The sequence below is a fragment of the Pongo abelii genome, chromosome 22 (assembly GCF_028885655.2).
Source record: "Pongo abelii isolate AG06213 chromosome 22, NHGRI_mPonAbe1-v2.0_pri, whole genome shotgun sequence".
Lineage (NCBI taxonomy): Eukaryota > Metazoa > Chordata > Mammalia > Primates > Hominidae > Pongo > Pongo abelii.
This window is the reverse complement of record NC_072007.2, coordinates 22,115,240-22,177,797: the sequence shown is the minus strand read 5'-3', so window position 1 is coordinate 22,177,797 and position 62,558 is coordinate 22,115,240. Positions and strand designations below refer to the sequence as shown.

Here is a 62,558-nt window from a genome sequence, read left to right as displayed (position 1 = left end):
GCATCTTCTCTTGTGAGTAACAGGAAGACAGACCTAACCCACTGGAGGCAGGTGGCCCAGGTGGAGAGAAGCTGGGAATCTGGGCCCTGAAGAGTGACAAGGCTCTAGAGCTGGAAGTGAGGAGAGTCCACCTGGCCCAGAGGATTGAGGACCTGGAGTGGGAGCTGTCCCTTCTCCTCCAAGTGGCTGCTGGCAGCTCAAGTGCAGGAGGGAGTTGGTCCAGCCAACACGCCAGCCTGGGGAGCACTGAGACACATGGGATGCTGCAGTGGCCACCTGTGGGAGGTGCCCTCTCCACTGAGAACACAGCCAGTTTCCCCTGGTAGGAATGAATGGGCACCTGAGCTCAGAATGTGTGCTGAGTTTATGATATGCTGCTGCAGGGAATACTCGGATTTCTTTCAGAGTCTGGACCTCAGCTTGTGCTGCATTCTGTCTTTGATCCTTTGGGGTGAGGGAAAACAAAGTCACATGGGTTGACAAAATTAATGTGGACTCCCATCGCTAAGTCTGACCCTCAATCCTCTCACTCAGGTGTGGGCCCTTGGTGCCTGCAAAAGCTTCACTTGGGACACCTGGATTGAGGAGTGAGAAGCGCTTGGGGGGAGCCCCAAGAATGTAGGTACAGCCATATCACATCCACTCCCCTTCTTCCATCATGCCTCTTGGCTGAGTCTCCAAGGGGAGTCTCCAAGTCTCCAACATGGCTTGTGAGGAGCCCAAGTGGTCAGATCCTCTCCTGGCTCCAGCCGACCTCCTGAACAGAGAGAGGCAGGTGGTGCCTGTGGGCCAGGCCCCTCAAGCCCCACTAAGGGGCCAGCACCAGAAGAGACTCCCGGAGAGCAGCCAGGGCCAGCCCTCCATCAAACTGGAGCTTCGACCCCCTCCCCACTTCCCCCAATGACACTCACGCTCCTGTCCCCTGGGCCTTGCTCGAGCAGGTCCCTTCTCAGAAAGTCCTTCCTTCCACTGCCACCCCAGATGGAACTTGCTTCCCCTCTCAAACCCACTGCAGATGACACTTGCTCCACGAAGCTCTTCCCGGCCCCTTCCCTGGTCTCTCCATCCTTTGTCTCCATCGTGTGCCCAATTCCCACCTGAGTTATTGTGCCATAGTTTACCCTCCATCTAGACAGTGCCTCAGAGCAGGATGTGTGGCTCATTCCCCTTAGTGTCTCACACATAGAAATGGAGTCTCACCTTCACACAGACACAGACACCCAGACATACACACACTCACACACTCACACTTATATAGATATGGTGATGTACCAACACACACACACACATACCCCTGAGAACACTGCTTTGCAGGTACAGGGTATTAAGTGGCCTATAAAGAGCTTATTTAAATTTTATTTTCCTTCCCTCACCCATCCCCATAAAGACTTTTTGCATGTAATTGATTGTAATGACACAGCCTCCAACCCAGAGATCACACAGTCATCTGGGGAGGCCACACAGGCACAGAGGGAAGTGCATGGGCAGCAGCATAGAACTGAGTGCCAAGCTCTGTAGACAAACTGGAACAAAAGGAGGAGCCCGGAGGCAAGTGAGATGGAGCTCCGGGCCAAAGCCCTTAGGGACAGCTTCACAGTAGGGTTGGCACTGACTGAGTCCCCAGGATGTGGAATGTGGGTGCTGGAAAGGGGCACCGAGAAGGGAGCATTTCAGATTTGTTAGATGTCTGGAGCTAAAATGACATGCAAGGTACTGGCCAAAAAGGGTTAGGGTGCAGCCCTTTAGGAAAAGGAAACAATAGAAGGGAATAGGGTAGGGAGGGTGTTCTGAGCCTCCCCTGATGCTCCCATAGTCTGTCTGTGTGACCCTCAGCACTGCAAGAGGCAGCTCTGAGTGGCTCTTCCCTGCTGAAGCAGCCATTGCTCTAGGGGGTGTGGGAATTTACGCAAAGGCCCACATCTAGGCCAAGCAAGTGGCCTTGAGCCAGGAGATCTGCTAGCTTCCAGCCAGCCTGCGGATCCCAAGGCTGAAACGAGAAGTGTATGACCAAGCAAAAGGCCCCAGCTCTTCTAAGAATCTCCAGGAGGGAGCAACCAGAGGAGATTCAAATGGATAGACCACCTCATATTGCCTGGTGCCACGGGCTCTTGGTGCCCCATGCGCCTCAAAACAGACAACACTATACTGTCTCTTAGAGCAGGCGCTCAACTTTAACCAAATGCCAAGGGAAGAAATGGACCCACACCCGGAGTGCAATACACAGCTACATCTTCCTAGTGGGCCAGGGAGTAACACTGGATAGCGTCTCGGTATGTTGAAATGCTAATCTCAAGAAACAGTGTAGTGAAGTCTGTCAATCTGGAGTTTTCACATACACAGGAACCAGCAAAGACATAACCAGAAATATAGACACAGACATAAATATGGATTTTTTGAAATATGTAAATAACTATGTAATATATATAAATATATGTATCAACACATAAAAATTAAAATTAAGTATTTATGCATACAAAATGGAAGTGCTGCCTTCTACCCCGTGGTGGTCATTCTCCATACAAGAGAGAAATATATACACATAAATATATATATACATGTATATCTGTATGTATCCGTACATACCTAGTACATATATATACCTATATGTATATGTGTGTATATACACACATACATATATATACACACATACATACACAAAGAAAGATATTGTATATGGTTACATATAGAAACAAATTTATATAAATATAAATGCATATGTATAAAATAAATTATATCCAAAAAAACACACACACAGAAATACATGCACACAGACGCAGCGATATATGGACATTTATACTAGGGGCCTTTGGGCTCTCTTGCTACCTGCTGTCAAAAAGGGGAGACTATAAGGCCACTGGAGTCTTTCCTTCCCTGTTTCATGCAACCCTACCCTGATGGCAAACACCAGACCAGAGTCTTAACCAGAGCAGCCTGTGTGTCATCCAGATTGAAAGGTCCAGTAATAAAGCCGTCCACATCTCCTGATCTTTCAATCTAGATAGGTGCATTTCTTTTGAACAGTTAAGATGGGTGCAGAAAATGCAAGCCGAGTTGATAGCCCCAGGCCAAATGCCAGGTGCAGCTTTTTGGGGCTCTGTGTAGCATCCCGCCCTGTGCAGGTGCGGTTCGCATCCACCATGATGAACCCACCAACTTGCACGAGCTAGGCACTAGTTTGGCCAGCTTCATCCATCTGCCTAGGCTGGCAGTGTCTAACAGTCTACCTCTGATCTGGTTTTCTTTGCCTGCCACCTACTTTGGAGTTTAGAACAATTTCTCCAGTGAGATCTCTGTTTTCCTTGCTGAATGTACTTACGGAAGAGGTCTTAGGCACCTGGCTCCAACGTTATTTTCAATTCATGTGTTTTCAGGTCTGTCTATAGGTTTCTTTAGACCCAACTGGAAATGGCCAGAGGTTGGGTAGGTGGAGAAGAGGCTTTATGTAGAGAGGTTAAAAATAAAAAAGGTCTGAGCCCTTAGGATAGTTTGGGGGCATTGGGGGAATTGCAGGTATGGATGCGATAAAATGATACTGGGCTGGAAAGACAGCCAGGCCGTGTTGGGACTGCACTGATAGCCACTTTGGGCACCAGGGAAGTAGCCCCAGATGCTGAAGCCTACACAGTCCTCTTGCCATTTCTAGTTGGATCTAAAGAAACCTACAGACAGACCTGAAAACACATGAATTGAAAATAACGTTGGAGCCAGGTGCCTGAGACCTCTTCCGTAAGTACATTCAGCAAGGAAAACAGAGGTCTCACTGGAGAAATTGTTCTAAACTCCAAAGTAGGTGGCAGGCAAAGAAAACCAGATCAGAGGCAGACTGTTAGACACTGCCAGCCCAGGCAGATGGATGAAGCCGGCCAAACTAGTGCCTAGCTTGTGCAAGTTGGTGGGTTCATCATGGTGGATGCGAACTGCACCTGCACAGGGCAGGATGCTACACAGAGCCCCAAAACCTTGGACCTGGCATTTGGCCTGGGGCCATCAGCTCAGCTTGAATTAGGGCTGCACTGTAGTCCTAAGGCCAGGATGAGAAGTGTGTGGCCATACAAAAAGTTCATCTCTTTTATTTTTAGAATCTCAGAGAAGTAGCAACCACAGAGGAATTAATTATAAGACCATCTGACTTTACCTGATCCTACAGGCTTTTGGCACCCTATTCATCCAAAAAGTAAAAAAGCCAGTCCCCTATCTGTGCTCTCTCCTAGAGTAGGATATCAACTTTTCCCAAATGCCAAGGGAAGAAATGGCCCTGACACTCAGAGTCATATGCACAGCTGCTTCTTTGCAGTCCACCAGAGGAATAACACACTCTGCGGCATCTCCATGTGTTGGAATCAGTGCTCTCAAGGAGCAATGAAGCAAAGTCAGTCAGCCTGGAGTTTTTTACTCATACAGGACACATACAAAGACATAACTGGAAATAATTATATATAGACACTTAAATGTGGATATTTTTAAAATATAAAAAGAAATGTGTAAGATAGAAATTTAAGCAACATATGAAATAAAAATTAAAAACAGATATTTATACATATAACTTTGTAGTGCTACCTGCCACTCAGGTGGTCTTTCTCCATACAGGAGAGAAATATATGCACATAAATCTATATAAAAATAAATGTAGATATTTAATATGATTACATAGATGTATATATACTTATGTATGATGAGACAAAGTAGCAAATGTAAGAAGCCATGTTTGCTCATTTCTGCATGCCAACATATTTTCACAAAGCCCCTGACTATCTGAAGATGTGAGAGCTCTCTGGAAAGATGCTCTGCACTAAAGACAAAACAAGATACAGCACATGGCCCCCCACATCTCTTGCCTGAGTCACTACCTTCCTTAAAAGATGAATGACCCTAGTCCTGGCCTTTTCCTGCCTGTAACATAACATCTGACAGAGTTAGTGATTACATTTCTATAGTCTATAACCAGATGTACTCTTTACACCTGAACCTTGATGGTATTCTGCTTTAATGTAACTGGTGAGCAGGTTTGAAGTGATTTTGCGCATAATGAACCCACATGACCCATATATAAGCTGTGAGCTAAAATAGTACCAGAGCAGTCTGACAGAACCTCCTGAAGGACTGCTCCTGGGCTGCAGTCCTTAGGCTATAGTCCTCAATAAGGTTTCTGAATAAAAATAACTTTAATTCTTTAGAAGCTTGATTTTTTAAATTTGGTTAAGAATCATGATGACCATGAAAGGACACAGAGTAGACTGCCCAAGGTCATCTAAAACATTGCAGGGAACCAGCACCTCAGTACCAGAGAGCCCTTGGAGTTCCTCCAGCTCCTCCATGGTTGTGGATGACTGGGTGTCTCTCCTGAAACTCAGACCTGAGTTTATTCAGCTAGCTGCTTTCACTCTTTGACAAAAAGATAAGTTCTTCCTTGAGACTTTTCATTTCTCAAAAAGAGGAATTCTCCAACTTAAAAGATACTAGGAAGGAATGGATATGTGAAGCTGTCTGAATTGCTAGGTTGTGCTAGTACTTTCCCTTTCAATTTGACTTTATGAACAAGGCTCACAGGACAGAAGCTATTAAAAATATATGAAGATTTGACCTGAGTCATCTCTGAAGACAAGGGATGCTTGCCCCTTCCAGCCAAATTCTGATTTGGCATTCCCAAGTGACTGCAAATCTCATGGAAGTGTCGGAGGTACAATCCTTGTAACATGCAGTGGTCCCATAGGAAATTCCATTTCACAGGTAATTAATAGTTGGCTCATTTGGGGAAGCACAGATGATGGTCAGTCCCCCATTGCTCTGAGCCTCCATGATTGCTTTTGATAACCACAGGGAGAAACCAAGACATGTAAAACAAACAAATATTGGCAATGCTCAAAGCAGCAAACCTGACCCCACTACATTTCTCGCTAGCTTCATGCTTTGCTGAGTTCTCAGAATGGGAAATAAATTATCCAAAACCGAAAGAGCAGTGATACCTGACAACCAATCTCCAGTCATGATCCAGTAGGCCTCATGTATAACACATACAGAGCCTACACTTACAGGTATCTCCCTGAATAGGAGGGGTTTACTACAGGAGTTTTAACACTGAAATGGCCAAAAACTGGATTCTCAAATATTAAGGCAGGACAGGTTTTCTAGGACTCTAGTTAGCTACATATTATGGCTCATTCTTGTGTGCATGTTTAAACTAATAGGTAAATTACATCAAGAAAAATTCAGAGCTCCAATGGGCAACCTACAATTATAGAGTTAAAACGTAGAGGTTTTTTTGTTTTTTTTTTTGAGACGGAGTCTCCCTCTGTTGCCCAGGCTGGAGTGCAGTGGAGCGATCTCGGCTCCCTGCAAGCTCCGCCTCCTGGGTTCACGCCATTCTCCTGCCTCAGGCTCCCGAGTAGTTGGGACTACATGCACCCGCCACCACCATGCCCGGCTAATTTTTTGTATTTTTAGTAGAGACGGGGTTTCACCCTGTTAGCCAGGATGGTCTCCATCACTTGACCTTGTGATCCACCCGCCTCAGCCTCCCAAAGTGCTGGGATTATAGGCGTGAGCCACCACGCCCAGCCAAAACATAGTCTTCTAATTTCTCTCTCTCTTTCTCTCTCTCTCTCTCTCTCAGAGATCTTGTTTTTCTTCTGCAATTCAGCCAGTTCTAGCTAAAATGCAAAACTTGAAAATTTAACCCTAAACTCATTTGAAACTGAAGGTGAAAAAAATATATGAAAAGGGTTTTGTGGGTTTTTAAAATCAAATTGCCGTGGAAACTGCTTTTTCCAAAACTTTGTTTCATAGACTTCATTACATTACCCACTGGGGCAAATGAAATTTAGCCATCTGAACAGGTTCCAGTTTTGTCAGGAATACAATTTGAATCCAGCCATCTTTGGTAAACCAGTGAGTTTATATTACTATCTCATGACAAAATTATAGAATGAAAGCTAGAAGATATTTATGTGTGCGTATGTGTTCAGATGTGTTTACGTATGTGTACAAGTATTTTTCATGTTTTGTCTGTATGGTATCAAATTGACTTAAACATGCATACATTAGGAAGTACAAATATTTTCCAAGTTCACATGACTTAAATTTTAATAAGTAAGCTGGTTTTAAAATTATTAATAAAATATACATAGAAATGTCTTCAGAAATGTCAGCACACATTTTTGCCTGCATTTATTGATCAAAAAGTTTTATAGTTGTTTCTGCTAGATATTTTAAAGTGTCAGGGGGCTGGGCGCGGTGGCTCACGCCTGTAATCCCAGCACTTTGGGAGGCCAAGGCGGGTGGATCACGAGGTCAGGAGATCGAGACCATCCTGGCTAACACGGTGAAACCCCGTCTCTACTAAAAATACAAAAAAATTAGCCAGGCGTGATGGCGGGTGCCTGTAGTCCCAGCTACGCTGGAGGCTGAGGCAGGAGAATGGCATGAACCTGGGAGGCGGAGCTTGCAGTGAACCGAGGTCGCGCCACTGCACTCCAGCCTGGGCGACAGAGCGAGACTCCGTCTGAAAAAAACAAAACAAACAAACAAACAAAAAGTGTCAGGGTTTGGTATGAAGGCTATAAAACTATAAATCAAGCCAAACACAGAATGACCTTTGTGTGGTTTTTGATAAGTAAGGCTGATTTAATGTTGTTGTTTTCACGAAAACAGACCTATCTTATGAGTTAGAGGCAAAATACCCATATATGTAACTTTCAGGTTCTTACTTAAATGAACATTTGATATTCATAGGCTATAAAAGTTGTTAACAACAAAATAACTTGAAATACTTATCAGCTTTGTCTAATATCTCAGTTTGCATAAGTAATCTTGTTATACTGTTAAAAGTAAGTAAATTAGGCAAATGTAAATAAAAATGCTTATAAATAAACCTTTTACATAATTTGAAATCTTAAACTTATGATAAATTAAATAATAGAAACTCATTAAATGTCATTTTCAATTAAGAAAATATTGTAAGAAAATGTATTTTTAAAAAATGATGAAATGGCTGTTTTCTATAAAATACTGATATGTGGCAGACAAGTCAAAGTCTTGCTTACTAAGTTTACACCAAAATTTAAGGTTACTAAGAGTTAAAAGTTCTAACTAACATATAATTTTGTATATAAAGTATGCCAAAAAATAAGATGTATTTTTGATAAGAAAAAATACAAGAAAGGCATGAAATGTGTTCTTATTGAGGAAAGAAAATTTTGTCTAATTCAGAGGTTATTTAGAGGTTATTTATGAAATAAGACAGAAAGAAACAAGTAATTGGAAGAGAAAAGTGAAAGAGGTTATGGATATAGAAATGTACTTTTTTGTAAAAAAACAAAGAGGTTAAAAACAAGAGAAAAATTTTGTATAAGAAAGAATCTTGTATAGTAAATTTTTTCCTACAGTGAAATGACTGGGTATTTAAGAAAAAGGAAGTATAAGAAAGAGCAAAAAGTCCCAGGATGTCTTAAATAGTCTGTGTAAGTCATGATAAGATATTTGAAAAGAGATTTATTAAAGGAAGTTTGTATGTGATTAAGTTTGCTGTAACACAAATATTTATCTTTCTAAATATGGAGTTTTGATATTAAAAATACACTAATACAAAACTAAAAATTGGTCCCCTATGTTAGAATAAGATTTTATGAAAGTATTTATTTGTTATTAATAAAATTACAAGAGGTTTTATCTATTTCTTTTTGAAATTTCTCAAATTTATGTCTCAGAAGTTCAAATTCTGTGCTATCTCACTAAATGTGATTTGCAGTTTATATATCATTGCCTTCTGTTCTTTATTCCCTGAAAAGGTAAATCTTTTTGCTTACCTGGGAAGATAACTCTCTTCTTCAATCTTTTTATTAACTCCCGTAACTATTTTCTTCCTCTCTACCTCTGATGTTGTGACTGGACACTAAAATGTCTATCTTCAAGGTCTAGAGTAGCAGTGTTTTCCTCTAGAATAATTTGATTCTGTACTCTTGGCTTTTCTTCAGTAGAGGGGAATTCTCATGCTGTTGCTGAGAGCCATGTATTTCTGTGCTCAATGTATGAGTTTTCCTGTTTACATTCCTTTATACTATCGTGTACACATATAACCCTAGACACACTGTTCTTACATCTGATTAAGGTCAATTACCCTTTTTATCAGGCTTGACTTCCAGGCTATCTAAATGGGCTTCCCATAAGGAGAATTAGTCATACTTGTGTTACTCCATTTTGCATTGCTATAAAGAAATACCTGAGACTGGGTAAATTATAAAGACATTTATTTTGGCTCACAGTTCTGCAGACTGTACAAGAAGAACAGTGCCAGCATCTGATTCTGGTGAGGGCCTCAGGAAGATTACAATTACATTTATGGTGGAAGGTGAATGAGGAGCAGGCATGTCACATGGCAAGAGAGGGAGCAAGAGAGAGGAGGAGGTGCCAAGCTCCTTTAAACAACCAGCTCTTGCATGAACTACCAGAGCAGGAACTCACTCATTGCCATGGGGATGGCAATGAGTCATTCATAAAGTATCTGCCTCTATGGCCCAAACACCTCCCACTAGGCCATCTCCAACACTGAAGGTAACATTTCAACATGAGATTTGGAGGGGAAACACATCCAAACTACATCAACACTATAGGAGGTTTTGTGGGGATTTTTGTTTGTTTACCTTTATAGTAGCTGGTCTAAAAAGCAAGGATTTTATGTTTTATTAAAACAATTTCTGCATTATTGTTATTAGGTTTCATATTACTTAGGAAAACTGAAATTTAAAAGGGTTAAGGATTTTACATCCATAAAAATTTCTGTATTTCTTTTGAAGTATTTTGATTACCACTCTACTTATATGAATAGCTTTTATTTTCCAGTGACCTATGGTTTTATTTTGATCTAGTTTTTTGAAACTTTTGACATCTTTGTCATGTTCTCCCAGGATGAAAATCCTAAATTTAAGTCTTTTTGTATTAAATAATTAGACTTATTTGGTAGATTATTTGTAAAGTATTATCAAATGATAATTGATATTAGATCTTTCTGTTACAATTATGGGTACATTATTGACATAAATGTTCCAAAACTTATATAAATTTACAAAAAGCTAATTTGTTATCAGTCATAATTTTGATTACTATGTTAAATCTTAAGTTATATTTGTATGGGTATGTTATTAATGTGAATATTCTAAAGATGATATAACATTTATGAAAGCCTGATGTCTCTAACATGACACTGTCATAATGATTCTGGTTGTTATCTTAAAATGCTGCAAATAATAGAAATAACAAAATTTCCTTGTCTACTGGGAACTTTCATCAAATCTTAACCATAGCTACACCGAATTTTGGTCATCCAGTGTTATAATTCTCAGTTCTTCTCTACACACATTTGCAATCAGCTCTAGTCAAAAATTGCTGCCATGTGTGGTAGCTAACACCTATAATCCCATCACTTTGTGGGGCCAAGGTGGGAGGATCACTTGAACCCAAGTGATCCTGGTCAATTATCTCTCTTCATAGATGATATTACTCAATACCTAGAAAAACTTAAAAGACTACCAAAAATTCCAACAACTCATATCTTCAGTAAAATTTCAGAATATATATAATCAATGTACAAAAGTCAGTAGCAGTTGTATACACCAAAAACGTCCAAGCTGAGAGCCAAATCAAGAATGCTATCCCATTTATAATGACCACACAAAAAAAATACCTAGGAATATATCTAACCAAGGAGGTGAAGAACTCCACAAGAATAACAAAAATTTCTGCTGAATAAAATCACAGATGACGCAAACAAATGGAAAAACATTCCGTGTTCGTGGATGGTAAGAATGAGTATCATTAAAATGGCCATACTGCCCAAAGCAATCTGTAGATTTAACACTATTCCTATTAAATTACCAATGTTGTTTTTCACAGAATTAGGAAAAAACTACTCTAAAATCCATATGGAATGAAAAAAAGAGCAGGAATCACCAAAGCAATCCTAAGCCAAAAAAAAAAAAAAAAAAAAAAGAAAAAAGAAAAAAGCCAGAGACATCACACTATCCAACTTTAAACTATATTACAAGGCTACATAACCAAAACACTACAGTACTGGTACAAAAACAGATACACAGACCAGTGGGACAGAATAGAGAACCTAGAAATAAAGTTACACACCTACAACCAAGTGAACATCCATGAAGCTGACAAAAATAAGCAATAGGGAAAGGACTCTCTATTCAATAAATAGTGCTGGGATAACTGCCTATCCATAGGCAGAATGAAACTGGCTCCTGTTCCCTGCTCTGTGTCTTTTGCTTCTAGAAGCCCAGTCTCTATGGCCCTGTGACCAGCAGGTACTGGGAGATCCATAGCTAAGACACCAGAACCTGCTGCAAGCCTAGAAATGGAACTGTTGACATTCAGGGATGTAGCCATAGAACTCTCTCCGGAGGGGTGGCAATGCCTGGGCACTACACAGCAGAATTTGTATTAGAATCTGATGTTAGAGAACTACAGAAACCTGGTCTCTCTGGCTTTGTGTTCTCATTTCACCCAAGATTATTGACCAGAGCAGGGCATAAAAATTCATTCCAAAAAGTAGCACTAAGTAGATATGGAAAATATAGACATAAGAATTTACAATTAATGAAAGGCTGTAAGAGTGTGGATGAGGGTAAGATGCAGAAAGGCGGTTATAATGAACTTAGCCAATGATTTTCAACTACATAGAACAAAATATTTTTTCAAATGTCCCACGTTTATTTACATATGAAATGTGTTTTATACAGTTATGATGGATGGAGTGTATAACACCTGACAGCAGCAAGACCTTTCGAGGAACCGAACATTGACTACAGTGTATCATGCAAGTATCTATATATATACACAAAAGAATTCCTTTTCTTAAAAAAAAAAGTAGAAAACATGTTCAGGGATAAATACAAGATATAAAATGCAAAAGAAAACACAAAACAAAACCAAAAAATATAACTCTGTCAGAGAACTATAAACGGAAGGGACAGAAGAGTACCTCTACTGCATTTTAGTAAAGCAGAACTACCGACATTAAATATACCTCTTGAAATGGCTGAACTAATCCCATGTGGCTCAGTGCTTAAGGTAACGGCCAATTGCGATACACAGCCGGCTGCATTGATAAGTCGGTGGTTGACATCGTGCATCCCAACTCTAAGCACCAGAACGTTTGGCAGTAGCACCCAGAACAGGAAACGCCAACTCTTTTGAAAGCAAAGGATTAAGTCAGCTGATTTCTTTTTCTATCAAGAGCCAGAGAAATACTTGATATTCTTAGTTGTGTTTCTGTAATAGTTAATAAATTACATGACAAAAACCTGACTATGTAGATCTATTGGTCTAACTACGTATTTGTAACTTTTATAGTAGTCCAGCCCCTTTGTTACTTTCCCTCCTTGTGCTCTTAAAGCCAGCCTTGTAGATCTGCCCAGAAAACCAGTCCCATTATTTTTTGCTTTAGAATAACCTTCCCCATTCCTCAAAATGGAATTGAGGAAATCAGCATTCCTTATTAGATTCCTGGCTTCAGTTTTTATCCACGGCTGGGAAAGGAGCGACCTGCAAGGCTGCTTTAAACACCCTTCGGCATGGCCTGAAGACAAAGGCACACCCACACTGGAGCGCAGTTGTCTCAAACGTGCACTCACTCCCTCAGGGCAGGCACATCAAAGAGGTGCTAAGACATTTAGAAGTTCCTAGTGTTTTTGAGACCCACAATTACTTCCAATTTATGTAGTGAATTTTAAAAATTAAAAACACTAAAAAAGGCATTATTTTTGCCTGTAATTAGTTAACCCATTCAAATTTGAAACATACAAAATGATTTATTTGAATTCAGGAACTGCCCCTGTTACTAAGCACTCTGTTTTAAAGAAACAGAACAAAAAGAAAAATTCTAACCCAAAACAACTCAAAACGTTTTCCACTGAATACTGATACAAACATGTAACAAAGAGTATAAAAAGTTATTCACTTAAATATATACAAACTCTTAAACTCAAATTCTGTTTTAATATTTAATGAGGATATATATGACAAGATGAAGAAGGAAGGCACGTTGAAAGAGAATATATTGCAACAGCCTAGACAGTACTGTTAACTCTATTATACTGCAAACTTTGTGTAACAAAAGTCTTTTTTCTCCCAATGTGGACAGGGATTTTCCTCATGGAGTGTCTGTGGCTATTTCTTGTCTGAGCTCATCCTTTTGGATGTGATGAAGGCCATACCATGTGTCTGCATGTGAGTGTTTAAGGCAGCTTCAGTTTCAAAAGTTTTTGCGCACACTTTGCACTTTCTGTCTGACATGACGCCACTGGGAGATTCGTCCTCGTGGCTGGGTTTGTTCACCTGTTGGTTATCTTCCCCAGCCCCATTTTGCTTGGACACTGGCTGAGGTTCCTTTAACTTGTGTACAGCAAAGAGGTGCCTGGACAGAGAGACGTGAGACATGTAGCAGAGGCCACACTCCCGGCAATGGTAGGAAGAACCATCCGATTTGTGCTGAGGGATGTGTTCATGGAACTGCAGCAGGTTTTCGCTGGTGAAGCGACACACGGCACACTTGTGAACCTTAAAAACATTGATTTTCAGCTTTTTCAGTGGTTGAGTGATAGCTCCTCTGGGAGGCCTGAATTTCAGAACCGGTTCTTTCAACTTCCACTTGGGACTGGGGACATTGGCATCTACTTTTATTTCTGTTTCCTCCTCATTGGTGGCATCTGTCATTTCTTTCAGGTCAGGGTCCTTGATGCCATGCATCAGCTGGACATGCTTCTCCAGCATCAACCATTTGGTAAAGGTACCTCTGGAGTCTGGGCAGTGTGAGCAGGCGTACACTTTCCTGATGCCTTTGTGCTTGATCCGGTTGTGCCAGCACAGGCTGTGGGACAAGCTGAAAGGCTTGTCACGCTGGTGGCAGGGGTGTTTCTTCATTTGCTTCCCATGCTCCTTCCTCAAGTGGGATATGTACACATCTCTCTGCATGAAGAGGCGGTCACATTCCCAACACGTCCACCTAGGACTGGCCACTTTCTTGGTTTCCATTGATTTTTTTCAAAGGAGGTGGAGATTTCTTTTCCAATTTCTCTTTCCCATTCACGGATTTGCTGTCCTCTTTGTTCTGATATGCTGAATTATAAGTGGCAGGCTTAATGCTCAAAAGCAAGTTTACACCCAAGTTGGCCCTTCAATACTTTTCAATGTCCCATGGATAGACTTGATATGGTCTTCATAAGTTGCTTCTGTACATATAAAAGAGAACAGTCTAGACACTTGAAAACAGACATCTTCTGGTTTTCAATGTGTTGGTCAAAGTGGCGATACAGCAAGGTTTGCAGGGTGAACACAGTGTTGCACATGGAACACTTATATATTATTTTTGGTTCTCCTATCTTGATGCCAGGATGCTGTGTGTAGGTGTGGGAATGTGTGCTTGGGGCACACTTAAATGCCATTGGACAAATAGGACACTTGTAGAAGACTTCACAGTGAGAACCTTGAATGTGAGACTTCAGAGCAGCCACATCAGAGTACACAACATTGCAATGTACACATCAAAAACCAACTCTCCTTGTGTAGTGTAGACAGTTCTTGGTGACGTGGGTCTGGAAGTGCACCAACCTGCAGATGGCCCTGCACTTAGGGCAGGTGTAGGGAGATTTGTGCTGACGGATTCTCTGCACTGGTTAGGAAGCAGCATCTGGCAGATAGTACAAGTCTTTTGTCCACTCATATCTCCAGCCTGCTGGAAATGTGTAGCCAGCGATTTCTTGTCCTGGAAGATTTCATTACACTCCAAACATTTTAGATTATGTCTACACAGCTTGGAGGGGTCTTCATCTAGGGGCATGGCTGTGGTGCTGGGAGTGCTTGAAGGAGCGGATATGACTGTCCCAGTTATGCCGGACTGAATTTTTGTGACAGTGTGTATGCCAGCTCCCACAGGGCTCTGAAGAGTGGAAGATGAAGAAGAAGTATTGCTTGATGGAGAAACTATCATTTGACCTGCTGGGACTGGCTTTAAAATTGAGTAGAAACATTGCATTACCACCCCTTTCTCCTTATGCCCACGGGCTTGGGAAAGGAGGTTGCATTTGTTGTAAAAAACGAGGTTCTTTGTACAATGGTTGCATGTTACTTCGATGCACATGCTCCATCTGTCGTAGTGCTGGGTCAGACTCTTCAAGTGCAAAGGAGTCCCTACACTCCAAGCACTTGTACCCATGCATCAGTAATGTGATCCCTACATTGGCAGGAGGACTGAGGTTTAGGATGTAAACAGGGACTGGATTGACACTGCTCAGCACCTTGTTGAAAGTTTCCACCACAGAATTCTGCAAGGACGACACCACCTGGACTCGAGATGCCTTTTTGGGGGGTTGTGAGGCTGCTGCATTGATTATTGCCTTCTTTATTTGTTGCTGAGTTTTGGTTAGCACTTGGCGGAGTTCAGAGGTGACCTGGGCACCCTGAGGCAGAAGGTTAAGGTTGGCAAGGTGCACAGTCTTTGGCACAAGTTTGGCATTGGCCAGGCTGGATGCTGGCACCATGACAGCTTGCTCCTGGATGGCATTGGCAGCTTTAATGATGGTGCTGCTGGCACTCTGGACAGAGGCAGCAGGTAGACTGTGGCTTTCACCGTGGTGTTGTTAGAGAGCTTCAAATTAATGACTTGGGATGCTGCTGTCTTCACAGCAGACACTGGGAGGAAAGCAGTAGCTACAGGCTTGATTGTGACCTGTTTAGGGGTGGGCTCTGCAGGGAAAACTGCATTGGTCACCACTGCAGACTGGAGAGGCACCCTGGGGGGAGAGGAAAGGGCGGCAGCTGATGCTGGAGATGACAGAAGGGATGTCACAGAGGCCATCACAGACACCGTCTGCTCGGAAGGTTTCTTCCCAGAGTCAAGATCCACTTCTGGCAATACGCTGGTCACCGTTCTCTTGATTTCCCCAGAAGATGTCTTAATGGTTTTTATGCGGACTTTGGGGATTGCTGGTGTGGATCCTGCAGGAGAGGATGGGGTTCCCTTGCTGCTGTTCTCACTTGAGATGTTTCTGGGACTATGCGGTTGCTTTAGGGATGGTTTTTTTGTCCCGTCGATGAGATTCTGGGATTCAGGAGACTTGGTGGTGGCTCTCGGACTGTCGTTTACTTCTTTTGGTAACAGGGAGGATTCCCTCGAATTGGCCACTTGTTCTTTGGAGGAGTCTGAAGCCGCCTTTTTAGTGCTGAGAGCTGCGATGGCAGCAATGCAGGACGAGAAGTTGGAGGACAACTTTGTCTTTGATGGCGCAATGCCAAGGAGGCCAAGAATTTCATATACAGTCAAACAAACTTCATAAGCAAAGGAGAAGATACTTTTCAGACAAGCAAATGTTAAGGGAATTTATTACCACCAGACCTGCCTCAAAAGAGGTCTTTAAGGGAGTGTTAAATATAGAAACAAGCCAGGCGCAGTAGCTCACGACTGTAATCCCAGCACTTTGGGAGGCTGAGGCAGGTGGATCACTTGAGCCCAGGAGTTCAAAACCAGACTGGTCAACATGGTGAAACCCCGTCTCTACAAAAAATGTAAAAATTAGCTAGGAATGGTGGTATGCACCTGTGGTCCCACCCACTCAGGAGACTAAGGCAGGAGGATGGCTTGAGCTCAGGAAGCAGAGGTTGCAGTGAGCCCAGATCATACCACTGCACTCTGCCTGGGCAGCAGAGTGAGATCATGTCTCAAAATAAAATAAAATAAATATGAGAACAAAAGACCATTACCAACCACCACAAAAACACACTTAAGTACATAGACCATTAACACTATAAAGCAACTACAAAATCAAATCTAGTCTGCATAATAACCAGCTAAAAAAATATATAAGGACAGGGTCAATTCCATACATAGAATGTTTAACTTTGAACGTAAATGGGCTAAATGCCCCAATTGAAACGCACAGAGTGGCAAGTTGAATAAAGAAGCAAGACCCACTTGGGTGCAGTGGCTCATGTCTGTAATCCCAGCAATTTGGGAGACCAAGGTGGGCAGATTGCTTAAGCCCAGGTGTTCGAGACCAGCCTGGGCAACATGGGAAAACCTCATCTCTATAAAAAATGTAAAATTAGTCAGGCATGGTGGCATGCACTTGTAGTCCTAGCTACTCCAGAAGTTGAAGTGTAAAGATCACCTGAACTCAAGAGGTTGAGGCTGCAGGAAGCCATAATTCTGCCACTGCATTCCAGCATGGGTGAAAGAGACAGATCGGTCTCAAAAAATTAAAACAAACAAACAAACAAACAAGACCCAACTGTATGCCATCATCAAGAGACCCATCTCACACATGCAATGACACAGATAGGCTCAAAGTAATGGGATGGAGGAAAACCTACCAAGTAAACAGAAAACAAAAACAAAATAAACAAAAAAATAGCAGGGGCTGCTATTCTAATTTCAAACAAAACAGACTTTAAGTCAACAACAATCAAAAAACTACAAAGAAGGGCATTACCTAATGGTAAAGTGTTCAATTCAACAAGAAGACTTAACTCTTCTAAATATATATGCATTCAACACAAGAATTATGTGTGTACCTAGGGAGCACCAGGGAGCACCCAGATTCATAAAAACAAATTCTTAGAGACCTGTGAGGAGACTTAAATTCCCACACAATCATAGTGGGAGACTTCAACACTCCACTGACAGTATTAGACAGATCATCGAGTCAGAAAACTAAAAAATATATGTGGGACCTGAACTCACACTTGACCAAATGGAAGTAACAGACATCTACAGAATTCTCCACCCCAAAACAATGAATATATATTCTTCTCATCACCACATGGTGCATACTCTAAAACCAACCACACGGTCAGACAAAAAACGATTCTCAACAAATTTTAAAAAATTGAAATCATACCAATTATGCTCTCAAACCACAGCACAATAAAAATAGAAGGGAATACTAAGAAGATTGCTCAAAACCATAAAATTACATGGAAATTGAACAACCTGCTCTTGAATGACTGCTAGGTAAACAATGAAATTAAGGCAGAAATAAGTTTCAAAACCAAAGAAAAAAAGATAAGACATACCAGAATCTTTGTGACACAGCTAAAGCAGTGTTAAGAGGAAAGTTTATAGCATTAAAAGCTCACATCAAAAAGTTAGAAAGATCTCCAATTAACAACATAGCATCACACCTAGAAGAACTAGAAAAACAAGATCAAACCAACCGTAAAACTAGAAGAAGGCAAGAAATAACCAAAATCAGAGCTGAACTGAAATAAAGTGAGGCATGAAAAACATACAGAAGATCAATAAAACCAGAAGTTTTTTAAAGACTAAATAAGATAGATACAACGCTAACTAGACAAACAACAGAAGAAAGAGAGAAAATCCAAATAAACACAATCAAAATTGACAAAGGAGACATTATCAATGACCCTACAGAAATACAAAAAACTCTGAGACTATTATGAACACCTCTTGGCACACAAACTGGAAAACCTACAAAATGTGGAAAAATTCCTGAAAACACAACTGCCCAAAATTGAACCAGGAAGAAACGGAAACCCTGAACAGACTAATAATGAGTTCTGAAATTGAATCAGTAATAAAATAATTTCCATCTAATTTTATGATTTTGAGCAAGAAAAAGCCCAGGATCAGATGAATTCACAGCCAAATTCTACCAGACGTATGAAGAAGAGCGGCTACCATCCCTACTTGAAACTATTCCAAACAATTGAGGAGCAGAGACTCCTCACTAACTCATTCTATGAGGCAAGCATCATTCTGATACCAAAGCCTGGCAGAGATACAACAAAGAAAAAACTACAGGCCAATATCCTTGATGAACACAGATGCAAAAATCCTTAACAAAATACTAGCAAACTGAATCTACCAGCACATCAAAAAGCTAATCCACCATAATCAAGCAGGGTTTATCCCCGGGATAAACAAGCAAGGTTGGTTCAACATATGCAAATCAATAAATGTGACTTATCACATAAACAGAACTAAAAACAAAAACCACATGATCATCTCAGTAGATACAGAAAAGACTTTTGATAAAATTCAACATCCCTTTATGTTAAAAACCCTTAATAAACTAGGTATTGAAGGAACATACCTCAAAATAATAAGAGCCATTTATGACAAACCCACAGCCAACATCACACTGAACAGGCAGAAGCTGGGCTCATTCCACTTGAGAACTGGAACAAGACAAGGATACCCACTCCCATCACTCCTATTCAACACAGTACTAGAAATCCTAGCCAGAACAATCAGGCAAGAGAAAGAAGTAAAGGCATCCAGATAGGAAGACAGGAAGTCAAACTATCTCTGTTTGCAGATAACATGATTTTATACCTAAAAAACCCCATAGTCTCTGCCTAAAAGCTCCTAGATCTAATAAACAACTTCAGCAAACTTTCAGGATACAAAATCAAGGTACATAAATCAGCAGTATTTCTATACACCAACAATATCCAAGCTGAGTGCCAAATCAAGAATGCAATTTAATTCACAATAGACACATACACACACAAAAATACCAAGGAATAAAGGGAACCAGTGAGGTGAAAGATCTCTACAACAAGAAAACAATAATTACAAAGCACTGCTGAAAGAAATCAGAGCTGACCCAAACAAATGGAAAAACATTCCATGCTCAAGGATAGGAAGAATCAATATTGTTATAATTGCCATATACTATCAAAAGCAATCTCCAGATTGAATGTTATTCCTATCAAACTACCAATGTCATTTTTCACAGAATTAGAAAAAAAAACCTATTCTAAAATTTATAAGGAACTCAAAAAGAGCACAAATCACCAAAGCAATCCTAAGGAAAAAGAACAAAGCGGGAGGCATCACACTACCTCACTTCAAACTATACTACAAGGCTACCAGTAACCAAAACAGCATGGTATTTGTACAAAAACAGACACATAGACCATTAGAACAGGATAAAGAACCCAGAAATAAAGCCACACATCTACAACTAACTGATCTTTGGCAAAGGTGACAAAAATAAGCAATAGGAAAAGGACTTCTTATTCAATAAATGATTCTAGGATAACTGGCTATCTAGATGCCAGAATGAAACTGGACCCCTACTTATCACCATAAACAAAAAGTAACTCAAGAGGGATTAAAGGCTTAAATGTAAGACCTCGAACTATAAAAACTCCCAGCACTTTGGGAGACCAAGGCAGGTGGATCGCCTGAGCTCAGGAGTTCAAGACCAGCCTGGGCAACATGGTGAAACTCCGTGTTTACCAAAAAAAAATGAAGAATTAGCTGGGCATGGTGGCACATGCGCCTGTGGTCCCAGCTATTCAGAAGGCTGAGGTGGGAAGATTGTTTGAGCCTGGGAGGTGGAGATTGCAGCGAGTCAAAATCTCACCACCGCACTCCAGCCTAAGGGACAGAATGAGACCCCACTCAAAAAAGAAAAAAAATTCTGGAACTAGAGAGTGTTAAGAATGTCCTAAATGTCAGTGAATGATACACTTTAAAGTGCTTAATCTTACGTAAACTTTTCCTCAGTTTAGAAACTTTTTCAAATTCTTGAAAAAAATATGTAACATATTTAAATATACACATAAACATAAATATATACTATAAACATTTATAGCATACATATGTAATCTCTCTGCCATTTTGGGCTACCTTACAAACAAGGCAGAAGCAAACACATAAAAATTAAATATACATATATATACATATACACGCACACATAAATATGCATATTTATAAATTTAGAAATATAGAACATAGGTGACTATTCAAGGAAATATATATTTATGAGCATATAAATATATAGTTAACATATATAAATATATTTAATATAGAAATTTACACATATATATGTAGCACTCTGCCACTCTGGCATACTTCGCTCATACAGGGTAGAAGCAAACATATATACTCACATACATGTGTATGCACACACATAGGTGTGTTTTTATATATGTACATACAACTACTTATATTTATTAATATATATAGAAATACATAAAAAGAGTAAATATATACATAAGGGTATTGTTAAATTGAATTGTCTTTGTCCTAAAGCTGCCTCCATACTTATTTTAAGTTTGGCCTAATGAGTTCTCTATACATAGCTAGTTGTAATCTAACTTAATGTGTAAAAATAACTGTAACTTAACCCAAGACTATAGTCTTATAACATGTAACTATGTCTTAGCCAATGAAAACAGCTGAGCCTTCAGCCAATCAGAGGCTGAAAGCTGCCAAAACATGACTAGATAAGGTAAATGCCAACAGCAGCCAATCAGGCTGTTTCTGTGCACTTCTTTTTCTCTAGCTGTAAATATAACCTGCACATATGGTGGCACGGAGTGTTCTGAGCCATTTTTGGTGCAAACTGCTGCCTGATTCCTAAACGGTTTCTTTGCTCAAATAAACTCTGCTAAATTTAACGTATATAAAGGTTTTTTTTTAACAGATTAGTGTAGAAAATGCAATCTGAAGTAGAACTTTCATCAAACCCCAGAAGCATGGAGTGCCCAAGCACAGCGACCCACCAGGTCCATTGTGCACACAGATCTCTCACTGCAGCAGGGGTCCTGGGCAAGTTCTCTCTCAAATTTTGAAGCTCCAAGGATTTGTGTTTTGAGCTATGCATTTGTTTACCTTTGTAAGGGTTTTTTTTTTTTTAATTTTTTTATCCAGACTGGGTTTCGAAGTTGATTCTGAAATAATAAATAAAAGCTGTTTTATTTATTTAGTTAGTTTAATTTATTTAGTTTAAAGTAAATTTGTTGTAATTTTTTCTTTTGAGAGTTCTGGCAAGCTGGATGGGATCCACCTCCCAAGACCCCTTGAGGAATGCAGGAAAGACACTGCTGGCCCCTTTGCCCTCCTTCTGAGGTTGTACATTCCTCTTAGGCCAGACTCTGTTCTTTTTGCATTGAACCTTGATCCTTTTGGGTTTCGAGTCCCGGGTTTTGTGCTATGAGAGGGCAAATAACCTTGGGGTGGGTGCCAGTGGCCAGTTTGTGCTGTGAGATGACATATGGCCTTTTGAGGTTTGGGTAGCTGATGAGTCATTGGTAAAAACTTGACTGAGTCCAGCATCAAATTGGATTTGGTGGTGAACTGTATTGGATCGAGGTAAGAGGCCACTCAGTCTGATGATCAGATGGAAACTGGACTGGGTTCAGTAGATAGATAAGTTTGGCCTCCCTAAAGATAACCTAGAGTTACAGTGGTGACAGTGGGGAAACACTTACGAAGGTAAACAGGTGCATGTCTTCCCAGTTACAACAACTGCAGGGATTGAGAGTACTTCTACTTGTGCATGCAAACTAAAGACCCCTGTGCCCCAAGATGTCTGCCTTTTTTGCAAATAGCCAGGCCACTGGAAAAAGAATTGTCCACTTTTACAGCAGCCATCTCACAGGGCATCCCTTTGGCCTGGACTGTTTCCCCCCTAAGGGAAGCCCCCAAAGGCATCGCTCTTGGGACAACTATGAACTAATCTAATTAGCCCTTCCTGTTTTTTCTCTCTCTCTCTCTTTGATCCTGCTTCTCTCATGGGAACCCCTCCATTGACTGAAACCACTCTTTTCAAATCCTTGCTGCCACTTCTTTCTTGTTGTCATGAACTTTGCTATGTCCCCAAAGTCTTACTCAAGGAAAATAAGCCTTTCTGACTTAATTTCCTTGCTGAGAAGAGAAGGGTGGCCAGTAGCCAGGCTAGCGATAGAATTAATTGAATACGTCACCGAATTGATTAATCCCTACAGTGTTAAAAGAGAAGCACTAACAATGCCAGTGACCATGTGACATGGATTTAAGCTACAAGTCATAGAACTGTGATGAGAAGCCTCAGCGCTGTAAAACAGAGGGTGGAGGAAAGCTTTTCCTCTCTCAAATGAGCTTTGCCAGGTATACTTCTTGAAGAATAGGAAGTTGAAGTGTTCAGGACTTTTATGTCTATTCTACTTTGGCTTAGTTTACATGATTCTTAGTTTATTAGCCTAGAAATGGCCAAGAAAACTTAAGGCTCAATAATTAGTTATAAATATGAAATATCCTCAATTTTTAAGATAAACACAACTTATAAATGTATTTGTCTGTAAAAATTGTGTATATTTTTACAGAACATCTATTTCTTTCTTTTTTTTATTTATTTTTTATTATACTTTAAGTTCTAGGGTGCACATGCACAATGTGCAGGTTTGTTGCATATGTATACATGTGCCATGTTGGTGTGCTGCACCCATTAACTCATCATTTATATTAGGCATATCTCCTAGTGCTATCCCTCCCCCTTCCCCCCACCCCACAACAGGCCCCCATGTGTGATGTTCCCCTTCCTGTGTCCAAGTGTTCTCATTGTTCAATTCCCACCTATGAGTGAGAACATGCGGTGTTTGGTTTTTTGTCCTTGCGATAGTTTGCTGAGAATGATGGTTTCCAGCTTCATCCATGTCCCTACAAAGGACATGAACTCATCATTTTTTATAGATGCATAGTATTCCATGGTGTATATGTGCCACATTTTCTTAATCCAGTCTATCATTTTTGGACATTTGGGTTGGTTCCAAGTCTTTGCTATTGTGAATAGTGCTGCAATAAACATACATGTGCATGTGTCTTTATAGCAGCATGATTTATAATCCTTTGGGTATATACCCAGTAGCGGGATGGCTGGGTCAAATGGTATTTCTAGTTCTAGATCCCTGAGGAATGGCCACATTGTCTTCTGCAATGGTTGAACTAGTTTACAATCCCACCAACAGTGTGAAAGTGTTCCTATTTCTCCACATCCTCTCCAGCACCTGTTGTTTCCTGACTTTTTAATGATCGCCATTCTAACTGGTGTGAGATGGTATCTCATTGTGGTTTTGATTTGCATTTCTCTGATGGGTCTATTTCTTTAAAACAAAGGGAAGGTAGTCTCTCATTTACGTTAGTCTTTTTTCATAGCCTTTTGAACTTTGCAATTTCTATGTTTCGGAACCTATTTCTTACAGTTTTTCTATGCTAAACTCTGTCCTGGTCAGTTCTAGAGTGTATGAAGAACCAAATGATGTAATTGTATGCGACCTGGCTGTAGTGGAACAAATTTGACTCTTAAGCATGCAGGCTCTAATTTTCCTGTCTGGTTTTGGTAAGTATTCCTTACATAGGTTTTTTCTTTGAAAATCTGGGATTGAGAGGTTGATGAATGAAAATTAATCCTTTCACTTTGTTGTATATAGGTTTGCAATAATTAGGTAAGAGTGGAGTTTTAAGGTCATGGAAGGGGCTGATGACTTACAAATAATGGGCTCTGATTGGGCAACTACTCATCTGAGTTCCTTCCATTTGACCTAATTAAGCTTGTGAAATTTACACTAAGCCATGAGCTCATCTTTAAAAAGTTTTATTAAAAGATTTTCAGCTGTTCCAAATGGGACTTATTAGTAGAATGTGTTTTAAAGGATCATATCAGATGAATGAAAGGTATTTGATCCTTTGTTTCCTTAATAATAAAATGATGGTTTGGAAAAATAGGCTAGAGTATAACCACAGTGCTATTATTAGGCTTTCTTGTTAAACATAGGTCTAAGCCTAAGTATATCAATACAACAAATACTTACTGTTTCATTTCTAGTAATGAAAAAAAAAAAAAACAAGTCTTTCTGGCATAAAATTCATCTGGTTATTTTGAAACATTTTTGTAAAATAAATTTACATCTATAAAGGACATTTTTATTTGTAAGGAGGGGTATGTCTCTGTGCACTGGAAGAGAGGGAGGACTAAATCACTGGGAAGTCTTATGATAAAGAAGCCATTGGCTTAAATCAGCAAAGCAAGCCATCCCTTGGTTTAAGGTGTTTTTCCTGGCCATCCTGTCTTGACTGGAACTTTACCTACACCTTCCTTTTTGGTTTAGGCAAATTATAGTATCTAAACCTGAAGTCTCAGCTCTGTGTCTTTGAGATATAAATGTTCTACCATGTCTTCTCTGGAACCTGATAACTATCTATTTCTTTAAAATGCAAGTCTAGGGAGATGACTCATCAGAAAAAGAAGAAAAAAGAGGTATTTGGAAATTGTGCAAATTAAAGCAGCCCCTGATGCCAAAGTCTACACATTCCTGAGTGAGTCAGTTCTGGCCAGTTCTAGCTGGATCAAGAGAGCTCTGCTGGGCAGGCCTGAAGAGCACCTGGATGGCAGACACCTGAGGAGCCAAGTGCCTGAAACTTCCTCCACCTGCTTGAGGAGCACCAAAGCCCAGGTGCTGGCTGGACAAGCCCTTCTGGCTGCCTAAGCAGGTGGCAGAAGAAGGAAACAAGGTCAGCGGCAGAGTGTTGAACCCTGCCTCCCAGGTGGGTGGAAGATGCCTGTCGTCAAACTAGGGCCCAGCTTGCCGGGTGAGATGGGTGAACTGGTGATCTCCCAAGAGAGTGGACGTCAGAACTACATGGTCCTAGACTTCACCTCGGCCAGCAAAGGAGAGAGAGGGTTAATGTTAGCTGCACGAGGCCCACTCTAGCCTTAAATTGTGTAATTCAAACCCTTCCCTTGGAGACAAAACAAGCATGACAAGGAATTCTGAGGTCAGGGGACAAGAATCACAAGTTCCCTAGTGGGAGACTGAGGAGGCAGTGTCTTTCCTGCCCTCAGTCTACTGGCTAAGGACCTTCCTCAGCCTGACCTTTCCACATTGCACTTTCTGCTCTGTTTGCAATTTTCCTCCTTTAGTGCTGAGGGAATCCCAGTGTTCGATCCTGAAATGTATAGGTTCCTAATGGGTGGTTAAAAAAAACCTCAGCGAGAGAAGCAGAAAATGTTTCCTCTTCCTGAAAAACTGTAGAAAGACAGGCACCACTCTGGGTGAGGACATGGTCCTTGCAAATGTCTTTATGTTGTTTTTTTTTTTATTTTGAGATGAAGTTTTGCTGTTGTTGCCCAGACTGGAGTGCAGTGGTGCGATCTCTGCTCACTGCAACCTCCGCCTCCGGGGTTCAAGCAATTCTCCTACCTCAGCCTCCCGAGTAGCTGGAATTACAGGCACCTGCCACCACACCTGGCTAATTTTTTGTATTTTTAGTAGAGATGGGGTTTTGCCATGTTGGCCATGTTGGTCTCAAACTCCTGACCTCAAGTGAGCCACCTGCTTCTGCCTCCCAAAGTGCTGGGATTACAGGTGTGAGTCACCGCGTCCAGCCTGCAAACGTCTTTAAAGACAGTGTGTTTCAGAGGCTGTGACGGGGCCCTGTGAACATGCCAAATCTCGCAGTCCCTGGAGCTCTGAGGAGCAGGCCCAGCTCCTTGCCAGGCTGATGGTACTGAAACTCTGCTCTCCAAGACAAAACCTGATGGCCGTGCAAGATTTCTTAATCGACTGTGGACCGTGAGAGTCTGCATCTCATTTTAATGAAGATGGGAAAAGAAAGAACAAAAGAGCAACTCCCAGGTTATAAAGAAACTGGATTTTAGTATAATATTCAAGTGTAGCATTGCTAATAACAACAAACCTTTCCCCTCCCAAACGGTAAACACTTGCACTGCCTATTATACAAAAATTCAACCACCCTCTCTGTTCCCCCGATATCTCCTCCCCGGTGACCCCCCTCTCATGCGGCCTCATGAGCCTGGCCAGTGGTGAATGGCACTCTCAGGGGCATGAGACTCCATGTGAGTGGGACTCAGCTGGGACCCCTCTCCACGTGGGAGCTGGAGAAGCCACCCTAGTACCAGCTCAAAGTGTCCATGATGTCCCTGCTGCTGAGGTAGGGGCCACCTCTGAGCTGGTCTCGGGGTGTGGAGCTGCTGCTGGTAGTGGGCTCTGCCCTGAGGGCCTGGTGGCTGGTCGGAAGGGCAGGCACACATGGGTGACTCCCCAGGAACTCAGGCCACCTCCCCACCACAGCCCTGCACTGTGTGCTCCAGGCATGTGCTGAGTGCCTCATCAATCACCAGTGCCCTATTGATCCCAGTCTCCAGAGAGATCATTTAGCGTCACTCCACAGAGGGGGAAACTGAGGCCCAGAGAAGTAAGGTGACTCTCCCCAGTCACAGGGCTGGTCAGCAGTAGGATAGGAGGCTAGTCCCTTGCTGTCTGACTCCCTGAGCCCACCCATAGCCCAAGGCAGCCAACCTCTGCCCGCCCTGGTTCAGGCCCTGACTGGCCCCTGTGGTGGGTGATGTCTATCTCCCTGGCCTTTGTGCTCCCAGCCAACTGGGATGGAGCCTCCAGCTGGCATGACAGGTTGTAGCTATGGACAGAAGAGTGGCTGTGAGGCTGCCAGGAATCTCACCAGGGCCCCCTCCCAGGGCCTGTCCAGAGTGAGGTCTGGGTACCCCAGGCATTGCCAGACCACAGGATCTGATGTTGACCAAGAGGCCATGGCCACAGGCTTTCTGAGGCTGGCCCCCAGGGAGAGTTCAATCCTGCTGTCCCAATTCCTGCCCTGGCCTTACCTCTCAGTCTCACCGAGCCGCTTCATGGTCCCAAACCAGGACCCAAAGTGCTGCTTGGGCTCAAGGTTGTAATTATTGGCAGCCAACTGGAGCAGCGGACCTCCTTGCTTACTTTGAATTCCTGGGTCCAGAGGGAAAAACTGGGTGGTGACAGGGACTGGACAGGGATGCCACAGGAGCCCTGTGGGGGTGTTACATGGGGTGGTGGCCAGTCTTTGCTCATAGGAGACCCCCTCCTCCTCTCCAGTCCTGTCCCCACCTGTTCTCAGAGCTGGCTCAAACAGCAGCTCCTCCAGGAAGGTGTCCTTGGTTTCAACCTGGTACTCCCACCTGCAGGTCTTCCTGGAGTGTCTCCTGTTTCTCTCTGTATCCCCATAAATCTAAGATGAGGGGGATGGATTTGCCCACCGCTACTCACCTTATGACTCTTGTGAGGTTGATCAGTCTCCCCTGGAAGGCCAACAGCCGAAGTCCATCAGAAAGGGTCCTCTGGCCCAGAGCCAGCCCCTGCCCAGCTCTGTCATGCTGCACCCAGGGTGCAAGACCCAGATCAGGTCTGGGTGACAGGAGAGGTATAGAGGGGCTGAGGCTCAGGGGCCTTCTAGCCTAACTTGTCTGGGGACAGTTGGGGAAACTGAGACCCCAAGCAGGGAGGTATGGCTCCGAGAGATTATTCTCATTAACCTGGAATATTTTTGCAAGCTGTTAGGTATAGGAAGTCTGTCACAGGTAAGAGAAATGCTTTTTGAGAGCATGAGAGGCAGCAGGGTTGTGACAATATTGAAACACCACTGTGCAGATTCACCAATTGCCACCACCGGGAGCCTCCTGAGCGCCATTGCAGATGCACAGCCCTCCCCTGCAACCCCTGGACCTCCCCATGGTCTGGCACCTAAAGGGTTATGCCTCATGGCAGGAATCAGGGCCCTCAGGATGCCCTGCCCACTCCAAGGTCTGCCTCTGCTCTGATTGGTCACTGACATTCAGATTGTCACCCAAATATAAGAACGTTGGCAGAAAGACTCATTCAATACAAGTGGACTCAGACATAGATAGGAATTGGGTTGCAAAAAGCCCCTTTTGTTTCTTTTATTTTATTTTGGAAAAAACTTTTATTGTGAAAATTCACATATATATATAGAAAAAAAAATCAATCAATGCAAAAGGATAGACAATGAACAAATGAATTCCCCTTCCACTCCAGATCCCCACCCCAGATCCAGACCTCCTGAGCCCACTTCCCCCATCTCATCACAGATCAGACCTCCTGAGCCCACTTTCCCCATCTCATCACAGATCCAGACCTCCTGAGCCCACTTTCCCCATCTCATCACCAGTGATTTCTTGGGCTCTGCATTAGTTTTCTATTGCTGCTGCAACAAACAGCTATAGACTCAGTGGCTTCCATTTCTGTCTTATAGTTCTGGTTGCCAAAAGTCCTAAGAGGATCTCACTGGGCTAAAGTCAAGGGGCTGGCAGGGCTATGTCCCTTCTGGAGGCTCAAGGGATGAATCGGGTCCCTGCCTTTTCTAGCTTCTAGGGGCTCCAGCTTCTAGGTTTGTGGCCTCCTTCCTCCATCCTCAAAGCCAGCAACAGCAGGTGAAGTCCTCGCCCATCGTGCATCACTCTCCCTTCTGCCTCCTTCAACTTTTTTTTTTTTTTTTTTTTTTTTTTATTCAGGGGGAACGAGTACAGGATTCTTACATAGTCAAAAAGCTGCTCATACAGAAGCTCGGAACTTTCAATACAGCTTTGACTTTTTTGCCATTTTAATTTTCCATTTAATTTAAATATATTCTCTCATTTGACTTTCATAATCTGTGGAGAAATATTTCTATTTCGGCTTGTATTGACAAGCTGTTTCACACAGCCCTCACATCACCCAACCACCCAGCAGAGATCCTCATTCCCATGAAACAGATAAAGAAACTGAGGCCCAGGGAGGCTAAGAGTCCTGCCAGGATCATTCACCTTCCAAGGTAAGGAGCCAGTTCCAGACCTGAGTTTGTGCAGCTCCAAGCTCCCCCATCTTTCTACAATGCTAGATTTAGACTATAGCAATCTAGCAAGTGTGGCCACACAATGGTCAAGTTGGATTTAGATGATGTTCTCTATAAATCCATTCTCCTCTCCCGTGTAAGCAAGGCAAAGTACTCCAGGCCATGGGGAGTCCCTGAAGACTCGATGAACTGCAGTGGCCACATCAGGAGGTTGCAGGTTGACCAGAACTCACCGACACAGCAGGAGAGCAGCTTGGAACCTGCAACCCAGCCAAGACCCAGTGCCTTGGATTGGGGGAGAAAACATGCAGCCATTCCTCTCTCTCTGCTGGCTAGAGGGGATTCTGGCTTTTCCTGCCAGAGCCACCCCTTTCCCTCCTCCTAAAGTTGATGGTGGTTCTGTAAGGAAAGGGAGAAGTGCACGGTGTGATAGGGGCAGGAAGAGAAGAAAACGGAGGAGAGGAGGGGACTTTCCCATAAGCAGGCAGAAGAAAAGGCAGCTGTGGTGTGTGATGGACATGGATGCAGTGGTGTCCAATGTGGGATCAGCCCTAGAGGAGAGACAGAGAGAGAGACAGAAAAGTGAGAGTCCTGACCCTTACGATTAACATGGGATCTGCCTGCAAATGCTGTTTAGGGCCATCACCTCTTCCTGTACTGCTATTTTTGAGAGTGATGCTCCTGAGCCCCATGACCCAGTCAAATTTGATGTCCCCTTGAGCCAGATTCAGGGCTGGGAGTCCAGTGTGATCTGCCTGCATCTTGCTGCATTGAGAATAGGCCAGATCTTGACTCCAGTACAAGGGCTGGATATGAACAGGCAACAGCTGGGTTTCTGAGTCAGAAAGACTTGGTTAATTGCTAATTGCTTAGGCGAGTAATTTAATTTTGTTGAGTCAGATTCCTCAGCTATAAAATGCAGATGACAGTACTTATTCCTCCAGGTTGTGGGGAAAATGGAGATTCTAAGCACGATGTCCATTTCACAGAAAGATACCAATTTGGTGGCTTATTTTCCTTTCTACCTTCAGAAGTGGCCATCCCTGCCACCCAAACAGACCCTTGACTCTCAAGTGGATGGGGTCCCATTTGCACAGGGGGAGACCTTACAGCCTACATTGAGTCTATACTTACCACTTAGTGAGCATTGTATCCGCTCAGGGGCCTCTGTGGGCATCTGTCTCCTCTGCAGCATCTTTCCTCCCCACCGCTGGGTCTGCACATAACCCCCTCCTTGGGTTAGGCCTCTGATCAGTGAGGACCTTGGCATGGTGGTGATGGTCAGTCTTGGCATCAAATGAGCCAGTTTATATCATCAGCTATTCAATAAAACACTAATCTAGGTGTCACCGTGAAAGTATTTTGTGACATGGTTATGTACATGTTGTTACAAATGTGCATGATGCATTTACTACAGCATAGAATTTTGCCTGGGTGCCAGCCTGAAGTCTGTGCGACAGATCATAGCCATGTTAGTCCCACAGTCACGGGGGCCAATTGATTAAATTATTTTATCTCCCTTGAGAACTAAAAATAAAATCCTAAGCCCCCCACCCGACTTGACAGACCCCCTGTTGGCCAACGGAACCTCAAATGAATCTTAAAATTCAGTTCTTGGCCATGACAGGACAGGAGGTCAGACATACCTCCCTGTACCTCCCTCCCTCTTATGGTTTAGACCCAACAACTGAACAGCATTAATGTTAAAATAGAGATCCTGAAACTGACAGAACAGACTCTTTGTGGCAATAAGACCCCAAATTATAAACAGGACCTAGGGCCATGCCAGGCGAGGGTTAAGTCTTGTACCCTACTCTTACAGAGTAAACTAGATTCTAACTACCACATGATTTTTATTTTTCTCTAGCAGCCAAGCAAGCACTGGCTGTGAGAGAAGCAAGATTAAAACAATTACAACTCACCCAGTTTACAGACGCTGAGTAACTGATCTCCTGCCCCACCAACCTTAACGACAGCTTTCACTGGACAAGGGACTGATTTCAGTAACTTTCTCCTGATAAGAGACCATCCTCCATGGACTGGTTCTGGCCAGTTTTAGAGGCTTTGCCTTTACAGAGGCTGAGTACCTTCATGTCCCTGCTTCACTTTTTGATGTGTAGGGCCTAATTATAATACATTTAAATGTCAAGTCTCCACCCCAGAATGAACATGCATGTTTATTGAATATGCATGTGTTAGGACCTCTTTTATGAGTATTCTCATAAAATGATATAGCTCCTCTGATATCCTATTGAGTATGTATATGTAGCCAACTCGTTCGGCTCAAATTCCTGTCCTCTCCTTCACTCCCTGGAAGTGCCTGCCTCTGGCCTTGGCTGTAGGCCACACTTCCCAGCCTGTCATAATGGCCACCTTGCAGGCTGCAAACCTTTATAAGAAATAAAGCTCTCTTTTCTAAATTTATAAAATTGTGTGATTTTTCAGTTGATGCTCTCTTTCTACACACACACACACACAATTTATACAGAAAGCAATCTGGAGAATATATGTGAGAATGGATATTAAGTGTGTGGTACCATGCTGGAAGTAACATAAAGTTGGATTAGGCTAAATTTATTAATGTTGGCCCACTAAACAGAGATTCTGGATTCAGGGTTGTAGGTCAAAGCTTTAGAAAGGGCTCCAAGGGTTGGTTTGATCGGTTACTTGGTTGGTTGCTTGCTTGGTTGGTTGGTGCTTGCTTCCTTGCTTGGTCATTTGGTTGGTTTGTTGCTTGCTTGCTTGTTGGTTAATTGGTTGGCTGTTTGCTTATTTGTTTGGTGACTTGGTTGGTTTGCTGAAACAGAATCAGAGTTTACCTAAGGTACATAAAGTTGAGAGGCCACAACTTCCTTGGTTTATGTGTACAGGAAGGTATGTAAAAACTCAGGGAGACTGGATTTATTATGTCAGACCTGCTCACTCACACTGGAGGGTCTACAGAACATACATCTCACAACGATCATGAGAAAGAATATTGTGAGAGGAGCCCAGTATCCTGGAAGAGCTTTGAGCTTGTGCTCTCAGTAGGCAAAATGTTACAGCAGGAACTGCAGCCACTGGACTGAGATCTTTAAATAAAATGAGGATAATCGAATCCTGGTGTGGCAGGGAACATGGGCTGTCCTTAATCACCAAAGATGAGGTGGGTGTGGTCACCACAGTGGAAAGCAGTGTCAAAGCAGCAGTCAGAATGGTTTGACTCACAGACACCCACGGCACTGTGTAGTCCATTGTATCCACACGGAGAGCTAATGGGCTGCACCAAAGTCTTAGTTGTTCTTTAAAAAATGAAGAATTCTAGGTCAACTGAATAAAAGACTAACTCAAATTAATGAAACACAGATCTAAAACCCTCAATCAATTCCCAGACTTGAGCCAGTTCACAGGCCCACAACCCCTTAAGTGAAGGGGAGGCTGGGTGATCTTGGGGAAGTACGCTGCTACCTTGCCAAAAATTTACATTGTTAATCTTTTTCCCAGTCTTCCCCAAAGGGACCTACAGCCTTCTACCAGGATGACTGTGACTTGGAGAAAAGAAAAGTCTCAGATATTTGGGGAATTACTGGACACTGGCTCTGATTTGACACTATTATCACTATGTTGCCTAGGATGGATTCATGCTCCTGGGTTCAAGCAGTCCTCCTACCTCGGCCTCCCAAAGTGCTGGGATTACAGACATGAGCCACTGCGGTCAGCAGAGCTTTGAAACTAGAACATGGAGGTCCAGTGGTAAAGATTTGACAAGTCTGGAAAGAGATTCGGCCATGGCAATGTTGATGATTCTTTTTTCTTCTTTTTTTTTTTTTTTTTTTTGCAACAGATTCTTGCTCTGTTGTCTAGGCTGGAGTACAATGGTGCGATCTCAGCTCACTGCAACCTCTGCCTCCAGGGTCCAAGCAATTCTCCTGCCTCAGCCTCCTGAGTAGCTGGGATTACAGGTGCCCACCACTGCACCAGGCTAATTTTTTATTTTTTATTTTTTTGAGACAGAGTCTCACTCTATATCACCCAGGCTGGAGTGCAGTGGCGTGATCTGGGCTCACTGCAAACCCCGCCTCCCAGATTCATGCCATTCTCCTTTAGCCTCATGAGTAGCTGGGACTACAGGTGCCTGCCACCGTGCCTGGCTAATTTTTTGTATTTTTAGTAGAGACGGGGTTTCACCGTGTTAGCCAGGATGGTCTCGATCTCCTGACCTCATGATCCACCTGCCTCGGCCTCCCAAAGTGCTGGTATTACAGGGATGAGCCACCACGCCCAGCCACACCAAGCTAATTTTTGTATTTTTTTTTTTAGTTGAGACAAGGTTTCACCATGTTGGCCAGGCTGGTCCCTGACCTTGTGATCCGCCCGCCTGGGCTTCCCAAAGTGCTGCGATGACAGGCATGAGCCACCGCGCCTGGCCAATGCTGAGGATTCTAAACAGCAGCCGCTAATGTGAAAACCATCCAACTGGAAGCCCTGGCCTTGCCCAGAGGACACAGTCTGGGTAGTGGGCAGAGACTTCAGCTGCCTTCCAAGGCAAGCAGCTCCCTGCTGCCCGCTTGCTGGGGATTTTACTTACAGGGTGGAAGCTGGCTGGTGATTTGGGGGCAGGAATTGCTTCCCGGCTGGTGTAGGATGAACCACACTCCCCAGGAAGGCACTCATCCTGGTGGCCTAACAGAAGCAGCCCTCACCCCAAAAGGCAATGCTGCTCCACTAGTTTTATGGGGTGACTCCTTCCTGTAGGTTTCTTCCAGCTTTACCAGAAAAACAGAATATCTTTCCTGACAGGGCATTGGTTTTGTTTTTGAACAGAGAGATCCTTCTTTTAAAAAGTTAGTTTTTTCTTTTTCTTTGTAATGGAATCAACCTAGGTCCTAAGCCTAGCAGGTTATTATTATTATTATTATTATTATTATTATTATTATTATTATTTTTATTTATTTATTTATTTTTTTTTGAGATGGAGTCCCACTCTGTGGCCCAGGCTGGGGGCCAGCGGCACAATCTCGGCTCACTGCAATGTCCACCTCCTGGGTTCAAGAGATTCTCTGCCTCAACCTACAGAGGAGCCGGGATTACAGGTGTGCACCAGCATGCCCGGCTAATTTTTGTACTTTTATTAGAGATAGGGTTTTGCCATGTTGGCCAGGCTGATCTTAAACTCCTGACCTCAGGTGACCTCCCAAAAACTCCTGACCTCCTGACCTCCCAAAGTGCTGAGAATACAAGTGTGAGCTGCCACACCCAGCCACAGGTTATTTTTGCTGATCTTCTCCCTCCTCCCACCCTCCACCCTCAAAGAAAATGCGGTACATCTACACCATGGAATACTATGCAACCCTGAAAAGGAACAAAATCATGTTTTTGTGTTTTTTTTTTTTGCAGCAACACAGATGTAGCTGGAGGCCATTATCTTTTTAAATTATTTTTATTATTTTTTATTTTTTCTATTCTACTTTAAGTTCTGGGGTATATGTGCAGAATGTGCCGGGTTGTTACATAGATATACATGTGCCATAGCGGTTTGCTGCACCCATCAACCCGTCATCTACATTAGATATTTCTCATAATGCTGTCCCTCCCCCAGTCCCCCACCCCTGCAACAGGCCCCAGTGTGTGATGTTCCCCTCTTTGGGTCGATGTGTTCTCATTGTTCACTTCCCACTTATGAGTGAGGACATGCAATGTTTGGTTTTCTGTTCCTGTGTGAATTTGCTGAACATGAGGGTTTCCAGCTTCATCCATGTCCCTGCAAAGGACATGAATTCATCCTTTTTCATGGCTGCGTAGTATTCCACAGTGTCTATGTGCTATATTTTCTTTATCCAGTCTATCACTGATGAGCATTTGGGTTGGTTCCACATCTTTGCTATTGTGAACAATGTGGAGGCCATAATCTTAAGTAAATTAACAGAATGCTGCGCGTTCTCACTTATAAGTGGGAGCTAAATGTTGTGTATACATAGACGCAGAGAAGGGAACAGATACTGGGGTCTAGTTGGGGGAGAGAGGAAGTTAGAAGGACAAGAGTTGAAAAAACCAACTGTGGGGTATTATGCTCACTACCTGGGTGATGGGATCACTCATACCCCAGACCTCAGCATCACACATCGTACCCATGTAAGAAACCTGTACATGTACCTCCTGAATCTAAACTGCTCCACCATTTGCACCAGCAACTCCAAGACTGGGCATCTACCCAAAGGAAAATAAGTCATTCTACCAAAAAGACACATGCATGGTAAACTTCCTTTTTTTTTTTTTTGAGACGGAGTCTCGCTCTATTGCCCATGCTGGAGTGCAGTAGCAATCTTGGCTCACTGCAACCTCTGCCTCCCGGGTTCAAGTGATTCTCCTGCCTCAGCCTCCTGAGAAGCTGGGATTACAGGCATGCACCACCATGCCTGGCTAATTTTTGTATTTTTAGTAGAGATAGGGTTTCACCATGTTGACCAGGCTGGTCTCGAACTCCTGACCTCAGGTGATCTGCCAACCTCAGCCCTCCAGAGTGCTGGGATTACAGTGCCCGGCCCTGTAAGTTTCATCACAGCACAACTTACAATAGGAAAGTCATGGAATCAACCTAGTTGCCCATCAGTGGGGTACCGGATAAAGCAAAAGTGGTTCTTCTACAGCATTGAATACTACACAGCCATGAAAAAGAATAAAATCGTGTCCTTTGCAGCCACTTGGATGTAGCTGGAGGGCATTATGCTTAATGAATTAACACAAGAACAGAAAATCAAATACCACATGTTCTTGACTGGATAAAGCAATTGTGGCCCTTCTACGCCATGGAATACTGCACAGCCACGAAAAAGAATAAAATCCTGTCTTTGCAGCCACATGGATGCAGCTGAAGGGCATTATGCTTAGTGAATTAATGCCAGGAAAAGAAAATCAAATACCACATGTTCTCCACTAGATAAAGCAATGTGGTCTTTCTGCATCATGGAATACTACACAGCCATGAAAAAGAATAATATAATGTCCTTTGCAGCCACATGGACGCAGCTGAAGGACATTATGCTTAGTGAATTAATGCCAGGAAAAGAAAATGAAATACTACATGTTCTCAACTGGATAAAGCAAATGTGGCCCTTCTACACCATGGAATACTACACAGTGATGAAAAAAATAAAATCATGTCTTTGCAGCCACATGGATGCAGCCGGAGGGCATTATGCTTAGTGAATCAATACGAGGAACAGAAAATCAAATACCACATGTTCTCCACTAGATAAAGCAAATGTGGTCCTTCCGCATATGGAATACTACACAGCCATGAACAAGAATAAAATCGTGCCCTTTGCAGCAACATGGATGAAGCTGAAGGGCATTATGCTTAATGAATTAATGCCAGAAACAGAAAATCAAATACCACATGTTCTCAATTAGATAAAGCAAATGTGGTCCTTCTGCATCATGGAATACTACACAGCCATGAACAAGAATAAAATCATGCCCTTTGCAGTCACATGGATGAAGCTGAAGGGCACTATGCTTAGTGAATTAACGCCAGGAACAGATAATCAAATACCACATGTTCTCGCTTATAGGTGGGAGCTAAACATTGCCTGCACCTGGACACAATGAAGGGGCACCACAGACCCTCAGGACTAATAGAGCAGGAAGCAGGGGCGGGGGTACAAGGGTTGAAAAACTACCCTGAGATTCTTTGAATTTCAGGCAGAAGGCAGCAACTGGAGAGATCTTTGGGTCACGGATTTTTCTGTTGCATTTTCTTGGTTGTTTTTTTTTCTCTCTCTATTTTTTTTTTTTTTTTTTTTTTGAGATGGAATGTGACCCAGCCTGTGACTCAGGCTGGAGTGCAGTGGTGCGATCTCGGCTCCCTGCAACTTCTGCCCCCTGGATTCAAGCAATTCTTCTGCCTCAGCCTCCCAAGTAGCTGGGACTACAGGCACCCGCCACCACACCTGGCTAATTTTTGTATTTTTAGCAGAGACGGGGTTTCACCATGTTGGCCAGGCTGGTCTCGAACTCCTGACCTCAGGTGATCTGCCTGCCTCAGCCTCCCAAAGTGCTGGGATTACAGGCATGAGCCACCGCACCTGGCCTCTCTTCTTATATATTTCTAGAACTCCTCTAGAATTTGGGGTTTGTTTTTCTTAATTGCAAGGAATCAAATTGAGTCATTAGTGCATATATACATATACATTTTATTTTTAATACACATTATATACCTCAGGAATGTACAATGCTCAGTGCCTGGGTGACGGGATTATTCATACCCCAAACCTCAGCATCGTACAATATCCCCAGGTCACAAAGCTGCCCGTGGATCCCCTGAATCTATAATAATAATAATAATAATAATAAATAAAAAGTAAATAAAAAATAAAAAGTATAATAATAATAATAAATAAAAAGTAATAATAATAATAAATAAATAATAATAAATAAATTCGCAGGGAAATGTGAATGACACTCACTCTGCCTCTCAGGCCCTTGGATTCCCAAAGGTTGTTTTCATCACGCCCAGGGGACACTCAGAATCTCGTTTTCAGAACGCGGATTGTTTTTCTTAGCAACGCTTTGCAAAACAAAATAGGAAGCAAAATCTTTCTCACTCCTTCCGCTCCGTAATAGACAAAATAAAATGAGGGGGCAGGAATCCAGAGACTTTGACCGCAGTTGGCAGATTTATTGTGGTATAGACATGAAGGCAAGCAGTGTTCTCTCTGATTCTACGAACCGTACAGCCAGGGCCGGCTGCCTTCTGCTTTCTGGATGGTGCAGGCATGAGCTCCAAGCCCAAATTTCACCGGAGCTCCAGGAATCGAGCCTGGCCCAGGCACTCACTGCACGGGGGCCAAGTGTGAAACCAGTGATCGCTCCAGCAAGGTAACAGGACAGCTTGGTGATCCTTCTTGCCGGCTACAAACGGTTATAGCCAGAATTCCACCGAATGTGGTCTTTCTGTGTCTCTCCCCAGACAGCGAAGCTGGACAAACCTGGGGGTGGGGGGTGGGGGGTGCTGACCTCAGTGGGGTGTCCTGGAGAGGCAGGAACCAGGGTTTACAGGGTGCAGATCCTACTGAAGCAAATGGACGTGGCATCCGCGGGCAGAGCTGGCTGTGGCATCCCCCCTCTGCCTGAGGTGTCACCAAATGTACCCAGAGACCCCTTGTAAACCTGGAGGGTGTGCTACCGTCAGTGGGGTGTCCTGGAGAGGCAGGAACCAGGGTTTACAGGGTGCAGATCCTACTGAAACAAATGGACGTGGCATCCTTGGGCAGAGCTGGCTGTGGCGTCCCCCCCTGCCTGCGGTGTCACCAAATGCACCCAGAGACCCCTTGTAAACCTGGAGGGTGTGCTAACGTCAGTGGGGTGTCCTGGAGAGGCAGGAACCTGGGTATCCAAGGTGCAGATCCTACTGAAGCAAATGGACATGGCATCCGCGGGCAGAGCTGGCTGTGGCGTCCCCCCTTCTGCCTGGGGTGTCACCAAATTTCACCGAGAGACCCCTTCTAAACCTGGGGAGTGTGCTGACCTCAGTGGGGTGTCCTGGAGAGGCAGGAACCAGGGTTTACAGGATGCAGATCCTACTGAAGCAAATGGACGTGGCATCCTTGGGCAGAGCTGGCTGTGGCTGGCCTTCCAGCCTGGATTTACCCCCCCCCACCTGGGGTGTCACCAAATGCACCCAGAGACCCCTTCTAAACCTGGGGGATGTACTGACCTCAGTGGGGTTTCCTGGAGAGGCAGGAACCTGGGTTTCCAGGGTGCATATCCTAGTGAAGCAAATGGACGTGGCATCCTTGGGCAGAGCTGGCTGTGGCTGGCCTTCCGGCCTGGACGTCTCCCCCACTGCCTGGGGTGTCACCAAATGCACCCAGAGACCTCTCGTCCGAAAGCCCATTCATGGGAAGCCTCCAGGTCTCCTCGGCAGGCAGCATCACCTCTGATTTAACTGCGTTTTCAGGTAATGCAGGCCTGTTCTACCTGTGTGTGTGAGTGCATGGGTGCCGTGTGGGAGTGTGTGTGTTGATGTGGGTGTGGGTGTGTGCTTGTGTGGCTGTGTGTGTGTGCCTGTTTATGTGATGATGAGTGTGCCTGTGAGTCTGTAAGACAAAGTGTGTTTCCATGCATGTTTCTGTGTGAGCGTGCATTCCTGTGTTTTATGGAAGTGTGTTTTTGTGATGGTGTTTGTGTGTGCCCCTGCGTTTATTGTATTTGTGTGTTTGTGAATATGAGTGTATGTGTGTGAATCTGTATGGCAATGTATAAATTCTTTTTTTTTTTTTTTTGAGATTGAGTCTCGCTCTGTCACCCATACTGGAGTGCAAAGGCACAATCTCAGCTCACAACAACCTCCGCCTCCTGGGTTCAAACGATTCTTCTGCCTCAGCCTCCTGAGTACCTGGGATTACAGGCACCCACCACCACATCTAGCTAATTTTTCTTTTTTTATACGGAGTCTCGCTCTGTTGCCCAGGCTGGAGTGCAGTGGCGTGATCTTGGCTCACTGCAACTTCTGCCTCCCAGGTTCAAATGATTCTCCTGCCTCAGCCTCCTGAGTAGCTGGGATTACAGGCATACATCACCACATCTGGCTAATTTTTGAATTTTGAGTAGAGACGGGGTTTCACCATGTTGGCCAGGCTGGTCTGGAACTCCCGACCTCAAGTGATCTGCCTGCCTCGGCCTCCCAAAGTTCTGGGAGTACAGGCGTGAGCCACCTTGCACGGCCCCAGTGTGTGAATTTTTATGTTTGTGTGTCCATGTGATTATGTGAGTGTTTTTGTGACTGTGTTTGCACGAGTGTGTGACTGTATTTATGTGTTTGTGTGTGCTTGTGTGATTCTGAGTGTGTGTATGAGTGTGTATGACATATGTGATTGTCTATGTGGGTGAGTAGCCATCCACGTGTTTATACGAGAGTGTTTTCATGATTCTGTTTATGAGTGTCTTTGTATGTATACGTGTGTGTGTCCTTTGTGAGAATGTCAATGTGCGTGTGCACCCACGTGTGCAAAAAACCACACATTTTTGTAATTGTGTTTGTGTGTGTGTCCCTGTGTTTGTGTGAGTGTGCATGTCTTTGTGTGTCCATGTGTTTCTATGAGTGTGTTTTGTGATTATTTGTGTTGATGTGCGTTTGTGTAAGTGTGTGGTTGCATTTGTGTCAGTGATTTTGGAGCAGGTGAGCTGATCACAAGCCTGAGCCAAGAATCCATGGAGCTCATTTACAACAGAAGCCGGGACCTGTGCAAATCCTTCTGAAATATCCCCGGTTTACAGAGCTCCTAGGGATGGGGAAGAAAAATTCCCTGACGTTTCGGCCTCAGGGAAAGAGAGAGACACCCCACTGGCCATACGCCTCTGCTGTTTCTCAGAAAACAGGTGGGGCATCACCCTTTCCAAAATGACGGTGACTTTGAGAACGGTTCACCTTTTGAAGAGACGTTTCTGCCCTGGCGATCCATACATATTGAACCCAAACGAATATTTTTTAATTAAAAAATTTTATATAAGTATGCATTGTGTATACTTTATATTAATATATTGATATAAATAAATATATTTTATTAATATAAACATGATTTTTATAGTTCATATAAATAATAAAGTTACATATAGTGTATATGTAAAATATACTTTTATTTGTAATACATAATTTTATAGATTAAATTTTATATACTAAGCAAAGTTATATGTGATATATACATGCCATATAACATCATTTATATAATATATAACTTTATGTAAATAAGTATATAATAAAATTGATCTTATTATATTTTTTAGCACATAATTATGTATATATACTATGTAACAATAAAATTATATATTGTATATGCATAATTACATTTCTATAAATACACGCTTATGTGTGTATTTATACGTGAATGCCTGTGTTTGTGTGAGTACATCAGTGAGGGCGTGAATGTGTATGTGTGCCTGTGTTTGTGTGAGTGTAAGAGTGTTGTACATTTATACACACACATTTTGTTTTCTGGTTAATAACAAGATCTATCTTTGATTTAGGATATGAAGAATTCTTATAGGCAACCCCCCACACACACAATTGGTATTTATTTTAAAATATTCTTAAAATATGGGCTTTTTTTATTTTTGCACAAACAGTTTTTTTTTTCTGTTTTTTCAGAAAAAAAAGAGTGTTTTTTCTTTCCAAAACTTGTATTTCAAATTCTGACCCTGAGGAGCAGAAAAAGAAGAAAATATTGTGTAACCTTATACACATTAGACACATAAGTAGTTACTAAATGCAATACAGATTTGGCAACATGCATGGAGGAAAAATGAGGAATTCAAACTCGTAGCTGACTCAATATTGAACTTTCTAATGTTTAGTTTTTTTAATTAAAAAATATTCGTTTGGGTTCAATATGTATGGATCTCCAGGGCAGAAATGTCTCTCCAAAAAGCGAACCACTCTGAAAATTACCGTCATTTGGGAAAGGGTGATGCCTCAGCTGTCTCCTGAAAAATAGGAGAGGCTTCCGGCCAGTGGGGTGTCTCTCTCTTTCCCTGAGGCCGAAATGTCAGGGAATTTTTCTTCCCCACCCCTAGGAGCCCAGTAAACGGGAGATATTTCAGAAGGATTTGCACAGGGTCCCGGCTTCTGCTACTTATGAGCTCCATGGATTCTTGGCTCAGGCTTGTGATCAGCTCACCTGCTCCAGAATCGCTTCCCGTCTTAGCTTCTGGGCTAAGACACGTCAAAACCAGCAAAGGAAAGTCCTCACTGGTCAACGCGTCCATCCCAACTCCCCCATCTCCCCTTAGGGTGGGTTTGGGGTTCGGGGCTGCTTTACTGTTCCTTTCAGAGTGGACTGGGAGGTAAGATTTTATTCTGTTTCCAGAGGTTCAGGATTTATGCAGACGGTCAGCAACTCTTTGCATCCTATTGGTAAAAGTTTTATATATTTTGTATTTATATAAATATGCATTGTGTATATTTTATATGAATAGATTGATATAAATATATTTTATTAACTTAACCATATGACTTTTATATTTTTATATAAATAAAGTTATATGTAGTGTATATGTAAAATACACTTTTATTGTAATACATAATTTTATAGATTAAATTTAATATATTAAGCAAAAATATATGTAACATACACATAACATATAACATCATTTATATAATATATAACTTAATGTAAATAAGTATATAAAATTGATATTATATTTGTTAATACATAATTATGTATATGTACTATGTAAAAATAAAATTATATATTGTATATGCATAATTATATTTCTATAAATACAATTATATACTATATACAATTATGTATAAAATAATTGTATAATAAAATTATATAATACATTTTGAAAGGTTATAAATTATTATACATAGTATTTTATTGTATTAAATTTAGAAATGTGTTATATGTAATAAAATTTTATTATAATAAATGTAGATTATATAAAATTTTATTTATAATAAATTACCTTATGTATAATTATAATAGAAAATAATTATATATCATTGTATTATAATAAATTTAGAAATGTTATACATTATTATATATAAAATTTCATTATATTAAATTTAGAAATATATGTAACAAAATGGTATTGTATTAAAATTTTTATGTAACATTTTATTATACATGTATAATTTTATATAATGTTTTATAATATAGAGAATATAAGTACATAGAAAAAAGTACAAAAATATTTATATACAGCTACACGTAATATAAATACATCAGTGTAAGATTTTTTTTGTGTGTGAGATGGAGTCTCACTCTGTCGCCCAGGCTGGAGTGCAGCGACACGATCTCAGCTCACTGCAACCTCTGCCTCCCGGGTTCAAGCGATTCTCCTGCCTCAGCCTCCCGAGTAGCTGGGATTACAGGCATGCGCCACCACACCCAATCAATTTTTGTATTTTTAGTAGAGATGGGGTTTCACTGTGTTAGCCAGGATGGTCTCAAACTCCTGACCTCAGGTGATCCATCTGCCTCAGCCTCCCAAAGTGCTGGGATTACAGGCGTGAGCCACAGTGTAAGATATTAGCTATTAAAAAATAAATATATATATTGCAACAGCTGATTTGTCTGGAAGAGTTTGGTCAGAAGACAGTGCATTAAGAAGACTGTGAATCCCCAGAGGAATATAAGAATATACATCATGATGATATATTATATAAAACATAAATAGCTAACTACATTTGCATATATAGTATAAACAAAAGTACAAAAATATTTGTATATAACTATATGTAATATATCAGTGTAAGATATTAGCTATTAAAAAATATATATATATAGCAACCAGTGATTTGTCTGGAATATTCGGGTCAGAAGACAGTGTATTAAGAAGACAGTGAGTCTCCAGAAGAATATAAGAATATACATCATGTTAATATATTATATATAACATAAATACCTAACCACATCTGTATATATAGTATAAACATAAAGTACAAAAATATTAGTATATAACTATATGTAATATATCAGTGTTAAGATATTAGCTATTAAAATATACATATGTGTGTATGTATGTGTATATGTGTATATAAATATTATATATATATAGTAACAGCTGATTTGTCTGGAAGACTTTGGTCAGAAGACAGTGTATTAAGAAGACAGTGGGTCCTCACAGGAAAATAAGAATATACATAATGTTTATATTACATATAACATAAACAACTAATTACATCTGTATATATAGCATAAACATAAAGTACAAAAATATTTGTATATAATCATATGTAATATAAATATACCAGTGTAAGATATTAGCTATTAAAATATACATATGGGTGTATGTATGTGTGTACGTGTATATATAATATATATACATATATAACATATATAATATATAAGATATAGCATGATAATATAATATATATAATATGTAATATGTAATATATATTATATAATTAATATATAATATATAATATATAATTAATATATAACATATAATATATAATATATAGTTAATATATAATATATAATATATGCAATAAAATATATATATATATATAGCAACAGCTGATTTGTCTGGAAGAATTTGGTCAGAAGACAGTGTATTAAGAAGACAGTGAGTCCCCAGAGGAATATAAGAATACACATCATGTTTATATTATATATAACATAAATAGCTAACTACATCTGTATATATAGCATAAACATAAAGTACAAAAATATTTATATATAATGTAAATATATCAGTGTAAGATGTTAGCTATTAAAATATATATATATATATATATATATAGCAACCGGTGATTTGTCTGGAAGACTCTGGTCAGAAGAGAGTGCATTAGGAAGACAGGCAGTCCCCACAGGAAACATGGGGCAGGTGGGATCTGGAGGTGACTCTGGGCTGCCAGAAGACGCCCCACTGCTTTGCGGCAGACACAGGTGGAGAGGTCCTCTCTGTAGCTTCAGCGTGGACACTGTGTGTGTCTTGTTGTGGGAACACTTCTTTCTGCTTCCCTCTCCACTGTGAGCCCGTCACACTCACTGACCTGCCCTCCTCCTTCCTCTCGCTCTCCGGGGCCCCTGTGGAAAGAGGGTCTTCCCTCCGTGCAGCAGGAACCCCCCGGACCCTCCCCATGCTCCTGGGTTCTGAACCTCAGGGACATGCGATCCTACCTGACCGGACGCAGGCTCTGTTCACCCTCAGGAACCCCGGTCCTCCCAGGCCACCGTGGACTGGAGAACTGGCCTCCTGAAAATCCAGAGAGAACTTGGCACTCACAACTGCTTTCTTTTTTTTCTTTTTTCTTTGAGACGGGATCTTGCTCTGTCCCCCAGGCTGGAGTACAATGGCATGATCTCAGCTCACTGCAACCTCCTCCTCCCAGGTTCAAGCAGTTCATCCTGCCTCTGTCTCCCGAGTATCTGGGATCACAGGCATCCACCCCCATGGCCAACTAATTTCTGTATTTTTAGTAGAGACGGGGTTTCACCATTTTGGCCAGGCTGGTCTCGAACTCTTGACCTCAAGTGATCCACCCGCCTCGGCCTCCCAAAGTACTGGGATGACATATATTAGCATGATGTATATTCTTCTATTCCTCCGGGGACTCACTGTCTTCTTGGGCAGTGAACCACCGTGCCCGGACTTCTCTGTCCACATCTACACACATCTAAATCTCTGTAGATTCTGAATCGTTTTTCCTTCCGCACAGAATGAGAGGAACTGAAGTCGGGAGGCCCAGCCCCAACACGGTCCCTGTGGCTCTGTGCTCAGGCGGTTTATGGCTGAGAAGGACTTGGGGGGTTGAGGGCTTCCTATCAGCCCAGGAGACATTACCCGGGTCTGGGAAGCCTGCTCTGCACTTGTGGGTCTCGAATTGTCTGTTGCATTTACCTGCCTCATTATTTTTTCTTCCTGTCTCTCTTCTTACATATTTCTCTCGAATTTGGAGCTTATTTTTCTTAACTACAATCAACTTGAATCATTACTGCATTTATAAATATACATTTTATATTGAATAGACATTATATACTCAATCTATTACACATTCCAACACGGGCCATATCTAAGATGTATATTTATATTTAATGTTTAAAATATGTTTACATTTCATATGGAAGAATATATTTATATTTAACATATATATGTGTATATTTAATACAGGAAATATATATTTATATTTAATATATAAAATATATATTTATATTTGACATATAAAATATATGTTTATATTTAATATGGGAAATATATGCTTATGTTTAATATACAAAATACATGTTAATATTTAATATAGAAAATGTATAGTTATATTTACTATGCAAAATACATGTTTATATTTAATATAGAAAATGTTTATATTTAATGTAGAGAATATATATTTATATTTAATATAGAAAATACATATTTATATTTAACATATACAGTATTTATATTTAATGTACAAAATATGTTTACATTTAATGTGCTGAATATATGCTTTAATGTCTAAAATATCTGTATTTAATATATTGTATACATTAAATGTACCAAATGTATTCTTATATTTAATGTATAAAAGATGTTTATATTTAATATATAATATATGTTTACATTTAATGTATAAAATGTTTATGTTTGATGTATAAAAGATGTTTATATTTAATGTATACAATGTTTATATTTAATGTACCAAATATATTATTATAATGTCCAAAATATATGTTTATATTTAATATATAAGATATGTTTATATTTTATATGTAAGATATATGTTTATATTTAACGTATAAAATGTTTATGTTTAATGTATACATGTTTATATTAAATATATACGATGTTTTTATTTAATGTACCAAATGTATTATTATCTTTAATGTATAAAAGATGTTTATATTTAATATATAAGGTTATATATGCCTTATATATTATATATAATATATACCGTATATAATATATAAAATATATTTAATATATGAGATATGTTTATATTTAATATATGTAATGTTTATTTTTAATATATAAAGCATGTTTATATTTAATGTATACAAACATATTTAATATATAAATTAACATAATTTATTTTATTATATTTAATGTATAATACACTTTTATATTTAATGCATACGTATATTTGTATTAATATATGAAATGTATATTCATACTTAATATATAAATATACATTCATATTTAATAGAGAAAATGTATATTTGTATTTAACATATAAAATGTATATTTTTATTTAATATATAAATGTATATTTGTGTTTAATAGATAAATGCATGTTCATATTGATATGTAAATATATGTCCATGTTTATAATTATGTATATATTTACATGCTTCATGTCTCCTTTTCTAGATCAAGATCTTACAGTAATAGCAAAAACGAAATAAAATCCGTTTATTTTGTAACAAAACACTTTGGGCTTCCCACAGCCTGGACCAACATGATTTTATTTTAGAGCAAAGAGTGAGGTGTAAACAGGATTTCTGGCCCCATCGGGCGACGTGTGTGGCTGGAGCAGCCCTGTGTAGGGAAAGTCACACCCAGTGGACCCTCTAGAGTTTCCCTGAGTGGGGTTTCTCTCTCTTCCTCTTACAAGAAACACTTTCTGAATTTTTAGGACACCAGTCATGAATGCAAGAAACCTAAGATGGAGTCAGCCTGGGAACAGCCGAGCTCTGAGACGGTCACGTCAAGCTGTTCCCACCGTAAAACTCACTCCTGACATCCACCTCTCCTGGGATGAAAGTGGCCAGCAGCCTCGGCCTAGGCTAGGACTCCAGAGCCCCGGGCAGTGGTGGCCGCGGTGACTGACAGGGCCTGTCTGCTCTGGCTGCCTCCCTGTCCCTGAGTCTGTCCAGCCAAGGGTCACCCTGGAATGCAGGACGTCAGTGATTCTGCAGATACGCGTCACTTGGCTCAAACCCTCAGTGATTCTGCACATATGAGTCACTTTGCTCACATTCTCAAGATAAAAATGAACCCAGTTTCAAAAACAAAAACAAAAACCAGTTGTCTGTGTAATACTCTTGCAGCAGAGCTGGTGCCGTTTCCTGGGTCTGTAATTTGTAGCCTTAAGGTTGTAAAAGTCTACACTGGAAGCAAACACAAACTCCTTCTGAACACCACCAAGAGCTCCCCTCTGGGAGCCTGACCTCCAAAACGCTGTCTGCTTCCTCTTTTTCTTTTTTTTTGGAGAGAGTTTCAGTATTTTAAGGATCTAATTTGCTTTTGGGGAGTTGCTTCCTGAGGAACATAAGCGCCCCCCGCCCCACCCAACCACCCAACTCTCAACCGTTTATTCATTTCCCCGTCTGGGCAACCAAAGCTTTCCTAAGCTGTTGAGGACTTAACTTACTTTTTCCTTCCTTCTTTCTTTCTTTCTTTCTTTCTTCTCTTTCTTTCTTTTTTTTCTTTCTTTTCTTTCTTTCCTTCTTTCTTTCTTTCCTTCTTTCTTTCTTTCCTTCTTTCTTTCTTTTCCTTCGCTCCTTCCTTTCTTTCCTTCTTGCTTTCTTTTTTCCTTCCTTCTTTTCTTTATTTCCTTCTTTCTTCCTTCCAACCTCCCTTCCTCTTTTTTCTTTCCTTCTTTCCTCCTTCCTTCCTTTCTTTCTTTCCTTCTTTCTTTCTTGCTTCTGACCTCCCTTCCTCTTTTTTCTTTCCTTCTTTCCTCCTTCCTTCCTTTCTTTCTTTCCTTCTTTCTTTCTTCTGTCCTCCCTTCCTCTTTCTTTTCTTTCCTTCTTTCCTCCTTCCTTCCTCTTTCTTTCCTTTGCTTTCCTTCTTTCTTTCCTTCTTCCTTCTCCCTTCCTTTCTTTCTTTTTCTTTCTTTTCCTTCCTTCCCTCCTTCCTCTTTCTTTCTTTCTTTCTTTCTCCTTCCTCTTTGTTTCTTTCCTTCCTTCTTTCCTTCTTCTCTCTTCTCTTTCTTTCTTCTTTCTTTCTTTCTTTCTCTCTCTTCTTTCTTTCTTTTTTTTTGACAGAGTCTGGCTCTGTTGCCCAGGCTGGAGTGCAGTGGCACAATCTTGGCTCACCGCAACCTCCACCTCCCAGGTGCAAGCAATTCTCCTGTTTCGGCCTCCCAAGTAGCCATGATTACAGGCACGCACCACCATGCCTGGCTAATTTTGTATTTTTAATAGAGATGGGGTTTCACCATGTTGGCCAGGCTGGTATCAAACTCCTGACCTCAGGTGATCCACCTGCCCCAGCCTCCCAAAGTGCTGGGACTACAGGCGTGAGCCACTGCACCTGGCCTGTTTGTTTTTTAATTGATGCCAAAAGTCACTCCGGTTTAGTAGAACGTGGGGTGTCATGGGTAGAACTTTCTCCGTAGTCTTTGCCAATTCCATCCTCAGAATCTTGCAGAACAGGGGCCCAGACGGGAATCACTTCACTGTCACGAATGGTGTAGAAGTGAATGAGCAAGGCCAGGTGCAGAGGCAGCTCATGCCTGTGATCCCAGCACTTGGGGAGGCCGAAGCAGGTGGATCATTTGAGGTCTGGAGTTCAAGACTACCCTGGCCAACATGGTGAAACCCCGTCTCTACTAAAAGTACAAAAATCAGCCAGGTGTGGTGGCTCAGGCCTGTAATCTCAGCTACTCGGGAGGCTGAGGCAGGAGAATTGCTTGAACCTGGGAGGCAGAGGTTGCAGTGAGCCGAGATCATACCACTGTACTGCAGCCTGGGCGACTGAGCCAGACTGTGTCTCAAAGAAAGAAAGAAAGAGAAAAGGAAGGAAGGAAGGAAAGAAAGAGAGAGAGATAAAAGGAAGGAAGGAGAGAGAAAGAAAGAGAGAAAGGGAAGGAAGGAAAAGTGGAAGGAAGGAAAGAAAGAGAAAGAAAGAAGGAGAGAGAGAAAGAAAGAAGGAAGGAAAGAGAGAAAGAAACGAAGAAAGAAGGAAGGAAGGAGAGAGAAAGAAAGAAGAAAGAAAGAGAAAGAAGGAAGGAGAGAGAGAAAGAAAGGAAGAAGGAAGGAAGGAAGGAAAAAGAAAGACAAAGAAAGAAAGGGAGAAAGAAAGAAAGAAAGAAAGAAAAAGAAAAGAAAGAAAGGGAAGCAAATGTACACTGCTCAGGAATCTCCTTTTCCTGTGGCCAGGGCAAGATTCTTTGCATTTTTCTCTGCAGGGAAAAAACAAAACCACACACACACACAGCAATAAACTTTCATCCAGCCGGCAGAAGACAGTTTCCTAGAGAGTCTGTACACAGTCATAGTGCTGGAGGCTCAATTTCAGACTGGGTTAAAGTGCCCTGCAAACGGGCATTTGCAGAGGGCACGGGAGAGGCTACTGGGGAATTAAGAGCTGCAGAGACGAGGGTCTACGGCCATCACCTTTGCAGCTGCAGGAGAGAGGAGGTGATTAGGGAAGCTCCGTGTTCCCTTCTGATTCTGGCTGGTGCGTTGTCCCCACCCTGCCCCCAGCACCACACAGTTCATTGCAATGCAGGCCCTGCTTTCAGGTTTAGCAAAGGTAACTTCCCCTGGCACCCCCAGGCTTCTGCTTCCAGCACAGCGACTGTGATGTGGTGTTTGCACCTCAGTCCTCATACAGAATTCGCCCACCTCAACTCAATCTTCCTCTCCCGGCGGTACCATTAATATTTTAATTTAATCAGAATTTCTGGGACTGGCTTGCCATCCTGAACAACCTAGTTACCTGTCAGCCTCTATCAGCTTGTCATATTAGAGAGGATTGACCTAGGAATCTAATCTGCTTTAAATGATTTTGTGGGGTGTTGGTCTATAAATCATCTCGATGCAGGCCTGACAATGTGAAGGCTTCGGTGGGTAAACAAACCACACTTGTTTTATTTTCAGCAGGCACAGACTTTGCTTTATCAACTTCTTATTGATTTTCATGCTCCAAGAGGTCAAAAAATGTTTTTGCTTCTCCTTTACATACAAAAACATTATTCGTAGAAGAGCTGTGGGCAGGCAACTCTCATTAACATAAGTTCTGAGATTCGCAGGTGAGCTGGCTGGTTGGAGAAACGACACACACCTGTTTCAGCCAAGCCCCTGGTGGAGTTTGGAGTTTCCAAAACGTTGACTTTTCCTCTTTCTGGTCAAAATAGAAATTATATGGATATTAAGGAGCCCCAAGTCTCTGCAGGGATGTGGAGGAACCCTGGACATACAAATACACACACACACGTACACACACTCACCACCCCATGCCAAGAAGATACACAGAAAACTCACTCACCCTTCACTTGAGTTGGCAGATTTGGAGCTGACTTAATGAAGGAAAGAAAAATTGCAGCTACAAAGTAACACAGAGCCAATGAAAAGACAAAAACCACCATTAGATTTTCTTCTTTTCTAAAGTTTTATTTTATTTTTAAGAATCATTGTTCAGATCAGGCGCAGTGGCTCACGCTTGTAATCCCTGCGCTTTGGGAGGCTGAGGTGGGAGAATCACAAGGCCAGAAGTTCAAGACCAGCCTGAGCAACATAGCAAGATCCCATCTCTTAAAAAAAAAGTACAAAAGTTAGCTGGACCTACTGGTGCAGACCTGTATTTCCAGCTACTGGGGAGGCTGAGGTGGAAGGATGGTTTGAGTCCGGGAGGTTGAGGCTGCACTGAGCCGTGATTGCATCACTGCACACTCCAGCTTAGGCAACAGAGCAAGACCCTGTCTCAAGAAAAAAACTCCATAATGATTGTACACATTTATGACATATAATATAATGTTTCCAAGCACGTGTATATCAGTAACAACACCTCATGGTAATTATCAGATCCAGCTGCTCAGAAATCTCATTTTCCAGTGGCTAAGGAATATGTGTTTTTTTTTTTTTTTTGAGACAGAGTTTCACTCTTGTCACCCAGGCTGGAGTGCAATGGCATGATCTTGGCTCACTGCAACCTCCGCCTCCCAGGTTCAAGCGATTATCCTGCCTCAGCCTCCCAAGTAGCTGGGATTACAGGCATGTGCCACCACGCCTGGTTAATTTTGTATTTTCAGTAGAGACAGGGTTTCATCATGCTGGTCAGGCTGGTCTCGAACTCCTGACCTCAAGTGATCCACCTGCCTCAGCCTCACAAAGTGCTGGGATTACAGGCGTGAGCCACCATGCCCTGCAATATGTATCTTTTTAAAAAAACTTTATTTTTCCATAAGTTATTGGAGTACAGGTGGTATTTGGTTACATGAGTAAGTTATTCAATGGAGATTTGTGAGAACGTGGTGCGCCCAACACCTGAGCAGTATACATTGTATCAAATTTGTTGTCTTTTATCCCTCGCCCCCTTCCCACACTTCCCTCCAAGAAAATCCTCTCTTTGGACTATTTTGTAATATACAATATATTCTTGTTAAATATTGTCACCCTGCAGAGAAATAAAACTATGTAATTTACTCCTATTTAATTGTAACTTTGTACACGTGGACCAACCTCTTTCCATCCCTTCTTTCTCCCTCCCTTCCACAGCTTCTGGTAATCACCACTGTGCTGTCCATTCCTAGGAGATCAACTCTTTATTTTTATTTTTATTTTTTTTTGAGACAGAGTTTTGCTCTTGTCACCCAGGCTGGAGTGCAATGGCATGATCTTGGCTCACTGCAAACTCCGCCTCCCGGGTTCAAGCGATTCTCCTGCCTCAGCCTCCCCAGTAGCTGGGATTACAGGCGTGTGCCACCACGCCTGGTTAATTTTGTATTTTCAGTAGAGACGGGGTTTCATCATGCTGGCCAGGCTGGTCTCGAACTCCTGACCTCAAATGATCCACCCACCTCAGCCTCCCAAAGTGCTGGGATTACAGGCGTGAGCCACCACGCCTGGCCAACCCTCTCCTCATTCAGGGGCTTAAATAAAATTTGCTTTTCTCCCCAAAGGCAGGTCGCCACCCCACTCAGCCCAGTTTCAAAGGATGGAGTGTAAACGGTGGTTTGCCCAATTCCTGCTGCCGTGAAATACTTCAGCTTACAGCAGAAAGCCGGGCGCAGACACCATGCTTTATTTCTATTTCCGTGAACAAGAAGTGTCTCTTGCAGTCTGCAATATTTGTTGTCAAAAAGTTCACTGGCTGTTGTATCAAATCAGCCACCTCTATAGGGTGTGATCGTTGACAATTTTTTGTTACATCCCGATGGCCGTTTTACCTGGACCATTTTCTTCCTTTCATGGGTGAAGCAAAACTCCTTGGCAGAGTTTTTTTTTTTTTTTTTTGGGACAGTCTTGCTCTGTCGCTCTGTTGCCCAGGCTGGAGTGCAGTGGGGCAATCTCGGCTCACTGCAAGCTCCGCCTCCCGGGTTCACGCCATTCTCCTGCCTCAGCCTCCCCAGTAGCTGGGACTAAAGGCACCCACCACCATGTCCACCTAATTTTTTGTATTTTTAGTAGAGACAGGGTTTCACCGTTTTAGCCAGGATGGTCTCAATCTCCTGACCTCGTGATCCGCCTGCCTCGGCCTCCCAAAGTGCTGGGATCACATGTGTGAGCCACCGGGCCCGGCCAATGTGATGATTATCTATAGATATACCCTGATCATCAGCAGGAGGAAATGAAGAAGAGGTATTGGTTAAAAATAGAAAGTTGCAGTTACGCAGGACGAATAAGTACTAATTTGTAACAATTCAGTATGAAATAGTGTGACCTTGGTTAACAAGACTCTGCTCTATGCCTGACATCTGAGAACAGGGGAATTGAAGTCGGAACTTTGTTCAGAAGAGGATGGCTTTGCAGGCTTTGCTGAGCATGCTGAATTCACGGTTTCCGGGTCAGCCCCTGAGCTGCCCAGGGACAGGGTGGAGACCCTGCCCCAGAAAGTCCAGGAGCCAGGAACCTGCTTAGAGACACATTTCAACAAGGAAAACTACACCCAGGCCAGCCTCCTTAAAAACACATAGGCCGGGCGCGGATGCTCAAGCCTGTAATCCCAGCACTTTGGGAGGCCGAGGCGGGCAGATCACGAAGTCAGGAGATCGAGACCAGCCTGGCTAACACGGTGAAACCCCGTCTCTACTAAAAATACAAAAAAAATTAGCCGGGTGTGGTGGCGGATGCCTGTAGTCCCAGCTACTCAGGAGGCTGAGGCAGGAGAATGGCGTGAACCCGGGAGGAGGAGCTTACATTGAGCCTAGATCATGCCCCTGCATTCCAGCCTGGGTGACAGAGTGAGACTCCATCTCAAAACAAACAAACACACACATATATCATGGGCCAGATGTGGTGGCTCACACCCGTAATCCCAGCACTTTGGGAGGCTGAGGCGGGCGGATCGCCAGAGGTCAAGAGTTCCAGACCAGCCTGGCCAATGTGGCGAAACCCCATCTCTACTAAAAATACAAAAATTAGCTGGGCGTGGTGGTGGAGGCCTGTAATCCCAGCTACTCAGGAGGCCGAGGCAGGAGAATCGCTGGAACTCAGAGGATAGAGGCTGCAGTGAGCTGAGATTGCACCACTGCACCCTGCAGGTTGAGTGACAGAGCAAGACTCTGTCTCAAAAAAAACAAAAACAAAAACAAACCATATATCATGGAAAATACATTAACCCAGCACTTTGCAAAGCTGCTAGGTGTGAATCCTGCTTGCCAGCTTGGCAGCTCCATCAACATGGAGGTCAACGTCTGGGAAGTGTTGCAACGTCTGGGCAGTTGCAGAGGTGGGCTTGCCTGTCACAAACATGGCTCTGGACCCCTTTACTTAAGATATGACTGGCTCCCTGCTGCCCACCCACCCCACAAAAGCTGGGGAGATACTGCAGGAGGAGTATGTGTGGGATGGAAAATTGTTTTCACCTTCCCATTTGGATATTAAAGAGGCCATCGGTGGTGGGAGAGTTTGCAGCATTTGGAGCTGGAGAGGTCCTTCCAGGGCCAGGTCTGCCAGGGGAGGGATGGATGCAGGATCCTGAAAGAAGAATGAGGCGTGAGGGCTCATTGCAGAAGTTAACTAATGCTCTGAGATTTAATTTTTCAAGGAAAAAATGACCATTTCTACACAGACATGTACATAGACCATTTCTACATAGAAGCACCGATTAGCAATGTCCATCATGAGGACTTTTGTTTGCTTCCGCCTTCATGGGAAAATTGCTTTAATACTGCTCTTGTTTTTTTTGTTTTTGTTTTTGTTTTGTTTTTGAGACGGAGTCTCGCTCTGTCGTCCAGGCTGGAGTGCAGTGGTGTGATCTCGGCTCACTGCAAGCTCTGCCTCCCGGGTTCACGCCATTCTCCTGCCTCAGCCTCCTGAGTAGCTGGGACTACAGGCGCCCGCCACCACGCCCGGCTAATTTTTTGTATTTTTAGTAGAGATGTGGTTTCACCGTGTTAGCCAGGATGGTCTCGATCTCCTAACATCGTGATCCGCCCGCTTCGGCCTCCCAAAGTGTTGGGATTACAGGTGTGAGCCACTTCACCCGGCCAATACCGCTCTTGTTTTAACCCACTTTCGCCCTTGGCTGGTCCGAGGTGCAAAGACAAATTACTTTGGGATAAACCTGGGGTTTGCACCATAGTGTGAGCCATTTGTGTAGGGCTGGATGCACCCAGAGGTGCACACACAGATCCATACACAACACAGACACTCAAGACACACACACATCTTTAGACAACGTACATGTATAGACACAACACAGCACGCTCAACAGACACACGCATGCATACACAACACAAAGTCAGACACAAACATATACACACACACACATTCAAGACAACATCTATACACGACAACACGACACACATGTATATATAAATAATGCCACGCACGATCAACAGACACACACACACACAACCCACACTCAAGACACTTCTATACACAACACACATGCATATACACAATACCACACATGCTTAACAGACACACACACAAGACACACTCAAGACACAACGTCTATAGAGCACACACATGTATATACACAATACCACACACGGGATCAACAGACAGACACTAATATACAACACACATTCAACAAACACACACACAAACACATCATATATACAAGACACACAGATCTATACACAACACACTCAACAGACACACAACAGACACACACAACATGCTCAACAGACACACAACACACAAGAGACACACAAACACATCATATATACAAGACACACACATCTATACACAACACACTCAACAAACACACACACAACACACAACAGACACACACAACACGCTCCACAGACACACAACACACAAGAGACACATGCACAAACACATGATGAACACAGCACATGCACTCAAGACACACATGGACACACAACACAGTTTAATGTAGGTTTCCTACCCTTTTAGAACTGAAAAAAATAAGAATGAGGCATGAGGGCTCATTGCAGAAGTTAACTAATGCTCTGAGATTTAATTTTTCAAGGAAAAAAATGACCATTTCTACACAGACATGTACATAGACCATTTCTACATAGAAGCACCGATTTGCAACATCCACCATGAGGACCTTTGGTTGCTTCCCCGTCCATGGGAAAATTACTTTAATACCGCTCTTATTTTAACCCACTTTTGCCCTTGGCTGCTCCGAGGTGAAAAGACAAATTACTTTGGGATAAACCTGGGGTTTGCAGCAAAGTGTTAGCAGCGTGTGTAGGGCTGGATGCACCCACTGCTTAGCAGTCACGGGCTCACCCCAGAATGTGGGGAGGCCAGACGTGGGGCCTGGTCCCTGCCGCCACTAATTAGCATGGGTTTTGTAGCCGGTCGTTAAAAAGGCCGGGTCAAACAGTTGCAAAGTTATGAAGCAGCCACACATGCTAAAGACCTGGGCTTTGCAGAGGTATGAATGTTTCACTGTGTTGCCAACTTCTCCTGAACTTTGGCGTCCTCATGGGAAAAAAAAAAAAAACCTTCTAAAAGGGGAGGGAGCCATGTAAATGACCTCCCCGTCTCCACACTGCCTTTTTCCTGGATTGAAACTGTGGCGTTGAAAAGGAGACTTATCTGCAGACACCCAAGTCAACCTCAGCAAAATTAACTCTGTCTTTTCCGAGATGTCGTCACGATTATTTTTCCATGATGACAGTAAGAGTCAGAAAATATACCACCTTGATAAATATATGTTTATCATTAGGTGCTTCTTGGGCCAGCTAGAAGATGAGTGGGTTTTAAACTTTGGAGCTGGCATCTTGAGAAGGCATTCATTCAGTTTTGTGTTTTCACCCAGAAACCCACATTGATACTGGACTTTGGAACTCGGCTCTGATTTCAAATTCCTGTCTTCTTAAGACAGTGTGGCAGGTTCCACGGCTCCGACGTGCGTCTCTGCGTGTACGTAGGTGGTCAGGTCAGCGGGCCAATGCGCCGACGCTACAACAAATGATACGTATAAATTATTGGAGCACTCCAGGAATGGCAATTTGACTTTTTATGAGCCTGTAACGACATCCCTAGAGAAGTGTGTGTGTGTGTGTGTGTGTGTGTGTGTGTGTGTAATTCTGGAAAGGATTTTGCATTTTCGTACCTTTGGCACCACTGACTTTAAAAGGGGCTGCTTTAGATTTTGAATTTCTCCACTCATCAATAAGAGATATTTTGGTGTTTTTTTTTTCTTCTTCTTTTCTTAATGTCTGGTTTGTGCAGGAAATATAACAATTCTAATCCTTGTTGATGGGGGTCTTCAAAAAATGAGACTTTGGGGTGTAAAATGGAGCTTACCCGTCTACATCTTGGGCATGGCAATTTGGGCACCTATTTCAAGGGTGTGGGCACGAAACCACAGGCTCCTGTGAGCTCATATCACTGTTGATGGGTTGGCAGAGTAAGCGGATTCTGGACACTGTGGCAATTTAACCACAGTGAGAAAAGCAGGCAGAGATGAGACGGTCAGCTGCAAGCAGCCTTTCTTCCCGTAGGCTGATGGGCTGAGATGCTGCATCTCTTCCTGCCTAAACCTTTTCTGGATGTTTTCACCACAAACTGGCACCTGCAATGTAACGGGTTGGAAAATGGGCTCCGTGGGGAATTGGATTTGCCTTGCTTGGGGGTGTCTCTCTTGAGGCCGTGAGCCCTGACTCCCTGCTCTCTGATCCATGAGGGTGGACTCGGGAGGCAAGGGGATGAGGCAGATACCAGAAGGGAACGGAGAGACGAGCCCTTGGAAGAAGCAAAAGGTTTAGATATTGTAAGGGTTTCCTGGGGATGCTGTCACAAAATGCCAAAAACCAGGGGATCAAACAAGAAAAATTTAATCTCTCTGTGTCCTGAACTGTGGTCCTCCTAAAAACTGTATGTACATCCTCAGTCTCATAGCCTGTGAACGGGACCTTATCTGGAAATAGGGTTTCTGCAGATGCAGTTAGTTAAGGATTTCAACATGAGATCATCCTGAAGTAAGGTGGATCCTAAATGCAATGACAAGTGTCTTTCTAAGAGACAGAAGAGGAGACACAGACATGGAGGAGAAGGCGACGTGGAGATGGAGGAGAGACAGGGAGGACTTCTGGGCTCCAGGAAGGCCAGTATTGGGTCCACTATGATTGTGTTCAGTTCCTTCTGGAGGCTCTAGGGGAGGATCCTTCCTGCCTCTCCCAGCTCCTGGGGGCTCCAGGCATCCCTGGGTTTGTGGCCACATCACTCCAGTCTCTGCCTCCATCTCCACGTGGCCTTCTCCTCTGTGACGGTCTCCTCTTCTGTCTCTTAGAAGGACGCCTGTCTTTAGATTAGGGCCCACCCTACTCCAGGATGGTCTCATCTCCAGATCCTTCACCTAATTACATCTGCAAAGACCCTGTTTCCAAATAAGGTCACTTTCCCAGGATCCAGGTGGACATATGTTTTGGGGAGTCCTCCATTGAACCCACTGCCCACACAGTCTGGCCTGCGGCATCCCCACACTGGAAATTCCACAATGTCAGCTCTGACTTCTGGCCTCACTATGTCCCCAAGCCTCACTGTTTTGGGAACTGGTCACTGACTCCCAGCTCTGGGCCTGGATCTGTCCCTGTGTCTCTGTTCCGGTGGCTTCCAGACTGGCCTCATTACTTCCTGGACCCCACTTCTCCCTCTGGAGCCCACACCCTTCCTCAGTTGGGCACCCCAGGCCCTTGAGAGGCTCATCTGGCCCTGCCACCTGTCTCAACTCTGAATTCCCTCTCATCCCTCCCCTCCTGGGGTCCAACCCACCTCACATTGATATCTATCTACGTATCTGTCTATCTGTCTATCTATCTATCTATCTATCTATCTATCTATCTATCTATCTATCATCTATATCTATCATCTATCTATCCATCCATCCTTGTACCGTCTATGTATCTATCTATCCATCCATCTATGTAGCTATTTATCTATCTATCCATCCATCCATCTATGTATCTATCTATGTCTATCTATCATCTATCATCTTTCTGTTTTTCTATCATCTTTTTGTCTATCGTCTATCATCTATCTATGTATCTATCATCTATCATATATCTATCATCTATTTATCTGTCTATGTATCTATATATCATCTATCATCTATCTGTCTATGTAATCTATCATCTATCCATCCATCATCTATATTCTATTATTGCATACATTATCATCTATCATGTATGTATCTATCTACCTATGTATCATCAGTCTTTCTATAAATCATTCATCTATCTTCTATCTTCTATCTACCTATCTATTATCTACGTATCTATAGATCCATCCATTCATCTACTATCTATGTATCTGTCTATCCATTATCTACCTATTTATCGACCTATTTCTCTATCGTCTATTTATTCTCATCTATCATCTAACTATTGATTGATCTCATCTATTATCTATCATTAGTCTATTAATCATCAATCTATCTTCTATATTCTATCATCTATGTATCTATAGATCTATCTATTCATCTATCTACTCTCTGTGTATCTATCTATCCATTATCTATCTGTCTATCTATCTATTCTCATCTGTCATCTAACTTTCAATTGATCTCATCTATTATCTATCTATCATGAGTCTATTAATCATCAACCTATCTATCATCAATCTATATATGTATCTATGTATCTGTCTGTCATGTATCTATCTATCTATCATCAGTCTATCATCTATCTACCTATTTATCATCTATCTATCTATCTGTGTATCCTGGCCACATTCCCTGGGCTGAATGTGATCCCTAATGCTTGCCTCTCTTGTTGCCCAGACATCTCAGTCAGATACAAGACAGGACCTTATCCCTTTCTCTGCAATGGAAGCATCAGTTCTAAGCCAGGCCCCATCCATCCTGGCTGCTCAGGCCCCGTGCATCCTGGCTCCTCAGAGGAACTGGTTAGAGAAAAGCTTGATCCCAGGCCTGGAGTGGTGTCTGCACAGAATGCAGGACAGAAACAGAAGGACAGGGGAAGTGGAGTGGGTGCTGTTGAACAAGGACTCCTTAGTAAACATTCAGAGATGGGGTCAAATGAGGTGTGGAAATGGCAGTTCTGTCTCCCAATTCACGAGAACATATTTGAGAGAGAAAAAGATGGGGCTAGAAGAAATATATGAGAGGATTCATGGTACCATTTAGGAGATGCTATTTTTTCCTTTTTTTTTTTTTCTTTTTTTTGGAGACGGAGTCTTGCTCTGTTGCCCAGGCTGGAGTGCAGTAGGAGATGCTATTTCTTAAACATTTTAAAACACCTTCATGAACTACTTTTTCTATTCTGGTAAAATACACATACCATAAATTTGCCATTGCAATCTTTTTTTTTTTCTTTGTTGAGACGGAGTTTCGTTCTTGTTGCCCAGGCTGGAGTGCAATGGTACAATCTCAGCTCACTGCAACCTCTGCCTCCCAAGTTCAAGCAATTCTCTGGCCTCAGCCTACCGAGTAGCTGGGACTACAGGCACCTGCCACCATGCCCGTCTAATTTTGTATTTTTAGTAGAGACGTTGTATCTCCATGTTGGTCAGGCTGGTCTGGAACACCTGACCTCAGGTGATCTGCCCACCTTGGCCTCCCAAAGTGCTGGGATTACAGGCGTGAGTCAACGTGCCAGGCAGTGCAATAATTTCTTATTTTTAAAATTTTACTTTAAGTTCAGGGATACATGTGCAGAACGTGCAGGTTAGTTACACAGGTATACATGTGCCATGGTGGTTTGCTGCACCTATCAACCCATCATCTAGGTTTTAAGCCCCATATGCATGAGGTGTTTGTCCTAATGCTCTCCTTCCCCTAGTCCCCAACGCCCCAACAGGCCCCAGTGTGTGATGTTACCCACCGTGTGTCCATGTGGTCTCACTGTTTGAATCCCACTTATGAGTGAGAACATGCAGTGTTTGGTTTTCTGTTCCTGTGTTAGTTTGCTGAGGATGATAGTTTCCAGCTTTATCCATGTCTCTGCAAAGGACATGAACTCATCCTTTTTATGGCTGCATAGTATTCCATTGTGTATATGTGCCACACTTTCTTTATCCAGTCTATCATTGATGGGCATTTGGGTTGGTTCCAAGTCTTTGCTATTGTGAATAGTGCTGCAGTAAACATACATGTGCATGTGTCTTTATAGTAGAATGATTTATAATCCTTTGGGTGTGTACCCAGTCATGGGATTGCTGGATCAAATGGTATTTCTGGTTCTAGATCCTTGAGGAATCACCACACTGTCTTCCACATGGTTGAACTAATTTACACTCCCACCAACAGTGTAAAAGTGTTCCTATTTCACCAGGCATGGTGGCTCATGCCTGTAATCCCAGTACTTTGGGAGGCTGAGGCCGGTGGATCATGAGGTCAGGAGATCAAGACCATCCTGGCTAACACGGTGAAACCCTATCTCTACTAAAAAATACAAAAAATTAGCTGGGCGTGGGGGCGGGTGCCTGTAGTCCCAGCTACTTGGGAGGCTAAGGCAGGAGAATGGCGTGAAACCGGGAGGTGGAGCTTGCAGTGAGCCGAGATTGCACCACTGCACTCCAGCCTGGGCGACAGAGCGAGACTGTCTCAAAAAAAAAAAAAAAAAGTGTTCCTATTTCCCCACTGCAATCAGTCTCACTGTGCTGCCCAGGCTGGAGTGCAGTGGTGCAATCATGGCTCACTGCAGCCTCGACCTCCTGGGCTCAAGCGATCCTCCCATTTCAGCCTCCCAAGTAGCTGAGACTACAGGTGAGTGCCACCACGCCAAACTAATTTTTGTAACTTTTGGACAGATGGGGTCTTGCTCTGTTGTCCACACTGGTCCCGAACTCCTGGGCTCAAGTGATGTGTATTGTTTTAATTCTTATTTTTACTGATTGTTAAGTCAAAGATCTCTAGTGCTACACCCTAGAAAGGATCCTTTCCTTTATTTTTATTTTTACTTATTTATTTTTTTGAGATGGATTCTCGCTCTGTCACCCAGGCTGGAGTGCAGTGGTGTGATCTCAGCTCACTGCAACCTCTGCCTCCCAGGTTCAAGTGATTCTCCTGCCTGAGCCTCCCAAGTACCTGGGATCACAGGCATGCACCACCACACCCAGCTAATTTTTGTATTTTTAGTAGAAACGGGGTTTCACCATGTTGGCCAGGCTGGTCTCAAACTCATGACCCCAGGAGATCTGCCCGCCTGGGCCTCCCAAAGTGCTGGGATTACAGGCGTGAGCCACTGCGCCTGGCCCCAGGTTTGCTTTAGAACGTCAAAGATGAATTTCTACAGTTTGTTTGTTTGAGCCAGAACTGAAACAAGGTCACCTTGTTATATTTACTGATTTTTCTCAAGTACCTCTTTAAAATGAGACCTGAGACAAGTATATATAATTCTATATATATATTATTTTATAATATAAAATTATATATTAATTATAATATA

General features: G+C 42.4%; 1 long non-coding RNA gene and 2 pseudogenes across 1 annotated transcript; 2 read left to right on the top strand and 1 right to left on the bottom strand.

The window, feature by feature from the left end:
* Nucleotides 1–13,170: 13,170 nt before the first annotated feature.
* Nucleotides 13,171–18,697, bottom strand: LOC129052362 (zinc finger protein 532-like; annotated as a pseudogene).
* Nucleotides 18,698–23,332: 4,635 nt separating this feature from the next.
* LOC129052398 (uncharacterized) lies at nt 23,333–31,804 on the top strand. The gene is made up of 4 exons (XR_008517404.2): nt 23,333–24,128; nt 25,008–25,333; nt 29,112–29,410; nt 31,299–31,804. It is a non-coding gene; the product is annotated as an uncharacterized LOC129052398 (long non-coding RNA).
* Nucleotides 31,805–51,653: 19,849 nt separating this feature from the next.
* On the top strand, nt 51,654–53,065 carry LOC129052377 (uncharacterized; annotated as a pseudogene).
* Nucleotides 53,066–62,558: the final 9,493 nt, after the last annotated feature.